The 72089-nt window shown below is 43.7% G+C and overlaps 4 protein-coding genes across 4 annotated transcripts; all 4 read left to right on the forward strand.

Annotated features, from left to right (window-relative positions):
• Window positions 1–5747: 5747 nt before the first annotated feature.
• LOC306739029 (1-phosphatidylinositol 4,5-bisphosphate phosphodiesterase gamma-1-like) lies at window positions 5748–26598 on the forward strand (the record flags this gene model as incomplete). The annotated part of the gene is made up of 32 exons (XM_079220970.1): window positions 5748–6018; window positions 13619–13768; window positions 14206–14299; window positions 15868–15915; window positions 16879–16963; window positions 17052–17132; window positions 17400–17434; window positions 17720–17792; window positions 17882–17977; window positions 18066–18184; window positions 18841–18926; window positions 19120–19240; window positions 19352–19520; window positions 19803–19922; window positions 20006–20113; window positions 20205–20389; window positions 20661–20861; window positions 20987–21106; window positions 21222–21405; window positions 21903–21980; window positions 22205–22308; window positions 22415–22511; window positions 22613–22679; window positions 22777–22943; window positions 23043–23139; window positions 23232–23456; window positions 23981–24126; window positions 24232–24346; window positions 24467–24628; window positions 25521–25609; window positions 25698–25882; window positions 26215–26598. The coding sequence occupies 32 exons, from the start codon at window positions 5748–5750 to the stop codon at window positions 26273–26275; spliced, it is 3939 nt and encodes a 1312-aa protein (XP_079077096.1). The 3' UTR covers window positions 26276–26598.
• Window positions 26599–31049: 4451 nt separating this feature from the next.
• Window positions 31050–40287, forward strand: LOC306739499 (alanine aminotransferase 1-like; the record flags this gene model as incomplete). The annotated part of the gene is made up of 17 exons (XM_079221520.1): window positions 31050–31154; window positions 31465–31554; window positions 31869–31977; window positions 32103–32236; window positions 33082–33325; window positions 33416–33495; window positions 33596–33732; window positions 34256–34430; window positions 34599–34764; window positions 35410–35498; window positions 36947–37051; window positions 38649–38738; window positions 38832–38940; window positions 39057–39193; window positions 39658–39901; window positions 39981–40060; window positions 40147–40287. The coding sequence occupies 17 exons, from the start codon at window positions 31050–31052 to the stop codon at window positions 40285–40287; spliced, it is 2235 nt and encodes a 744-aa protein (XP_079077646.1).
• A 275-nt stretch (window positions 40288–40562) lies between these two features.
• On the forward strand, window positions 40563–42919 carry LOC306739500 (alanine aminotransferase 2-like; the record flags this gene model as incomplete). The annotated part of the gene is made up of 5 exons (XM_079221521.1): window positions 40563–40654; window positions 40739–40910; window positions 41066–41221; window positions 41470–41582; window positions 42406–42919. 5 exons carry the CDS (start codon window positions 40563–40565, stop codon window positions 42494–42496), a joined length of 624 nt encoding a protein of 207 aa, XP_079077647.1. The 3' UTR covers window positions 42497–42919.
• A 978-nt stretch (window positions 42920–43897) lies between these two features.
• Window positions 43898–47828, forward strand: LOC306739095 (proproteinase E-like; the record flags this gene model as incomplete). Its single annotated transcript, XM_079221047.1, has 8 exons — window positions 43898–43937; window positions 44267–44355; window positions 45480–45577; window positions 45679–45804; window positions 46074–46210; window positions 47033–47175; window positions 47271–47423; window positions 47787–47828. 8 exons carry the CDS (start codon window positions 43898–43900, stop codon window positions 47802–47804), a joined length of 804 nt encoding a protein of 267 aa, XP_079077173.1. The 3' UTR covers window positions 47805–47828.
• Between the last annotated feature and the right edge of the window lie 24261 nt (window positions 47829–72089).

The following is a 72089-nucleotide window of genomic DNA, read 5'->3' on the forward strand; positions in this document are numbered from 1 at the left end:
GACCCTGTGGCGCCCCCAGCCCCAGAAGAGTCTGCGCCCTCCACGTCAGGACTCGCGCCCTCCGCCAAGAGGACCAGAGAAGAGGATGGGGAGTCTGCGCCCTCCACGCCAGGACTCGGATCCTCCGCCAAGAGGACCAGAGAAGATGACGGGGAGTCTGCGCCCTCCACGTCAGGACTCGGATCCTTCAGAAGATACTGGCAGTGGGATGAGGACAGCGACTCGGATTGAGACCGACAGCCTGTTTGCTGCAGTATTGTAAAACCTTTATGTCTGGCAGGACTGATAAAGCGCCAGACAGCCTTCCCTCGCGTCTGGCGGGGTTGGCAATAGGTAGCATCCTGCAGCAGAGGCTTGGTGCGGATCGTCCTGAAGAAGCTTCGCTGAGGAGGAAGAAAAAGATGAAGATGACCCTCTCACCCAGCGGTTCCCAACTCTGAGTTTCTGACAGGACCTGCAGCATCCAAGTCCCTTTCCCCCTGGCTATCTTTTCACCCTCCCTTTTGGCGTGGCGCCCCCAGCCCCACAGAGGTCAGAAGAGTCTGCACCCTCCAAGTCAGGCCTCAGATCCTCCACAAACAGAAGACACTGGCAGTGGGATGAGGACAGCGACTCGGATTGAGACTGACTGCCTGTTTGCTGCAGTATTGTAAAACCTTTATGTCTGGCAGGACTGATAAAGCGCCAGACAGCCTTCCCCCGCGTCTGGCGGGGAAGGTAACCTCCCTCGCGTCTGGCGGGGTTGGCAATAGGTAGCATCCTGCAGCAGAGGTTTTGGTGCGGATCGTCCTGAAGAAGCTCCGCCCCCAGTTGTGTACTTTGGAGTTTTGTGTAGGGTGCTGCGGGAGTATGGGGAGCTGGACCCGTTGCAACGGGCTATCCGGTCTCTGTACGACTGCAGTGGGCGCTCTGTTCTTATTCTCTGCATTAAGTCTGTGAAACTGTGAATGGTTGTTATTCTGTGTATGTTTTTCTTCATACGGTGTCTTTCCCAGAACAACACTTAATACCATCAATAACAGGAGTCCCCTGAAAGTGTCTGGCTGAACCAGACAGATGTGTTGTAAACAATTACTAACATTAAGAAAAGTTTCCAAGTCTCTTTTACTCAGGTATCGATGGCCGTGATACAGGAAGCAACATCCAGGGTCTCCTTGAAGACGCAGCAGATGAGAAGGATAAGACTACAGGACCAGATGGAGAGCGGCGGTCGCCTTTCTTTCAGTGTGCTGAGTAAGTAATCCCTCCCAAGGACTACAGAAGTATCAGTAATACGATTCCATCATTGGAGGCCAGATTCAACACAACAATGTAAAGGTTGTGTAGTTGAGTTCCAAAGTATTCATCTCTTGTGTGTGTGTCTCACAGGGCAGGACTCCACAGGTCTCACTCTTGGGGCAACTGAGGGTGGACGTCAACCAACCCGTCATCCCAGGACGACCCAGACCCACAACAGACCTGAACCCCTCTCAGCACCCCAGAGAGTCAGAGACCCAGTGAGTACGGTCCTCCCTGCCCCTCCACCCCGACACCACCCGCCCCACCCACCAGCCGAGAGGACGAGGAGCGTCCCGTCCCCACCAGCACAGAGGACGTAGTTTGTCTCCATCTGCTTCTTCTGTGCTGGAGGGTTCGGGAAGCTCCTCCCACACACAGGAAGCTGTCAGCAGCTGTTTGCATCTGCTCAGAATTCAAGAAGGAGACTGACGGTTCAGGCTGAACAAGAAATGATCATTCTAAAAGCTTTAAAGTATTTCATTTGTCACATAGAATACAGTTTGTTCATGTAAACTGTATGCACAGTATTTATAGTAGTATTAGCACGATTACATACATGTTCTTCTAGATATGTCTTTATATTAGAAACAATATCATAATATTTCTGATATAATTAAATGTATGACACTTTATATACAATAAATATTGTGCAAATTATAATTGCATTTCTTTTTGATTTTCATTTGACTCAAAGGCATTACTGTTATTACTGTTAAGTATTGATCTTTGTAATATTACATGTTGATAAAAATAAAATGGAGGAACAGCCAGCAACGTGTAGTATAATTCTTCTTCTCATAAACAATTGTTATCTTTACTGATTGTGTACCAGAACAGAAGGTAAGGATACATACATGTAGCTGCATGGGAACAAGATATGACGTTAATATATGAGGGGGAAACAATGTGGGAACTTAATTAATAATATCATTATTATCATGTTCATAACACTGCTGTAGCTTATTTCAAAATGATCACATAAAACTTACCAACACTGGAGAGACATAACAAAATAAAGAAATACATAGAAAATAACTACAAGATACATTTGTGTTTTTACTTTGCAACAAACAGGTCCGGCTCAAAGAGTATTGTCAGGTACATATGCTGTCGGCCTAAATAGATCAATGAAACATTTGAGAGTTATTGCACGATATAAAAATGAAATTATGAGATGAAAGTTCCGGTGAATACTCGGTCAATATGTCCAATATGGAGGGGGTGCGCGCCGAACAACTTCCCGTCATCCCCGTATTTATGTACACGATATCAGACAGCAGGCCTAGGTAGGAAATGCACGGCCCGCCACTGGAGGTCAGGGGTCAACCGCAAAACATCTGGTGTACAGTCTGATGCAACAACTAAGAGAAACTAACTCCTTTTTCACAGTTAAACAGTGTCACACAGATCAGACGGAGAGATCTGAGCAGACACATGCAGGGCAGGTTGTACATGGGCACAATAATCAACCAATTGCAAGTGACAGTAAATGGACCTGTACACATTCATTATGGATGTCAGACTGCTATACATACATGGATGTTCAATGCGTTTTATTAAACTGATGAAAATCACATGCGGAGGAAGTCAAGAAACAAGGTTGCACAAGTCATATGAATGTAAACAAACAGCAGCCGGGCATTATCCATTCAATATTACAATACATTAATTAATTAACATTTTTACAGAATTGAAGTGATTTTAAAGCTCAATATTAGTTATGTATAGATGAGCCCACCATTCACTATCCATCTACTATCACTGTGGTACTGATGTGCTTTTTTGCTGGGCTTTAGCAGTGTCAATGGATATCTGGACATGCTCTAGAGAGGTATAACATATATAATGAGGAGGACAATCTCCCTCTTTACATGATTCAAATGAAATGAGTGTGATATGGAAGTGGAGCCCTCTGGAAAGAAACATGCTGTAATGGTTGCACACTTTACTTTTGTCCTGAACAACCCTTCTACAGTGTGTTTTGCAGAGTACAGTCATTGCTTCAAGTGTTTCAAATTGTTGACATGATCAATATCAGACATGAGTTGAATACATTTGTCATAACAAATATAACTCCCACATTTCACTGAAGCATATTCAGAACCTGTATCTGAATTAGAACTACTCATTATCAAAATATAGTTCGTTAGATTAGAAAAAATATATATCCTGTAATAGTCAGTAATGATCACAGTATGATTTTTGTAAACTTTCAGAGATAAAATTAGTTTTTCTTTAAAGTAGTTTCACAAAGAGATTAATAGCACAAATACAACATCATGCACTGCGTCAACACCATTTCAGGAACTTGAAGAATGTTAGGAACACAGCGCACTTTTCCCTTCCACAATAGTGCAAATCCAGTCAAAACAGTGAATGTCAATTACCAATCACAGAGATAGACCATCACTTATGAGTGTGACGACCCGGCTCCAACGCCACGACAAAACGAGAGGGAGACACCGTGTTTAAGGCAAATCATAGGAAGGTTTATTTGCTCACTAAGATGGGTGGCAATGCACCCCAAAACAATCGGGAACGCTTACAAGGAATAAGGCGCTGTTGCCTGGCTGCTTTTATCCTTGGAGAGCATCGGGCCCAGGTGCTTCCATGTAGGGCGTGCCACCTCCTGTTACCTGTTGGGTGCAGGAGACAGACAGACCAGTGTACAGGCTAGGGAACCATCTCCTCTCCCTCCATAAGAGCTGGGTCCTGATGGGAAACCCAGCATAAAAAAATATCACAAGTGACACCAAAGCAGATGTCCTGTTCCCATCTAAAGAACAACCAGGATGAACCATGACCTTCGCCATCGGTCCGATACCTCCTGCACCAGGTTCCCACCTCAGCAACCGGTGCACTTCAGAAGCACTTTTAATAGGTCAGGTCAGACATGAGGAAAAACTAAATACATTATCGTCACTGGGGAGCTCTGGACTGTCCGTCCCCATCACATAACCACCTGATTAACCTCTGGTTGGAACACGTCAAGGAGTTCAGGAAGGTAAGACTTGGGACTTTGGGAACAGTTTCACAATGTTTTTTATAATTTGAACTTGAGTTTAGAATAGCTTTTTTACTATTATTTTTTTATGATCATTATTATGATTAAAAAGAGGGGTTTTATATCCTGAGAATCTAACCAAGCACACACAATAGAAACAAGGAAAACAACCCAAATCAGTAATTTGCGTAAAATACGCATACATGATTTGTTGCTGTGGCAGATGACCGTCTGACACGTTGAGACCTTCAAGTCATTTAGCCGCACTTGACCTCTTGACCACACTCGGGGTTCTCTCCACAGGTTCATCCGCGCAACGCGTGTTTCCTCTCCCCCGGAGCTGCAGGTCTCCTGGAGACCCGCGGAGGTCGCTCTGCTCCCTTCCTCCTCTCCGCCGCTGGCTCTCCGCTGCGACTCTCCCCCATATACTACAGCACAAGAGAGGGAGAACAAATCTGATCAAGCTTTTCCGGTCGGCTAGCCCTACTTTCCTCTCAAGCCCTCTGGCGTTGGAGCTGAGCGGACGCGCAGACCGAGAGAGCTCCTGGTCGAGGAGGAAACCGGGAGGGCAATTAACTCCCAGTCTGCTGCCGACCACCACAACCCCACACACACACTGTACGGCTACTCCCGCGTATAGGACCATGCACCCCGCCGGCGGCTCAACGTGCCCAGCAAGGAGGAGTGTGTGAGCGGGGAGCAGAATGGTTCGGCGGATGGGAGCGCGGCCGCTCCGAGGTCTCCCATCCGCGCGCCTCTCCGTCTCCGTGAAGCCGCCGCAGAGCGCCCGCCGTTGCCCGTCCTTTCCCACGTCACCCAGCCGCTCTCACCTCCGGGGTGTTCGCCCGACTCGTCCTTGCGCAACCCTGCGTCTTTGCCGCTCGCGCTGACTTCACTCTCCAAACAAGCCAGGAGTGGGAGAGACGCGTCTCGCAGGAGTTGCAAGCGGTAAAAAAGGGAGGCGGCGACGCGGCGTGGATTCGAAGCCGCAGCCGCCGTGGTGCCTTTTTTTTTTTTTTTTTTTTTTTTTTTTTTTTTGCGTTTTTGGATTGGAGGAGCAGCAGCAGGAGGACGCTCAAGAGTGTGGAAACCCGAGTCCAGCGTGATGAGCTCTGACTGAGAGGATTTCACTGGAGTGCTGCCAGAAACATCTGGAAAGGATAACACAGGGATACACTCCCCCTCCAGAGAACCAGAGGAGACTTCACATCGCAGACGTTTCAGTGTTTCAGCTCAGTGATATATTTTAGCTTTTTGTTTCAATGTCAGTTCAGTTTAATCCCACACACACAAACTCATAACTTTGGATACCAAGACTTCCCTCCTGGCACCAGTGGTTTGGGCGTGTTGGCCAACTTGTGCATTCAGTGATTGCAGGGATTTTTTTTTAAGGACAAGCATCCACACCCATAAACCGCAACAGATAAGTAATCCTGCGAGGTGTGTGTGCAGCTATGCACTGAAGATGTGTGCAGCCAGGTTCAGCGGCTGCCACAATGGCTGTGGCGAGGAGGCCGCCGGCGCTGCCGCGGGGCCTGTCGGTCCGGTCCCGGCCTCCAGGATGCTGGACTGGACGGAGGCCGGTCCCCGCATCCTCCACAGCCTTGAGATGGGGACGGTGATGACCGTCTTCTACCAGAAGAAGTCCCAGAGACCCGAGAGGAGAACCTTCCAGATAAAGCAAGACGTGCGGCAGATAGTGTGGAGCCGAAACCCCGACAAAGTAGAAGGAGAGGGTGAGTGTTGCAGTGAAAGGGTTACTGAGTGGACCCACTGGGCTCACGGTTCATTCATGCATAAAAGAGAAGTACGTGACGTCCTTGATGTGTCTCAGTCTCATGCGTCGTATACACTTCTTTCTTCTTCTTCACATCCTTTTACATGATGTGCAAGTTGCAGATTTTGTGTGCTGAAGAGTCAGCTGAGAATGAAGAATCAGAGAACCTGCTGACGAACACAGAAACCCAACACCAGGGACAGTTTCCTCCTCTGCGTGTGCAGCTTTTCAATGTGGCGGTTCCAAACCCTTTAAAAAAAAAAAAAAAAAAAAATATATATATATATATATATATATATATGTGTGTGTGTGTTGTCTGCTGGTTACCTCTTCTTCATCACAGGTTGGTGGAACCAAAGAGGAATGTTCTCCATTGTTTTTATTCGTTGGATTTTAGAGGACTGAAGAGTAAAAAGTGTTTCAGTGTTTTACGTAGGAAAAAAAAGAGCAGATATTAGAAGAACAGAAGCGTGTGGTGACTCCTGGTCGAGAACCACTGTGTCAAGCTGTCAGTTAACCTACCGTAAGTTAGAAAAAGACACATTCTAATTGTTTCATTAGAATAAAAAGTTCCATTTAAAAAAAGTTTATAATTGAGGTCCATATTGCACCACCACAAACACTCCTTCCATTGGTCCCCATTGTAGTCGTGTGGCAGCAAACATTTCAGAGGTTTGTTACTCAAAAATATCAACACATAAAATAGAATTGTCTGCATTGTTCGACACTAAGGAGTCGGTTAGAAAATGTCTTTTGTCTGACCTAACACTTTAACACATTCACGCATGGGCGCTGAGTATGGAACCTCAAAACAATTCTTTTAGTATCACACTGAAAACCGTCAAGTATCACCATACCCTTGTTTCTCAGACATTTTATCCAATACTTTCTCAATTGAATCAGAATTTGAGACTTCCTGTTAGTTGGACAATGCTCTGTCATGGCTGCTTGTGTGTCAGATGGCACTGACGTCAGTTTTGGTTGTTAAATGAAAGGGAAGCAGGTTATATTATAAGTTTGGCATCGGGAAATTTATTTTGACAAAGTAATCTCAACTGAAGAAGCACTCGGAGCTTTCAACACCTCACAGCTGAGCAGACGCCATCCTCCGTTGTGCCTGAACGCTAGTAGAGAGCTGTTAGGTTTATCTTGCAGCGACACCATGTTGTCAACAAACTATTTCCAAGGTCAAGAATGAATTTGTTTTGGTACTGAAACTCTTGTATCTCATCAGCATTAATTAGAGAAAAAATGCCCGGCCGATGATGGTTACGGAGCAATTTAAACCAAAACACACCACTTGGGCTGCTAGAAAATATGTTTTTTATAGTTTGGGGGAACTGTATGCGATGTGTTGGGTCGCAGCCCCCCCCACCCCGTCCCTCCCAACTTTCAACTGAGGTGATGTCACGGCCCTGTAACCTCTTCTTCCTCCATGTCAGCCGGCCAGTGACAGAATAACGTGCACGCTGCTGTCGTATGGATAAGTCCCGGTACAGCATGGTGCTTCCTGTCGGTTTGCCTGACACACTGACTGGCTGGCTGACTGGGGGGTGGCGGCTGAGGAGGCTGCCTGCTGGAGGGGAGTCCAGTGGCCGTGGAACGATCAAAGGGGTGGGCTGCTGTTGAAACGTCCCGTTGGACCGCCGGTCCGGTCGGGTGTGGGGGCGATTGTCTGCGCCCTGGATTTTGTGTCCTGGGGGAGGATTTGTTACAGTGTCTCTTGGCACAGAGAAAACGTACGGCATTCACAACTGGCATGATAGAGTTTCCTTCTGTCTGCCATGTGCTATTCTAACTCTCAGACTTTATGGTAGCACCCTGTAGAAAAAAAGAAAGAGAGACTCCTCCCCTTTGAGATGGGAATAGGTATACTGCTGTCAGGGTAGCTTTCCTATCATCCCGCTGAAGGCGGAAAACATGTTCACCAATCGGACAACACATGTGCATCACACTGGAAAAAACAAAAACAATTACACAGACACTGCGGGTTGCAATGAGTTAGGAGACAAAGAAGTTTCCAGATGACATTAAAAAACAGATGATCCTGCAGGAACACATCTCATGGCAAGTCGCTATCTGTGCGTATGAATGGATTTAAAATGCTCATAATCGTATCATTGTGTAGTCTTCAGCCCCTCAGCCAACAGGGGGTCCACTTCAGTAAGCCAAGAGCCTCACATCATGGCATTACATTACATTTCATTTAGCTGATGCTTTTATCCAAAACGACTTACGATAAGTGCAATTCCACCATGAGTACAAACTCAGAACAACAAGAACCAAGAAAGTACAATTTCAATAAAGTTAAACTACAAAGTGCTATCAGTAAGTGCCATCTAAGTGCTACTAAAGTGCTACTACGGCGCTACCTTCCTTATTCAAGGTGTAGTCGAAAAAGATGTGTTTTTAGTTTGCGACGGAAAATGTCGCAACAGTCCTCCACCACTTTCTGTTCTCTGAAAACTTATTTATATTTAACTTGCAGTACTTCTTTCTGTATTTGCTTATTTATTTATTAGCTCATTTCTGCATGTGCTAGCCAGCAGATTGAGGAAGAGGTTTTCTTCAGTTGCTTGTGTTTTACCTATGTGCGCTATCCTCTCAGGGCCACTGTAGTTTGTTTTTCTTTCATATCCAGTAACCCCCCCCGCCCCCAATCATTCTATGAAACGGAAGCTCAGAGGCTTCTGGTGCAGCTGCACAGATGTAGGTGTAGTTTCTGCTTGGAAAACCTTGTCAGTTATTTATCCATAATCATGAAGCCTCTGCTAATCCAAGGGACGACCAGAACTACGAGTAGGAGCTTGTGTGAAAACCACGACGAACACCTTAACACTCAATCCCACACAGATGAAGACACACACACACACACACACACACACGCACACACACTTTCAAACGGGCCTTAAACCACCTCCCTCTGGACAAACCCACCAGTACATTCCATGAACTCAGTGGGTCTCTCCTTCACTTTATCTCCCTCTGCTCTATCTCAGCTCCCCACCTTTTCGTCCCTCCTTCCCCTCCTCCATCTTCCTCCTCCCAGCTATCCTTTCCCAGTTTCCTCCCTCCACACACCCACCTGAACGCCCTTCTCGCATTCAAGGTCTTCACGGACCTCCCGTGTACTTTCACTCTGAAGTCTAAGGTCATTAATTTGTTGCTTTTGTTCCCAGAAATCTAACTCATGTTTATGTAAGTGACCCCTTCACTCCGTCTCCTCTCACCTCCCCGTTCGCTCCTGATTTTCCTTCCTTTGTTTTTGTTGCCTTGTTTTTTGTCCCCCCCCCCCCTCCTCTGTTTGCTTCAAAACACAGTTTCTCCCTCGGCCTTGCTGTTTTGTCTTTGAGATGAGCTCCTTGGCAAACAGTGGAGGTATTAAATCCCGAGGCACAGGAAGTGTGGGGTTATCAGGGAGTGTCTCGCTTCCCGTCACAGATTGAAGGACTGGCTTTCTGCAGGAAAACAAAAGGTCCAGCATCTTCTGCAGGAAGCGGAGACATGGACCACAAATGAGGCGCCGCTTTTGGTGGTTTGCACCAAAGGGAAGTCATTTAAAGCGGCATCAGGACCGCGTCTGTGTGTTTGCTAAAACTTGGCCCTTAAATGATTTAAACGCTCCATTGGATCAGCCTTCTTTTGCTCTGCAGCTCAAATTTGCAGCAACTTTGAGTTCAAGGTCAAGATTAATTAGTTTACTGAAAGGTCAACAAGGTTATACACTCATGCAGTTTGAGTCATATTTTCCCGTGTTCGAAGGAAAGTTTTCGACTTTGGAATAAGTTGGTGAAACCCCCGTCATGTACTGACCCCTCTCTATTTATCAGCAATTTCTTTTGATTTCTTTTCAATGAGCATCCCAGCCACCCATTCCTTTGTCCGTTTTATAACCCGCCCCCGTGCTTATTTTTCATTCTCGTCTCCCATAGTTTTGCTTCCCTGTGATTTATAATCTCCAAGTAGACTTCTGCCATCTGGTCAGGAGTGATGTCACCAGCTGTACCAAGAACAGCTTGTTTCACTGGAAATGCACTGCAATTATCCACGGCTGGTGGTTTCAGGTCAGCAGTGCACACAACTCGTGGTGCGTTCAGGGAACCTTTCATTCAGTCCAAGCCGTGAGCTCGGAGGACTTACTGAGGACAGACAGGCGGTTCTCCTCTGACGATGATCTCTGCATTTTCTTTCTTTCCATGAGACTGCTGACAGTATATTTTACTCTGATGTGGCTCCAGTTAGCTCATTGTGAGCCCCCCCCCCCCCCCCCCCCCCCCCCCACACACACACACACACTCATCTCTCTCCCTCCTGTTACGTTTACATTAGACCGATTCTTTAATGCAGTTGTGAATGTGTCTTTATCACGACCTTGCTTATAGCCTGGGCCACGGTCAAAGGTCACAGTGGTACAAAATGTGTGTGTGTGTGAGCCTATCGTTGTCTGTGTGTTGTGGAGTGAGACGGGCAGGGAGTATGTCCAACGTCCAGATGGCATAGCAGGAAGTAATAAAGGGAAAGGCCAGAGGAAAAACAAATACAGGTTTTGGGGTATCGGTTCGGGAGGAAATTGAGTCGACTTTGACCGTGAAGAGCTTTGTTACTAACATAACTTACCAACAGCTTTAGACACCTGAGTTTCAGTACCAACACTGAAACGTTTTTATGAACACGTTATCCAAGAAATCCTTTTGTTTTCTATTTAATCATGTATATCTATCAAATGTCTGTGTTTAACATAACACAGCCATGAAATAACTACAGTCTGAAACGAGCAACATTATCAAGCTTCAAGGTCTTTTCTCGCCCTTGAAAACTGCAGCTTCGGTTCAATGTCCTTGTTCCTGAAGAGGGAGTCATCCACTCTCATCCAGCAAGATAAACTGTGTTGAGATTTCTTTTTTGTTCAAGCAGGAAATATAAGTAAACAAGATTGGGAGTAAGCTTTTGATGTTGATTTGAGTAGATGACAGTTTGGAATATTCAGTGATACGACATCTGCAGTTGTGAATAATAATAATACGTTGGATGGATTTTGGTCCAGATGCTCTGCAGCTTCCCCCCCCCTCAAAGGTTTAGTGGCCAAATATTCTGTTGGGAGTTTTCTTTCTTTTTTAAACAATTAAAGAATGAGGCTGGTATTATTTAATATATATATATATTTCTCTTTGTCAACAAATCTATTGAAAACACTAAAACTAACCTCCTGTCTGTGGCTCTCAGCCCCAAGCTCATTGGTTACTAATAAAGAGGTACATCTTTAAGAACACTTAGCTCTGCCAGTTCTCACCAGACATTACTTCAACGGAACTATTTTCAGAGGCGGATTGATCCACATTCGGCGCTTAATGAGTATATTTATTATACATTCATTATTTGTTGACCATAAGAAGAACGTAGAGCGTCATCAGACGTGTCCTTTAAGTCATCATGTTGCTGTTTTGCTGTGAATTTTCCTTCAAAAGCTTAAACCGGAGCACATCGTCTGTGGGGAAGAACTCAGTCTTCTGCTGCTTCCAGCTCTGAACCTAAATCATGGACACATTTCTATCCGAAGATAATGGACTTCTTTCTTAACCTAATGCCAAACATACTCCCAGTCCTCTGCACATGCAGGAGGCTCGGATAGGAACCACATTTCTCCTCTTGGCTCTTTGGTTCAGGATCAAATACAACCTGCTGAGGAAGACTCGCTTTGGCCCGATGAAGACCAGCAACGGGCTCAGAGGCTCTGTCCTCTGTGTCCGGACAGAACGCCAGTTTTGTTTTGGCTGAAGGGAAAATGGCATTTAGGCTTACAAAAGTCACATTCAGGTCAATTGTGTGTATGTGCTCTAGCAGCCTGTGTTTTGGTGTGTGAATGCCAGAGCATCATGTGTGTTTGCACAAGACATCTGCTATGTCAATAAGCCGCGGTTTTCTTTGCGGGCGTGTCGACTGCTGCAAGTGTCAAAGTAGAGTCCAGAGTTTACATCAGACTCAGTGGTCTGTCGCCTGACTCGTCCGCTCTGTTAACCCTTCTGGTGTAACCAAAGCTCCCAGTGACTTTTCTATTCATGTAGGGATTACTTGTTGAATGTAAAAAGAGATTTGTGCAGATTTTAACCCTTTTAAGTAAGTTACAGTAAGAAGAAAAAGTGCTAGAGCTGGAAACGCCTCCATTAAACAAATGCCAAACTTAAACAATTTGCCTTACTTAAAACTCACTTTTATTATCCTAGAATCTGTACAAATACCCTAATATAAAATTATAGTTCCTTTAATATCTTATTTTATTGTCATGTCAATGCATAATTAGGGAGCCAGCAGCTCAGATGAATCACCTTTAGTGAATAAAATGAGATGTATATTGGGCAGAATGTCTTTGACGTCTTTGGAAAATTTGGGTTGCATGTAGAATCCTGTCAAATATTTAAAAAAAAAGGTTTTGTGGGACAAAAACAATATTTTGAGCTATACTAGAACTACATTTAGACTGCAAATAAACACTTGGTGGCATGCGTAAGTGATGAAAACATTTTGTTCAGGGTGTCTAGGTATCTAAATATAATGCTACATTCATGAACCGAAAACCATAAACACTTGGCTATCTATGAACTATACTTAGGCTGTTTCCGAAATCACTGCCTATTTCCGATATTGTGCACTTTTACGGTCTGCCATTTCATTTTGGTGTCGTTCTAACAATCTCTCACTGCAGTGTGCTGCTTTTTCTGGATGCGAAAATTACCGTTAAGCGACTCTCCAGCTGTCAGTGACGACTTAAACTGATGGTGATTACTATGTGCCCAAAAGTCACTAATTTAGCATCCATATGGACAGAAGAGTCGTTGAGAAATCTAGAAGTACCTTTTTTAAAGCTGTGGTACATTTTGTTTAAATATTTTAAAGAAGACTTTGTATTTGTTTTTCTTAAAAACAGACGACGACCTCGTTGACTTGAATGTAATGGTAGCACCTTTGGGTCTTGGTGAAAAGCAGCTTCAATAATCACATTTTATTTAGTAAAATCAGAACAACTTGGTCATTAACAACCTTAATCATTAGTGTAAGAGCTGACTGAGGAGCGTCAGCAACACTTTTAGGGCTTTTGCTTTCATTTAGGGGTCAAACTCTGATGTTCTAGCACTTCAAGTGTCCGACCCCATCAAGGTTTTCAGGGACTTCTGTGCTTCAAAGTTTCGGGATTCTTTTTCCTAAAAAAATGAAGGCCGAGTTGCAGAAATTGTCTGTTTGTTTGGCTGCTGCTGAAAACCTCTTCAGACTTTTGGAGCATCCTGCCACTGACAGCTGAAATGTTTGTGTGTTTGTTTTTTTGGCTCTGTGGGCTCACACACACACACACACACACACACACACACACACAAACACACACGCACACACGCACACACACACAGTACATGTGTTGAGCTCTCCGGCAGCAGATTTCTGTGTGTTTGGCAGGGAAACGAACAACGTGCCAAACTGTGATTCATGGTTGTGTGCATATTTGTGTTCATGCAACACTATCCTTCCTTCCTTCCTTCCTCCCTCCCTCCCTCCCTCCCTCCCTCCTCCAGTGGACATACGAGAGATCCGAGAGCTGCGGTTGGGGAAGGGCTCCCGTGATTTTGAGCGCTACCCGGAGGAGGCCCGTAAACTTGACTCCGCCCACTGCTTCATCGTGCTCTACGGCCTGGAGTTTCGCCTCCGGACGCTCAGCGTGGCCGGTCAGTGTGCTTAAGAAGTGTGTGTGTGTGTGTATGTGTGGAAGTGACTCCCAATGTACTTTTACCGCCACTATTTGTAACAATTGGAGATTTAGCTCACAGCCCCGTACGTTAAGAGGTCACACACTTCACCCCTCGGTCATTTGACCAGTATGTTGACAACCTTTTGTCGCCTATCACTCTCAGAACATGCATTATTTACTCTAAAAAAATGTTTTTATGTGATTACAACATGTTTCAAGTTACAATGATTCATTTATTTGTCATTTTACAACGCAGGATTGCACAATGACATTTAACTCTAAAGCCCTGACACACACAGAACATTGTTACAGATAATTTAATTTAAATATGCTTTTAAATAAACATGTATTTTAGCTGCTTGTTGCCTGTGTTTTTTTACACTTTCCATCTCTTGTGTCCTCTTTCTTTTGCAGCCTTCAGCGAAGAGGAGGTCAACATGTGGATCACTGGTCTCAACTGGCTGATGGTCGACACTCAGAGAGCTCCCGCACCACAGCAGATAGACAGGTGTGTGTCGATGTGTTCAACTGTCTGTGGCGATGACTTAAAGGAACACTCCATTGCATTGCTCATCTGTCGATAGTGAAACTGACCTCAGGTATGCTTGAACGTTTGTCGAAGGCTCCCAGTACTAATGAATGGCAGCAACTTTGATCAAAGCAAAACAAATGACTAGTTTCAGATACTCACACATGAATATTTGCTGGTTATTGTTGTCGTCTATGATTGGAAGCTTTAGTGGTCAAACAATGAATCGAGGGAAATGAATCCGGGGTGTGAGTGATTTGATTTTGAAAGCAACGTTTTTCCTTAATTTGTGGCCAAGTCATAAACCTGCATCACTGAACTATTATATTGTGTCTTTATAAAGCACTAACAAGTTCTTACCCCCCTGTTTGTGTGACTAAATGATAACTGGTTGCATCAAAAGGTGTAGCGACCCGGACGGGAAAGGGAGGTGCTGGTCGGAGGAGAGGACAAATATTTGTTTTGGGATGAAAATATTTACTCTAGATCCCATCCCAACGGGCCGCTACATAATGCCAAAATTATCATATTTCTGGGCCACAATTTGTTTCCCCTTCATATAAATTCAAACTACCCCTTAATATACAAATTCAGAGAGGCACAAGGAAAACCAGACATGACTGGACAATTTAAGAGAGATCTGCCTCCATCCTTCCCTGAGCTGACAAAAGTGATCAGTCAGGTAATGTACCTTTTTGGAAGCACATATCTGTGAGAAACCTTTCTCGACTATGGACTTTAATAAATACAAGTACAGGTCCAGGCTTAGTGATGCCTATCGTGAAGCTGTACTCAGGGTTTCTATACTGTGACCTGGATCAGGGTTTCACTGTGACCTGGATCAGGGTTTCACTGTGACCTGGATCAGGGTTTCTATACTGTGACCTGGATCAGGGTTTCACTGTGACCTGGATCAGGGTTTCACTGTGACCTGGATCAGGGTTTCTATACTGTGACCTGGATCAGGGTTTCACTGTGACCTGGATCAGGGTTTCTATACTATGACCTGGATCAGGGTTTCACTGTGACCTGGATCAGGGTTTCACTGTGACCTGGATCAGGGTTTCTATACTATGACCTGGATCAGGGTTTCACTGTGACCTGGATCAGGGTTTCACTGTGACCTGGATCAGGGTTTTACTATGACCTGGATCAGGGTTTCACTGTGACCTGGATCAGGGTTTCACTGTGACCTGGATCAGGGTTTCACTGTGACCTGGATCAGGGTTTCACTGTGACCTGGATCAGGGTTTCACTGTGACCTGGATCAGGGTTTCACTATAACCTGGATCAGGGTTTCACTGTGACCTGGATCAGGGTCAATGTGGCTCAGCTGTGTGAGCAGAAGCGCTGCCAGGTGTCTGGCAAGAAATAGAATAAAGTACAAATGTATTCAGGGATTGCAGTTGTTGATTCGGTGCAATGTTCCAATAAGTTATTTAAAACAAATCAAATATGTCTGACTTCTATTTTTTACTTCCAGCAGGATTCTTGTAATAATGGCTCTTTCAGTCTCCTGTTTTCTCTCTCCATCCCTCCCGCTGTAGGTGGCTGAGGAAACAGTTTGAAGTCATGGACCGGAGCCACGAGGGCAGGTGGGTGACTCGCCACAAACACGTCAACACCCAATCAGAGCTTTCACAGCAGCCTGTGATGGATGCCCATCGGCCCGTCTGCCACAGCAGGAGGCACGTGGAGGGGAAACCGGCTCCAGATGTCATCAAAGGGCGTGTCACACCTCTGTCAGGGGTCTGCGGTGACCTTAACCTCCACACACATCCACACCCAGAAGCTCTGCCTATCTCTCTCACACGCTTTCTCTCTCGCTCGCATTAATGAATCCAGGCTTCTGTTTGGACAAACAGCCTGCCACTGCCTGATAAGGAGCAGGAAGTGATGCGATGGGCTGGGAGAGGGCAACTTCCTGTCTCCGGTGAAAATAGTAACAGTAGCTAGACAGAGGGAAGCGGTGGAGAGAGGAATCAGACCCGGCAGTGATCGCAGTCATTGACCCCCAAAAGATCCTCTCAGCGCATTGACCTGGATTATTTTTTCTACCTGCCTCTTGCTTTCTTCCTCATTCTCTGACTGATGGTTGCATGTGTTTTGTTAATCAGTGAAAGTGATTATCCATGTGCTGTTTGTCCTAGGAAAAAAAGGATGTTGCGGTAAAGACATCAGCAAATCCACAGAAGAAACTGCAACAACTTATGTACAAATAAGCTCTTTAATTGATTAAAACTAGGTCCATTAATTATCTGTTTCATAGGATAACATGGTATGTTCAGATGGAGTTTGCCCAGTTGTCAAGGAGGAAAGAATATTTTGAATGAAAAGGTATTTTTGCACAGAGTAGAGTAAAAGTGTCTGCATATGTACCCAGCCTGGTATATAACACATATGTCACCTTCTAACCTCAGACCTTAAACAATGTCCTCACTCTCAGTCTGGAAATGTAGAATCCAGACTTTGACATTAGCTCCTTAAATCATTCAGCGCCCCCTGCTGGTTCCTGAATGTGTCTGATGTACCTTCCCTCTCTGGTTTATGTGTTTCAGCATCACAGTGAAGGATGTGAAAGCTCTGCTGCCTCAGGTCAACTACAGAGTCCCCAACATGCGCTTCCTGAAAGACAAGCTGCAGGTCAGGGCTTCTGTGCCTCTTTGAACGTCCTCTCCTGGATGCTCTGACTCTCGTGTCACACTAACGCTCGTCCTCCCCGTTTACAAAGGAGGTGGAGGCCAGGAGTGACCTGTCGTACCCCAACTTCTCACAGCTCTACAGAACGCTGATGTTCGACGCTCAGAAGACTGTGAGTGTCAGTTTTGTGTTTGGACACGTACACACCACCACACTAGTAGTATCACAGTGGGATAATATGACTCTCAAACACTCATCCGCCATCAGATATAATTGATTTCGCTCTAAAATGAAGTAAAGTTTTTGTACATCAGAGTCCCACTTCAGTACTGTGTTTGAGTACTTCTGCACTCGCACCACTCCACGTTCACTTACTGTGTATGCTCCACCTGGCTCCCCCTCACCTGTCTGTCACCTGGTTCATCCATTTTGTTCCCAGATTATTGAGCAGCTGGAGCTCTCCTTCCCACTGCGGTGAGTCCCTTCACCTCCACCAACTCCTCTTCCTCGGTGTCCACCCCTTTGTCTTCACCTCACCCCACTACTGTCCTTCTACCCGTCCACACAGTTCATTTATCAGTGTCTTAAGGAGGTTTTGGCTTTCACAAAAGTGAAACATTGCCATGTGTTTTTGCCATTTTAATGGTACTTTTTTGGGGGGCTCTTTGGATGTGAAACATTTAACGTAATGGGAAATGAATCTTTCTTGAAGCTTCACTCACCGCTGTGTGACATCTTGTAAAACCGTTGTGTTTGTAGGAATGTCGACAGACCGGAGCTCTGTCAGATCTCCCTCTACGACTTCCAGAAGTTTTTACAGATGGACCAGAAGGTACTGAGCGGATTCAGCGCACCGGCATGCACAACACACAGAAAATGCTCTCTTTGATGAAACTCACTTCTTTATCCGGCTGGTCTCAGGAGTCCTGGGCGTCGGATCTGAGCCGCGTCAGAGAGTTCCTCACGGGGTACATGAGGGGCGGACCGCAGCCTGAGCCCACGCTGCAGCTCGATGAGGTGAAGCGGAGACCCCACGGACATAAGATGAAGGGATTTATTTCCTCGCTCACAGTCTGATGACGTTACTTCATTTTTTCCCCTCCAGTTTCTGACATTCCTGTTCTCCAAAGAGAATTCTGTGTGTGACCCTCGACTTTCCCCTGTTGTTGCTGACGACATGAAAAAGCCGCTGTCCCAGTACTGGATCTCCTCTTCACACAACACGTAGGTCTCACATGTTCCTATATTTTTGTCTCAGGAGTCCCCGTACTGTATAGGGAGATCTTTTATCGTATTTAAGGGAGCTTCATGGGAATAATGGGGATTTAAACACTCCAGGTTTAGGAAAATCTGCTTATTGACTCTTAAGAGTCATATGAAAGGATCAATTTCATCACAGTGTGTCCAAAATTGACTAACTTTGATGAGCTAACTTTTCTTGAATGTACTAATGGCTGAATTAATGCTTTCTTTATCAAAATAAATTTGGTAAGACTTTTTAGAGTATAGCATTTGCCCATGTCTGCTGTAAACTAAACACGTCACATTTATATTGAATGTTTTTTTTTTTTTTACTAATAACTAAAAAATACAACACCAACTGACTGAATCGACTGATAAGCAATTAATCAAGAAAAAAAGCCAAATATTTTCTGACTATTTTATTGGTTAGAAAAAATAAATGTTATTGAATAAAATGATTTAAGAAGAAATTATGACCTCAGTGGGAACTGTTATTAGTTGCAGCACCTGAGGGTGCAGTAAATGGAACAACATTAGAATCTTGTTAACTCTCATTGTGAGGGAAAATAATCAAATGTCCTCAGAACAAATAATATAACATTTAGATACTTGTTTCCATGTTTCCATGTTTCTCTCAGCTACCTGACAGGTGACCAGTTTTCCAGTGAGTCCTCTCTAGAAGCCTACGCCCGCTGCCTCAGGATGGGCTGCCGCTGCATTGAACGTAAGAGTCTCTAGCGTTTGATTCTATCCAACAAAAACATGATATGGTGGTGAAGTTTAGGGTCTTTTGCTGCTCATTCCAATGCCGTCTTCAACCCTCCCCTAAAAACTGGCCACATGTGGACTGGCAGTGTTGTATTGTGGTGTGCTTTGGTCTGGTCTTTGTCCACCTCTGTTCTGTTTTCTGATCTCAGTGGACTGCTGGGACGGACCTGACGACCTGCCAATCATCTACCACGGCCACACGTTGACCTCCAAGATCAAATTCCTGGATGTGCTGCACACCATCAAAGAACAAGCCTTCGTCACATCCGAGTGAGCTTGGACAGGTTTTTTTTTACTTCTCCACCAGTGCTAATGGAACAACCTGCCGATTCTCATTCAGAGGTCTTCCGGAGATTAACGCACGGGTTCACCGTCCTGCAGGTATCCTGTGATCCTGTCCATCGAGGACCACTGCAGTGTGGTCCAACAGAGGAACATGGCCACACACTTTAAGAAGGTGTTCGGGGATCTGCTGCTCACCAAGCCCGTGGATAACAACGCGGAGGAGCTTCCCTCGCCGTACCAGCTCCGCAGGAAGATCCTCATCAAGGTACACAGACCGACACCCTCGCCTCTCGTTGCAAAGTCAGACTCAACATGTAGCATAAAGCCAACAGACTGAGAATTGATTTCAGGCCCTCCAAAGGCCCTTAGAAAGATCTAGGATGCAGCTCTTGCAACAGTAACTAATGACCCAAGTTAAAGTTACAAGATCCATGAGCTCCATTTAAAAACATGTCGGACGACTGAAAGGTGGTCACATGGTGCATGCATGCAGTTAAAAGGCTCCCACATTGAACAGTGCGTCTCACGTTTCATCGCCGTGTCGCAGCACAAGAAACTGGTCGAGGGCACGCTGTATGAAGAGGTGACGTCAGCCAGCTGCTCCGAAAACGACATCAGCAACTCGCTGAAGAACGGCATCCTTTACCTGGAAGACCCCATCGACCACGTGCGTGTGCATACGTTCTTCTGCGTCGAGTGACAGTCGGTGTTGTGCGGCGTTACTGAATCGTGTTTTTGTGCGATTCACAGACGTGGACGCCGCACTATTTCGTCCTGACCAGTCATAAGATTTACTACTCTGAGGAGACGTCTCACTACCAGACAGCGGAAGAAGAGGAGGACGGCGAAGGAAAGGAGGTAGGGAGATGATCATACTCGAATAAGGGGAAAAAGAAGGTATTTATCAGGTGAAGATCATGACCAATTCCTCTTTCCTGTAATCGGTCAGGAGTGTCACAACAACGAGCAGCACTGCGCAGAGCGCTGGTTCCACGGGAAGCTGGGGGGAGGCCGCGATGGTCGACAGGTGGCGGAGAAGCTGCTGCAGGAGTACTGCGAGGGCGGGGCCAAAGACGGCACCTTCCTGGTTCGGGAGAGTGAGACGTTTGTCGGAGACTACACCCTCTCGTTCTGGTCGGTGATACTTACATCTCACTAAAAGTAATCTCCGCTTCCTCTCTTTGTCCTTTTTTTAATCAGTGGAGGAAAGAAAAAAGAGGTTAGAGATTAGAAACATGGGATCGTCACAGTACAGCAGCCCAGCTGTAATCATAGAGAGGGGAAAACATATTTAAAAGCCTCAGTATTTGTTTAAATGTATTTTTTTTTTTCTCCAGCCTTCCAGAGTTTTGTGACAGACAGATCACCGCGCTAACTCCCCCATATGTTCCTCCTCCTCCCCCAGGCGCTCCGGTCGCGTCCAGCACTGCAGGATCCATTCACGGCAGGAGTCCGGCTCCACCCGCTTCTACCTCACCGACAACCTGGTGTTCGACAGCCTCTACCGCCTCATCTGCCACTACAGAGACACGCCTCTGCGCTGCAACGAGTTCGAGATGAGGCTGGGCAGCCCCGTGCCTCAGCCCAACGCACACGAGAGCAGAGAGTGAGTGATTTTGAAGTCTGCAAAGATGTCACACCGTCACTCTTTTGTTGTTGTTTTTAAACGGAGAGAAGGCGGAGGAGAACAAAGTTCACCAATTAGTGAATGGATAGTTTTGTGTTCTCCAGGTGGTACCACTCCAGTCTGTCCCGCGTTCAGGCTGAACACATGCTGATGCGCGTCCCCAGAGACGGAGCGTTCCTGGTGCGGAAACGCAGCGAAAACAACTCCTATGCCATCTCCTTCAGGTAGAAAAGCCAACACACTCTGAGGGACGATCGCATGATGCCCACCAAAAACATTGAGTCTCTTTTTTTGTTTGTTTTTGGCACAAGTTGTCCTTCTTCGTCCACCTCTCTGCAGGGCGGAGGGGAAGATCAAACACTGTCGCATTCAGCAGGAGGGCCGTCTCTTCATGTTGGGCAGCTCGGCAGAGTTTGAGAGTCTCGTCGACCTCGTGAGCTACTATGAGAAGCATCCTCTGTACCGCAAGATGAGGCTCCGCTACGCCATCAACGAGGACGCTCTGGACCGCATGGGCACCGCGGTGAGTCCGGTACCAGTGACAAGTTTACATGACCACAGAAGAAGACTATACAACTTTAAGATGCTTTTGACATCCTATGCTATGACTTTCATGACGCACTATACAGTGACTTTTCTTAATGATTTTTTACATACAATATTAGGACTTATTTGTTACTTTTGACATTTGCTATTCTATAACAATTGTTGCCACACTATAGACTTTTCCACATTCTATACTATAGCTGCTAATGCTTTTTTTACGACATTATTTGATGACTTTTTCAACAGACTATAATATGACTTTTTTTTCTAAACACTACACTATGGCATTCTCATTATTATAATTTTTTGACATACCATACTATGACTAATTTCTTTGTTCAACATACTATACTATAACAATTTATGTGACAGACTATAGTGAGGACCTTCTTATATACTATACTAAGCCATATTTTATTAAATGAAATAACTGCATTAAACTGCAGGAGTAACCATTACTTGTTTATTTCTCAGGAGCTTGACTACGGGGCTCTGTATGAGGTCCGCAGCCCTCATTTCTATGTGGAAGCCAATAAGATGCCCACAGCACGGGTAAGTGAGATCCTTCTGTTCTGTGGACCTACAGTTTTACTTATTCAATGATAGCTATCTTGTCATTTAGTAAATTATTGGTACATTTGATTATCCTTTTTTTTTTAATCGTTCAAGGTAAAAGTACACAACCCATAGCAGCAGCAGTTCAATAACTAAACCGTATAGTAAATATCTGCACTGCGGCAGACAGACTGATGGTGTCCCTCACTGCTGCGTTTCAGTGTACGGTCAAAGCTCTCTACGACTATCGCGCTCAGAGGGAAGATGAGCTCTGTTTCCCCAAACAGGCTCTCATCCTCAATGTGGATAAGCAGGAGGGCAGCTGGTGAGTACGCCTCATTGGTCATGTGACCTCCTGTGCGTCTGTTACACTGCATTGTCTCCTTTTCATGAAGAGCAACTTGTCATGAACCTGATTGTTGTGTCTTAAGGTGGCGAGGTGACTACGGAGGAAAGAAACAGCTTTGGTTTCCTGCAAACTACGTGGAGGAGGTTCCCAGTTCTCCCACTAGAGAGCTGGACGAAGCCGTGAGTTCTGACTCTCAGCTGGAGTTGCAAGAATGTTAAACGATCAGCTTGCTTTTCCAATCAAAATGTCGTCTTTTTTTCACTTTATTCTGTTGTCTCAGTCAACAGAGAATAGTCCTCTTGGAACATTCCTGAAAGGCTTCATTGATGTACCCACCTGCCATGTCGGTGAGTCCCATACACAGGCGGAGGTTAGCATCTAATTATCAATTCTCAAAAACTACCCTCTCACACAAAGCTTTCCCCCCATCATGCATCTGTCCAGTGGTGCATAAGGATGGGAAGAACTCGCGTCCCTACGTGTTCACCATCCACTCCCAGCAGCTGTCGTCTCACCCGGTTCAGACCCTGGATGTGGCCGCCGACAGCCTGGAGGACGTGACCAGCTGGGTCGGCAAGATCCGAGAGGCCGCACAGAACGCCGATGCACGGGTTAGTGCGACCGACGTGACGCACACATACATCTTGGGACTCATTTTCCTGATGGGGACGCTTTTCTGATTTTCGTGAACCTTATCTCCACGGTGACAGATGCAGGAGGAGAAGCAAATGGAGAGGCGGAAAAAGATAGCGGTGGAGCTGTCTGAGCTCGTGGTCTACTGCAGGCCTGTCCCCTTCAACGAGGACAGTAAGGATCAAACTGCTCTCGCTTCTTCTCTTGCCTCACTCTTTTAAAGATTTGTTTTTAAGCGTCCTTTTTTTATTTGCTGCTACTTCTAGAGATCGGAACAGAGAGGGCATTTTACCGGGACATGTCCTCCTTCCCAGAGACGAAGGCAGAGAAGTTGGCGACGCGCACTCGAGGGAAACGCTTCCTGCAGTACAATCGCCGCCAGCTTTCCAGAGTTTATCCCAGAGGACAGAGGCTGGACTCCTCGAACTACGACCCGCTGCCCGTGTGGCTCTGTGGCTCCCAGCTGGTCGCACTCAATTTCCAGACTCCAGGTCGGTGTACAAGGACACGTGTACTTTCAGACAAGGTCAAAGCAAGGACACATAGAATGTAGAAGAGATAAACATCTCTTTTCACAAAGAGAGCTGGCCAGATGTGAAGTTGATTAAGCAGGTACTTTATTGTTCTCATCACGGATACAAATTTATAGAATTGAATGTTGCTGTAAAAAGGCTAAATTGATGGTTCAGTAGCACCCATTTATTTACATAACTGATCGGTCTGATAGTAAAAATATGTTTCTCCTCATTAGCCAGTCAACGCTAATCATCACATTTTGCCTCTGGTTTTATTAAGAGCCCACCAGGGACGCCAGATCAATATACTATGTTGTTTAACGATTCCACGTTGACATTATTGCAAGGTGACAAAGAACCCGAACACAGTTGGTCTTAGTAAAGTTAGACTTTAGTTTTTGGGGGAGGATAATCAGGTTCAGCCTTGCGGTCTTCTGAATCACCCAGGACCGCATTCCAAAAATGATTGAATAAATATGAAAATGGCTGTGTGTGTGTAGATAAACCCATGCAGCTGAACCAGGCCTTGTTCATGCTGGGAGGAGCCAGTGGCTTCGTTCCACAGCCGGATGTCATGAGGGATGATGCCTTTGACCCGTTCAACAAGGACACCTTACACGTGGAGCCAATCACCATCCAGCTACAGGTCAAATTGATCATAGAAGTACAAGTGTTTAACTAGTAGTGAGAATCATTTAGTTTCAACAGTCTTGTACCTGCTTTTTACATTCTTCCACTGTCTCTGGATCAGCTGCTGGGAGCCCGTCATCTCCCTAAAAATGGCCGCAGCATCGTCTGTCCCTTCGTGGAGGTGGAGATCTGTGGAGCCGATTACGACAGCTGCAAATGCAAGACGGACGTCGTAGGTAAGAACGCTGTTGTCTCATGGTCTCAATTGATTAGATTCACATTCCTGCTGTAGTATGTGCGCCTGGAGTCCTGTGCTCAATGTCTTTGTACCAACTGTCTCCTCCTGACCCTCCCAGCTGACAACGGACTGAACCCCGTGTGGGTGCAGAAGCAGTTTGTGTTTGACATCCACAACCCCACCTTCTCCGTTCTGCGCTTTACTGTCTACGAGGAGGACATGTTCAGTGATCCTAACTTCCTGGCACAGGCGACCTACCCTGTCCGTCTGCTACGAACAGGTGAACGTCACCCCCGTTTACATTTGATGTCATGGCGAAGTCCTACCCCTCCATAGCATCGGACATTTCTGAACGGGGCCTGACAACGATATGGCTCTACTCCACAGAGTCTGATTTTGTGGATTTTGTCATGGTTAAACATTGTGCTTGGGTCATGTGTAATAGTGACACTTATTACCCAGAGATACCTTTGATGTATTACTCATTTACACACAGGGCCCAGGTTTAAAATGACCGGCTCGCCCACACCTAATTTATCAAAAATGCAATTTCAGGGAGAAGCAGATAGCATAATAATAATTACATGTTATTTGTGTAGCGCTTTAAAAGGTACTCAAGGCACTTTACATGATAAAGACAAACAATAGAGGCAGCAATAAAACAAGAAAGATGACAATAGTGAAGAAAAAACAACAACTAGTAGTATCACAGGTTAAAAGCAGATTTAAATAAATGGGGTTTAAGGGCTGTTTTGAAAGTGGCGAGTGATGGAGAAGGCTCTACATTATGTGTTTGAAGGACATATCCAGGATGTCAAATTGATTCAGCAGCGAAAACGGGTTAAAAAGCTAAAGCCTACAGATCATAGTGTAGAAAGCCAGGTAGATCTATATTCACAATCAGAATCATTCAAAAGCAGCATGGACTTAGAAGCCTACCTAGCAACAGTGGTAAATGAAAGCTCCACATCTCCTTCCAACCTCTAAATATAAAGAGAACCTGAAACAATTGCATGACTATGGAGCGCAGTAGAGTTGTCGGATGCTACGATTGGCCAGTCTGCATTTGAGGGGGTGGGACTTAGCAAATTGTCAATTGTTCTTGCCAATACTAATAATCCAGACAAATATTTCACTGAAGTTTGAATTGGTTCTGCCATTTGTGTTGTCAGGCTACCGGAGCATCCCTCTGAAGAACAGCTACAGCGAAGAGCTGGAGTTGGCGTCACTACTGATCCACATAGAGATCGTCAATGCAAAGGTCAACCGGCGCTTAGAGACAGACACGTCGATTCTACTTCAAGTTCTTACCTGATAACTCACACTTGTCTTACTCACTGTGGCTGCAGGAGGAAGACGATGAGAACATGTACATGACCATCCAGCGCCTGCGGGATCGAACCAGCGAGCTGTCCAACCAGGTTTCCCTCCTAGAGAGGTCGGGCTCAGGGGATCTGGGATACCAGCAGAGTCTGGAGGAGCTCCGAGCCGCTCAGGACCAGCTGAGTGAGCTGGTGGAGGCTCGAAACCACAGGTGACTGATGACACAGAGGAAAAAGATAGCTGGAATTATTGTGCAGACAGCTATTACAATTCCACGTTTAATATATTATATCACGTTTTTTATTATGAATGCTGAAACAATAAATGGATTAGTCGTGGAAACAGAATATTAACTACAGGAGCTGTGCTGGATGTACCTTTTAACATTCAAAGCTTCTGTTGATGAAGAAAAGTGATTATTGGATTAAATAGCATACACATTTTTGGTTTGTAGAATTTTCTCATTTGCAGACCGACATGTTCACGAAATGCAGCCTTGGTGTGACATTGTATTACTTTTTTCTTTTTTTTTTGCTTTTCCAGGTTGATGGAGAAGAAGAGAAGGGAGAAACTGAGGCAACAGGTGGCAGCAAAGCGCAGCTAATTCTCAGATCCACCAGAGGGCGCTACACTGCAACACAACCGCTGCCACGAGAGCTCGACAGCCAAAGATGGTCTATAAACTGGACTATAAACAATACATTGTGAAACTTCATGGCACCAGATATAAAAAGTGACAAACAGAAGCAGCTCATGGAGGAAAAACAAACTAAAATAACTCACAAAACTAAGCTATAAAACCAATCACAGACTTAATGCTGAAACACATTGAGAGTGAAACAGTTTTTTCATGGAAACAATACAGACAGGAGAGATAAAGTATCAGAGTTCTGAGTTTATCTTTAATGATTAGACCTCAAACAACTACTTGCTCGTCAGAAAATGAACCTGTAACCTTTCTTGTGTTTTGTAATCATAAATTGGGTTTGGGACGGTTGATCAGAAATAAGCTATTTGAAGATGCTACCTTGAGTTTAAGGAAATACATATTGACATTTTATGAACCAAACAATTAAGTCGACTAATGGAAATAATAATCAGGATATTACTCGTTAGTTGAAAGTCTTGTAGAGTTTTAGACGCTTAATGTGATGAACGTCTGCTAATTGTAAAATCAAACAAAAAAGTGAAATCTGCACATTGTCCATTTTTACAACCAGAACAAAATCAATCTTGTTGACCTGGCTGCTACTTGACACTTTCAGAAATATATATATATATATATATATATATATATATATATATATATATATATATATATATATATATATATATATATATACATATATACCTTTTATGTGAAAGGTAGCCTCAGGTAACCTTTTATGTGAAAGGTAGCCTCAGGCTTGACTTAAATATGGCTTTCTTTACTTGTTAAAACTAAATACAACTACAAGGATATAAATGTACTGAATTGTTAGTTTTTCAAATAATGGTATCAGATCTAGTTGAATCAGTCTCGCTTCTCAAAACTGAAGTTTAAAGTTCACTCTTACTGTGTTTTGGTCTTGAGGTAATCAGAATATAAAGGGAGGAGAAAACTCAGGTAACGCAAATGGATAGAATTAAAGGGAGCAGTGCAAAAGAAGTGAATATCATGTATGTGCCTTTTTTGATATTGTAAAAACCCCCAAAAAATCCCTACAACTGGAATAGCGACTCTTTTTATGGAAAACTACAAACAAACTGGACGATAAATCCACTCGTTTGTGTCAGACCACTACTCATGAAATAGGTTTTAAAGGGATTTTTAGACTGGTTCTACTTCTCCTTATTGAAACCAAATCTTGTTTTGATGGGAGTCAGGACCGGAGCCCCTCTCCACCTGCGGTCAGACGTTGCTGTTCTACCTGGGAGTCCAGACTGGATGACTTGTACTGAATACATCCTCACCAAACCACACCAAGAAGGTCTTTTTAATACCTCTTCAAAGGGCTCTAAATAAACTACCTATACTAAAGAGGCACACGAACAGCAAGCAAGGGAGAGGGGAAGAGCACAATCCTCACATGAATCACCTGCCCAGGGGTTCAGAAGTATTCCTCAGTCACACACACATGAAAAACGAGGGCTATCTATGAAAACTAGCAGCACACAACCGAGATCAGTTCCCATCATCTGGCTCTAATCAACAGATGTGACTCAACTGTTCCTAGATCTGCAGCTTCAAATCTACCCACATGGCTTCATGTCTATTAAGGCCCCTCTCCCTCCCATCACTCCTGTCTCATGTCACATTGTGTATATAACTTTTTATTTATGAAACCAGTGGAGATCTTGTCATCATAGATGAAAGAACATACTCGGAGAATGATAATGGACTCAACAGATTATTGATACTGTAACTTTATGCATCAATGTTGTGTCTCTTTTAAAGGTCACCACAGACACAGACCTATTTCCCCCGATGCTGCAGTTGCACTGAGTGGGGACTTCTATGTAAAAGTTGTCTTCTTGGCCTGTAGCCATTGTGTATTAGGCGGACGCAAATGTAAATTCTTCGTACCTATGCTAACGGTCTAGTATAATGACTCCGTATTATAATGCTGTGCAAGTTTCCATTTAATAAAGCTCTTTAATGTACCCCTGTCTGCAATGTCTTTTTGAAACGTGTAAGCAAGTATAGGACATACTATACCATGACTCCTTTCAAAATATACTATCTATTTTTATTCAAATATAGTAAAAGTACCAAAAATAACTATACTCATTATGGAGAATGGCCCAATTTAAATATATTCATGGAAGGTCTATTTCATTTGATAATTATTGATGCATTGATGTGTTCATCATTTTGCTGTTACAGCTGCCGGAAGGTAGAGCTCTTAACACTTTACTCATTAATAATGCTATAAACTACTTAATCCATCATAATGTAAAAATATCATTTATATTTTGTATTAAGAAACTGAATCTGCAATGTAGCATCCCTAGTAGCTACTATTGTGAAATAAATGTAGTACAGTTAAAAGTACAATATTTCCCTCAGATGAAGTGGACTTGAAGGTGTTGGTGAATGAGGCCCAAACATATCAGATACAACAATATATGTCACAAGGTTGAAACAATACTTTGAATTTGAGTTTACAGCAATATTGTGTTTTAGGCTATATTTTAAATATAATTTGAACTGCAGTCAGCTTTATTCAGTACTGTACGTATTAGTGTATTTGAAATATACACATTTTTGAAATGTCAATACATTATGTTACATTACATTACATTTCATTTAGCTGACGTTTTTATCCAAAGCGACTTGCAATAAGTACAATTCCACCATGAGTACAAACTCAGAACAACAATACAATTGTGTAAATAGAAAGGCTATCCATTTCATAACTTTATATTCATAACTTTATATTCATATAATAAATATACAAATGCAAAAAAGGAAACAATCTGAATGAAAAATAAAGAAGAATAAATATATAAAGATATATTACATCGGCGGATTTCAGCGCCGCCATAGACAATGAATAGAGATTCTGTTTAGGGCGTTTAGCTCAGTTCATGTATTATTTGCAATCTAGTTATCATGTATCTACTTTTTATTTTTTTATTTAAAAAAACATTTTACTTGGAAATCTCAAGTAAAGTACAGAGGAGGATGGTTTTATGTCTTTGTGCCTTTTTGGATGTGAACAGTTCACCACAGATTCAATACAAAGTAAAACATTAACAAAGGAGTTTGAGCCAAGATAAGATAATGATTATCGAAGTTACAATAACCTAAAAAACTCAAGCTGAGTAGCTTTAACCTCTCTGTGCCACACTTGAAGGCTTCACGTTTAATCAAAATGTGTCATGAGTTCACGATGCACACATGCCTCCCCTCTGTCTGCACCCAGTATCTTTCCTCTGTCTCTACCCGTGCAGCCTCCGGAAGCTCCTGCTCAGCTCTGCACAATTCGTGCATTGAGCATTTCAAAGGATAATTAAAGCAACATAAAATGCTATGAATAGCTATTAAAATAAGATCCTATACTCCTACAAATTTGACATATTTCGATCCCATACAGCCGCAGAGGCAAAACGCCTGCCGTAGGGAGAGGTGGACCCCTCTTTCCTCAAATGAATATACCGTAAAATGCGGGTTATAAGGCGCAAGTCTCTACATGCAATATTTGTTATGAACATCCATTAAACATACGTGAACATCAATGTACCAACATACATTTATAACAAATACTGCTAGCTGCTGCAGCTCGTGCTGACAACACTTTTTATTTTTGGGCTGAATTTTCAGTGTTGTTTACTTGAGCTCAAACAGTGCAGCCACAAATTATTGTGGCAGCATCTGGTGCTAGCTCGCTGCTAGCACGCTAGCATTGAGCTAGCTCGCTGCAACTACTGCTAAATTTAGAATCGGAAACATCCACAAATTAGCCGCACCGATATTTAAGCCTCACGGGTCAAAGTTGAGTAAAAAAAGGTTGCGGCTTATAACCCACATTTTACGGGTATGTAGACATGAAAATACCTTTATTTTTTAATTGAATTAAATTAATGTATTTTTTTTATGCTTTTTGTGACACACATTTTGTGGGGTCTCCGGCCTTCTCTGAGGCGCGTTCCCCGGGTCAAGAGGTCCGTCAAGAAAATCCGGCCAAATCGATGGTTCCAGTTACAATACAATTATCTTCCTGCTCCTCTTGAGATGGTCCTTATGTGTTCAGTTTCATTCTGCACCCCCCTTTTAATTGCACCTCACATTCCTGAGTGTTCTCTACTTTCTCACTTGCAGTCATACCTTCAAATAATTATATCTGCTAAACTCACCCATAAAATTCAGTGTTATTCATTAATATACTTGCATAATACATCCAGTGTTATTTATTTGGCTTGACCTTTAACCTGTAAATTCATCGTAATACATAATAGCTACTACTAGGAGCGCTATTTAAACCTTGTTTTCTCACACTTTATAGAGAGTGATTTCGGACACAGCCCCCCGCTCTGCCCTCAACGTAGGAAAACTAGCATGATGCTGATGTCACATCAGAAAAGAAACAAACATCAGTGGAGCATTTTACACCTTTGTTGTGTTTCTGGGATGTGAGAGTTTTCTGGAGAGCTTTCACATGTACAAAGTCCACCTCAGAAATCTATTGGTTTACTGGAGTGTAGCAGAAAATGAGCATGACGGGTTACTCATCAAACAGAATCACTGCATGCATGAAGAGTCTCGCACAAGGGTGTGTTTTACCCACATTTTGCCACTTGGACTAAAACCTCTCAGGACCATCTTCCCAAATTATAGTCAGTAGTTGAAGGTGAAAACTTTGGAAATCCCAAAAATACCATTTAGCGAAAAGACGATGAGTTCCCTGCAACATGTGAATGCCAGGGTGAGGGGGATCAGAGTGTCGCCACACAGTCGACTGCAGAGGCTGGCTGCACACATCACACACGATATCTCACTGGTAAGTGCCAATCATCAATCTGTATTCATCCAGCTCCACATGCAGGTGTGTATATACTGGAGATGTGTGGGTTTCTTTGGCATATTTTTTAGTTTGAAAAGTAATTTTTGGGCATTTACAAATACAACAAAGTCAAAGATTTACTTCCATTGTGGTCCGTAAGTTCAGTTGTGGAGTCCATGTGTCAAAGCAACTTCCATCAAACCAATGAAATACCTGTTTTATCATGTATTGTAAATGTTATGGTGGTGTCTGGTCTTCAATCCAGACTTGACCTGATCCCTTCCTGCATTACTATATTCTCCTGCAGGGGGCGCTGAACCCCTTTAAAGAGGTGATCGATGTCAGCTCAGGTGATCCCCACAGAGCAGGATTGAAACCCATTACATTTGTTCGCCAGGTTGGTTTCAGGTTATTTACATTTTTTATTCTGATCCTTTTTTTTGGTATTCATTGTCATGGTATATTAACTGCTGTTATGTTATACATTTTATATTACCCTTCTGACCCCACATGTTTAGCTGACTCTTGATTGCTCTCTTTATAGTCTCTTTAGGTATGTTATGTTAAGTTTGTGTTGTATTTTTTTAAACCAAGTTCTCCGTGCTGCACATTTCTTGACTTTTATTCTCTTTTCAGCAAGATACCCTCCTGGTAAGCAAAGTTATATAAACATCTCTAGCTTATTGCCATACATCTGGCCTATTTCCTCAGGTCTTGGCAGTGTGTCTGCTCCCTCAGCTGCTAAAAGAAATAACTCTTCCTCTGGATGTCCGGCTGAGGGCTCGGAGGCTCCTGGAGGCCTGTGATGGAGGAAGTGTGGGTGAGGACTTGAGGGAGGCCTTTTCTGTACAATGTGTCCAACTTTTAAAAACATGACAGACTTGCATTTAACTTACTAACTGTTGATAAATACAGCAGCATCTCCAATGATCAATCCACCCACAGGTTCCTACACAGACTCGTCTGGCATGTTTCATGTCAGGCAGAGCATTGCTGGGTTCATCACGAGAAGAGACGTTGGAGTGCCTTCATACGCCCAAAACATCTTCATTTCTACTGGTTGTCAAAGGGCCCTGATGGTATGAACACACCGTCATTATGTTTTATGTATCACCACTACTCATTGCCCAGATACACTTAATAACACAGGCGTTATTCTGCGAATTATTCTGGCCATAATTTCTGAGTTCTGGTATCTCTGTACTCACCGAGAATTTAAGTTCAATAAGTCTTAAAGTGCTCTGGTGCTGGCACGGCTATTTTGAAAGCAAAGATAAGAAAAACAGGAGATGTCCAACACAGAGAGACTTCAAAAAAGCTTCTCTCCTCAGGGGGAACTTAAACCTTTTAAATTTAGCATAGTGTCCTCTGTGAATCCTGCATATGTGCACTGTACATGTAGTTTGCCTTACACATGTGACATTATCTTACCTGACAGGTCAATAAATATTTTAATACTTAATACTTGTACATTCATTCTCAGTTTTTTACTCTCATAGTCATTATTATGTATCTCACTAGCCCCATACCACTCCTCATTTCACTGTAATTCATTATAGTTTGAGCATGGGAGAAAACATTTTAGTCTCTAAAGGTCGGCCAAAACCAACCGATAAAAGCTTTAAAGACAGGCATACAGAAAAAGTTTGAGCTAAACCACACAGTTGAACCAGGAAGTCAGGCTGTACACCGTGTTGTTTACAACCCATTGACCTTCTGACCGCTTGTGTTTCTTGACCTGCTGGAATTCCCAGAGCTCAGTCATCATTGTCGTATTTTCATAACTAATAGAAATATTGCCCCCCCAAAAAAAGACACATTGTTACTAACTAGAATGATTATTTCAAGCTCAGAATGTGATAATTATGGAACAATTGAACACTGAATAAATATACGGCACGTGCTATTGATCTGTGGCATTAAGGTGGTCGTGAAGCTGCTGGCCAGAGGGGAAGAGGACATTCAGACCGGCGTGTTGACCCCGATGCCCTGCCCGCACACCCTGCCAGCGCTTCTGGACGAGGCCGGGGTGACACTGGTGCCACACCAGCTGATGGAGGCCCGAGGCTGGGCTGTGGACCTGGAGGAGCTGCATCGAGCTTTGAAGACCGCTAGGGGGCGCTGCGATCCCAGAGCCATTTACATCAGCAACCCAGGAAACCCCACAGGTAAACAACACACAGTAGCTCCATTAAAGCCAGCTGTTTAAACACCCTTGCTGTCATCACTGTGTGTATGCTGCTGTTTGGTCTCCCCAGGTCATGTGCAGGACTGGAAATCAATAGAGGAAGTGATTCGGTTTGCAGCGGCTGAGCGACTCTTACTGTTGGTTGATGAGGTGATCACAAACTGTATCTTCAGATTGGGATTTAATAGCAAACGCCTTTTAGCTCACACATTCTGTCATCATCTATCAATTCCTTTTCTCTGCACTCCAGGTGTACCAGGACAGTGTGTATGGACAGGGCCGAGAGTTCATTTCCTATAAGAGAGTCCTGTTTGAGATGGACAAGGAGTACTTGGAGAAAGTGCAGTTGGTCTCCTTCCACTCTTTATCCAGCGCCCACATGGGAGAGTGAGTTCTGCCTCTCATACCTGCATTATGTACGCTTGCATATCTGGCATTTTGATAGTATTTTGCTAATGTGTGTGCTGACAGAGTCATATACAACACGCAACGCTGACCCTTCCAACTGGATACGTAAATAAACTAAAAATAAGACAGCTTCCAAATTAGTAGTTTGCATAGCTTTGTAGTTTTTAACAAACGTTACTCAAAGGAGGGGGTTGGCTGGGGAAAAAAGTGTCCCGCGAGTTACTGTCAGACCGACCCACTCACTACGCGGAAACAACTGAGCATCTTTTTTCTGGCCACACAACCCTCAATGGCCCGTACAGCTCATGTCGGACACAAGTGTAAATATATGAAAAACATCAATTGAATAATAGTTCAAATAATTAAAAGAAATTGCACAACAATGAATACAATTGAACAGTTTTGCAACTTCCTGCTGCTGATGCACCCATGACCAAACACACAACAACATTACAAAATCAACTTACCGAGTAACCAAATACCTTCTGTTTCTGTGTCTCAGGTGCGGCCTGAGGGCAGGATACATAGAGCTGGTCAACATTGACCCAGAGGTGATGCATTTTGTTGAAACTCTGCTATGTACTGATATCAGCACTCCAGTCACAGGACAGCTTGCTCTGGATCTCATGGTCAACCCACCAAAGCCTGGGGACCTTTCCTTTGACACATACACTCAGGTGAGACATCTGCAACACCTCTTTGGGGTTACAAAAGATTTGTAGTGTCTCGCATTTTCCTGCCTCGTTCGCTCAGACAGACGTATCCTTATGCAGTAGAGGTCCCTGTCCTGTGTCACATACTCACAATATAATGTTTGATCTTTCTTGTTATTTTTTTTTTCAAAGGAGATTCTCCTCTTTCAGGCTACTTTGTCCCAGAATGCTCAGCGGGCGCAGGAGTTCCTTAATGATCTACCGGGGATGAGCTGTCAGCCAGCGATGGGGGGAATCTACCTTTATCCCCGCCTGCATGTACCGTCCGAGATTATAGAGCAGGCCAAGGTGGTACATTGTAGGAACCTTCATGTGACAAAATGCAACGCAATGTGGTGACACTTGGTATTTATGCCTGTTTAAGACATTTAAGACATTTTACAAGGAGTTTTACATCATCTGTATTCCTCACAACTATTCTTTAAAGTAGTGGTTGATACTCCAGACCTTCTCAGCCTGTCATGTCGAATTTCCATCCATACTTGACTTCATCTATTGCAGCAAACTCTATCGATACATGTAAATGAATACACATTGGTATGACTCTTCAACAAGATTTACAGATATGTCTTCCCAGTGGATGGTCAAATTGCTGTTTTAGTACAGTTAACATATGAAGTTAATTGGTATTTAATATACTGTCAACTCATCACATACATTTTCCCAGAGACGATTAGCTCTGAAAAAAACAAACGAGGTGTTTATTAAGTAATTCTCCTAAAATATTCACATCTCTGCTTAAAGATATTGGAGGCGGAGGCAGATGTTCTGTATTGTCAGATGTTACTAGAAGAAACAGGTGTTCTTTTAGGAGCAGGGTGTCAGTATGGGGAAACAACTGGCAACCACCATCTGAGGTGAGAGACATGAAGTTGGGCAGATTAGTCAGGTATATTGTATTTCCTCAAAAATAAATGTGTATTGTGTTTTTTTTGTCTCGTAGGTTATGTATCCTTGTTCTTCCGGACACCCTGGAGGAGGTCCTGGCTGGCCTCGGCTCCTTTCACCTTCATGGACACACTTGACAAGCGTGTGAGGGACGTAGACATGGGGACACTTTACGACCCAACATGCACTTCACTGTGTTGAAGGAAGGATCCTCAACTTTACTTTGTTTCTTTGCTTCACAATTTTTTCCCCCAAAAAACATTGATTCATACCTTTTTAGACATGAAATATGCCAAAGCAATTGTTTCTTCTGCAAACTGCAAATAAAAGAATATTAAAATTTGTAACAAACAGATTCTTATGTTCAGCAAAAAAGGATTAATAATACATTTGTCAAAAAAATAATCAGGAATCGTTAATGTATTCAAAAGAGTGTCCCTATGGTACATCTAATCTTTCTTTCAATCATTTTATTTTAAGTTTATACAAGTTACACATTACCTCAAACTAGACAACAAAAAACAAATAAATACAAAATACATAACAGCATAACAACCAACTGTACGGACAATCAGACAAGGACAGAAAACAGACAGCTGGGAAGCTGGACTGCAGGATTCTCTCAGAGTTCAGGGTCATGAATTAGAATAGGGAGAGAGGTGTGGGGGTTCTGCTATGTTAAATATTAAAGTTTGTTCTGTGTGTTTTAATTTCTTTAATATAATATAGCGATGCTTAGGGTGGAATAGAATGTGTCTGCTAGAGACCGTGATCTACCTTGCAAAAGAGTACAGTATATTGAGAAGATACTCGTGACATATAATCAACGCAAGTTTTAATGTGTAACCTGAAAAGGTTAAAAGTCTCGTGTCTCTTCAAATAACCTTTGTATTAAAGTGATGTTAAAATGTTCATTTATCTTCTGTACAACTATGTGTGAGGACTGTAAAGATGAGCGAACACGAGGCTGGTATAGTTGCCGTTTTGAAAAAAGGAGAAAAAGAAGCAGAAAAAGTGGGGGCTTCAAGAAAGCCCCTGGCCCTCAGCACCTCTGTAAGGGGGGCCAAGAAAGAATTATCCTGAAAGTGCTTTTTTTCTAGGCGGATCTGAAACCTTTGTCATCTTCATTTACTCTTAACCAGTAACATGACTGATATTTACACATCTGAACAAAATCTCACATGCGTAGCCTTTTATTATAACACCAAAATGATTCAAATAACAGTGGTTGCAGAGATACACCCTTTTTAGTTCGGGTATGCAATTTTCGAGCAGAGGCCTAAAAATAGGTGGGTTTCTCTAAACTATCTGCAGACATGCCATTTCAATCAGGAGTGACTTGTTTAAAATGTAACAATAATGTATTACATATGCATAACATTTGAATAGTCCAATGATTGGACTGCTTATGTGCTGGTAGTCCTGTATTTCCTCACTGCAACAGTCAGAGATTGCTTGAGGACTTTACATGTGATCAGGTGTATCACCTCCCACTCTGCCTGACTTATTTTATTCAAGGGGTGTGTCTCTGTATTTTTGAGATTCAGCCTTCCAACTTGCCAAACAGGTTGTAACATTGCCTTCTCGTTGAGACAGAGATGAGTTCCCTGCAGGAGGTTAACCCCACGGTGCGCGGGATCAGAGCCCCAACAGGCCTGCAGAGTCTGGCTGCACGCATCAGAGAGGAGATTAAACAGGTAAGTCACAGGTTTGATACACCTGAACAAATGTGATAGTAACGACTCTGCGTTACCCCGTGAGTTCTGGGCGGCACACAAGGCAACACACTCGGGATGGGGTTAGAAACAAGCTTTATTGTCTGACTCGGGTGCGCTCTCGGCGTCGCCCCTGAGCGCACCTGCCTGCTTGTCTCGGGTCCCGTCACGTTCGCGGCGTCGCCTCGGCTTACTGCTCTTCAATCAGCTGCGTCGCCTCCGCTCCTCCTTCGCTACTGCTGGTTTTTAAACAGGGAGAGACACAGACACCAATTGCCCCCAGCTGAGCCTGATTATCCCTCATCCCGGCACCTGTTCTCTGAATCGCTCCCCCCCTCTCTCCCTCTGCACCTGAGCATAACCCCGCCCCCGCCCCCGCCCCCGCCACCACAGCGATCATATCAAATGAAATGTTATATTTCAGGACACAGGCTATCCAGCTTGGATAACCTTTCTCCTGTGTGTCCTGTGTGTCTATGTCTGTAAGTAATAACTGATCAGAAGATATGAGATGATTATCAGCAGTGGTGGAAGACAAATTAATATCCTTTCCTTATGCAACATAACGACTTTACAATGTAAAAGCACAGAGCATGCTCTATAATTTAACCTGTTATACATGTTGCATTATTGGATTGCTGTTGCAGTGTGAACGGATCTGCAGACACCGGAACACCCTTCTAGTCAGTCACCTGTGAGGATTGAGAGGAATTATTTTTGTAGGAGTTTATAGATTGTAGATCTTTACTACCAATACTACCATACCGTTTACTACCATTCACTTGTTAAATCATTATCCTATAAAGGCTAAAGGTTGGATCCTACATTGCCATTCTTCAAAACAGGGTTATGCAACACAATCATGTTGTAACCTTGTCCAAATACAGTATGCTACACATACCAGCCGTGAGCCAGGTGGTAACACAGGACAAAACCAAAACAAGAGCGCATTCCTGTCCTGCATTCTTTTTTTTTTATTTGTATCAGCAGCATCAAAAGATGTTCTCTGCTGATATTTTGGCCGACATCTTAACATTGGGAATCAAACATCAGGGAAATATTGTCCATCAACTTAGACAATGCTCAAAGCGTCATCGATGTCCGCCTCCTCTCGTCCTGCATTCTGTCCTGCAGTCCGCCGTCAAGTGCAGCTTGATCCGGGATGCCACGATGCAGCCAGGTCTCTGTAAAGATGTCAGCACAACAGTCACTGACCTCCTGCTGCTGGGTTAGCTTGAATTGAACTGTGACTGCAAGCCAGGAGCAAAGAAGTGCTAACCCTGTCCATTGGGAGTGTTGTAAGGAGCTTTATTTCTGCAGTTTGACGATGAAGTTGAGACATCAAAGCAGATTTGACACACTGGACACTGGACTTTCCTCCCCTTGTTGATCAGTTAGCTAGTTAGATAGCTTATATATTTATTCAGTTTTAGTCACGCTTTCGGTGTGGAAAGAATGAGAAGAATAAGAATCTTTCTTATTAACACTGCCGATACAGAACGTATGTGTGACATTATCGCACAAAGAGACCCATGTTTATATTTACAACCTTATAACTAACCTGCCCTCTTTTTCTCAGGGAGTGCAGAAACCCTTCCGGCAGGTGATTGATGTCAGTTCAGGGGATCCCCACACGGCAGGGATGGCACCCATGTCATTTGTGCGACAGGTTCGTGTTTTATGTGTGTGCTTGTCCAGCTGCTGTACCTGCTTTCCTGTCTCCAATGTGACAGCTACAAACTGAGAATGTTTGTCATCCTAGGTCATGGCGGTGTGTATTTACCCCAAGCTCCTCAAAGACCAAAGCCTTCCCCTGGATGTCAGGCAGCGGGCACAGCAGCTTCTGGGGGCGTGCAATGGAGGGGGTGTGGGTGAGGATACATACTATGAATCTGTTTGTACAGATTGGAAAACATTTGGCCCAAAATGGTTCATGGAACTCCTTGTACTGGCTACTGTGCTGATCTATCTACTTTGTGGATGCCAGGCTCGTACTCTGCAACCTCCTACGGAATACCACATGTCCACAAAAGTGTTGCAGAGTTCATTATGAGGCGAGATGGTGGAGTGAGTTCAAACCCAGAGGATATAATCATCTCTAATGGTTCCCAGAGGTGTTTGACGGTACGACATTTTTTTGTGGGGGAGTAGGATTAGTAAGGGCGTAACAAGCATCTGCATTGTCCATTACAAATTAAATGTCCTTTAATCAGCTGAGGAACGGAGTCTACAGCCATGCTAACATCCTCACAATGGCAATGCTTGTATGCTGATGTTTGCTATGTTCAACATCTTTAGTTTAGTTTAGTTAGCCTGTGCTAGTTAGCATTAAATGCAAATTACAGGGCCGATGGGAATATAGTTAGCTTTGCAGGTATTTTGTCAAACTAAGATCCTGGACCAATTACAATTTTCGTCTAATGATGCAGCTACATGACTTTTTAAGGATTTCTTTTTACAATTCATCCTGAAGGGGGCATGAATATTCATTTAAATATTCATTGACACTCTCACCAATAATGCACTAATGTGGAATAAAAGCACACATTGTTGCATGTTCTTTATTGTCTTCTTATTTATCGTGTTAGCTAACTTTGCACCTGATGGCCAGTGGGGAGGGGAAGACTCGGACAGGCGTGTTGACCCCGATGCCCTGCCCACACACCCTGCCAGCACTGCTGGATGACAACGGGTTGACTCTGGTGCCATACCAGCTGATGGAGGGCCGAGGCTGGGCTGTAGACCTGGATGAGCTGCATCGAGCGTTGAAAGCTGCCAGGGAGCGCTGCGATCCCAGAGCCATTTACATCAGCAACCCAGGAAACCCCACAGGTAAACAACACACAGTAACTACATTAACGGATCTCCCCACTATTATCACTCATACTCAATATTATTTCTCCTTATATAGGTCATGTGCAAGACAGGAAAACAATAGAGGAAGTGATTCGATTTGCTGCAACTGAGGGCCTCATTTTGTTGGCTGATGAGGTGATTGCAAGCCACACAAGGAAATTGGGATCTAAAAGTTGTTCACAAACAAGCTCCCTTTTTTCATGTCTTCTTGAACCTTCTAGGTGTACCAGGACAGTGTGTATGGACACGAGAAAGACTTCATTTCATATAAGAGAGTCCTGTTTGACATGGGAAAGGAGTACTCAGAGGCAGTGGATTTGATGTCTTTCCACTCTTTATCCAGTGCCATGATGGGAGAGTGAGTATCACGGGTGTTCTAACTCGCTTCTACCCTCTACTGTAATACTTTCCTCCAATCAAAAGCACGCAGTCCCTGACTGAAAACTTGCATTGCTGTAACTGGCCAATCAGGACATGCTAACCCCAATACGTGCGGAGCCCACAGTATATACGGCATCGCACACCACCGTCTGCCCACCGTTTTCTCTTCAGCAATCTGGGATTTGGACATTGACTTTGTTGACAGCAACGATTTGATGTGATGCTACGGTGCAATGAGAGTGAGCCTGAGCTCAATATGGACCCTGTTGAGGTCCCAGGCTTCTGCCTCTGGTTGTCCTTGCTGAGCTACCGGCTTTGTCTGCAGACGATAACGACAAAATTTCATCGGTACATCAGCGTCCCACAGAAGTCCACTGTCGACTTTAAATGTCGGTGACTGATTTTACTGATTTTGCTCATCCACGTGTTTAGGTGTGGTCTGAGAGGAGGCTACATTGAGGTAATCAACATGGACCCAGCAGTGAAAAAGCATTTAAAAAGCATGCAGAAGCCTTCCAGCCCTGCAGTTCTACCACAGCTCGCTCTGGAGGTCATGGTTAATCCACCCATTCCTGGAGATCCTTCCTATGAAACATACTCACAGGTAACGGAAACATTTGATCAAAAATAGTTACTGGCAACACAGTCTCTCTCAAAGACTATAAACAAATATAAATGAATGCAACTTTGAGTTACTATCAGAGTAGTGCTTTTAGGGGACGAGTCAGGCCGAGCTTGTCCTTTTTTTCTCAATTGAAGGAGATTCTTCACTCCCAGACGACTCTATCCCAGAATGCCCGGCAGGCTTGTAAGTTCCTGAATGATCTACCAGGCATGAACTGCCAACCAGGGATGGGGGGAGTCTTCCTTTATCCCTGTCTGTTTTTACCACCTCAGATGATACACAAGGCCAAGGTGAGTAAAGACAAGCAGATAAAGCTGGTGTCTTAAATGTTTTCTGGCGTTGTTTCCATTAGTAGTTATGCAATGTAATGATTAAAAAAGCAAAATTATTTATGATTTCTTTCTTTCTTTCTTTCTTGTTTCACTGGTGATAATAAACACAATTTAATATTATACTGTTGTGCATAAAATATAATTTTAAGCATGGAAAGGCTGTCGTTTTTGCAGTAATTTCAATGGGGCATTGTTCTTCACCTCAGATGTCAGGAGTGGAGCCAGATGTGCTTTACTGTCAAAGGTTACTGGAGGAGGAAGGCGTGTGTTTGGGTGCCGGCTGTGAGAATGGGCAGGAAGATCAAAACTACCACGTTAGGTAAGAAAAACAGCCACATGAGTGAGTGTGTGTTATTCAGAGTGAGGACATTTTTTAAAAGAAGGCACATTGCCTTTTTTGTTTGAAAGAGAGGACATTTTGTAAACAATTCATTGTTTTGGAACGTGAGCGTCATTTTAGATTCAAAGGACATTTATTCATCTATTTTATTTTCGTTTATTTACTTTTTTTATGGTGAGGTTACAATTGTGAAACAGTGTTTCTGCCTGTATTCAGAGCTGCTGGGCAACTAAAGGCAAGCAAACAAACAGTATTTCATGGTTGACAACTCCTGCCTGAAGATCATAACTTATGTTGTCTGTTGCACACAAGCAAAGTTATGTAATGGTCAGGTCATTCATGCTGCTTTAGACTCAGGTAAATCCATATATACCAGAGGGTATTTGCTCTTAACAGAGATGTTATTAAGGCCACAGAAGTCAAGACAAGGTATCAAGGCCCCATCCTTTTTCAAAAACAAAGAAAAACCAAGCACCCTGCATCGTATACATTGAAAGTTGAAAATGAACTGTGGCCCATGTGTACTTCTCCATCACCCTGCGCTCAGATTAGGAAAGTTGTAGAGCTGATTGCAGGGGAGAGGAGCTCTAGGCTGGAGGTCGGTCAGTGGCAGCAGGGGCGAGGGCAGAAAGTAGACCGAGGGGCAGAATGTGCTCCAGGAGTTAATCCTTCCCGTGGACCAGTTAATGTGTGCATTGTTCGGTTTTGAGCACCTCCCTCTCGACCAGGAAGACTGGGCAGCACAGTGTCTACTTTCTGACATGTGCATATGTTAATACTGTGTGATACTTTCCCCTCACAGCCTGTGTGTTTTGGCTCCTCCTGCCACCCTGCAGGAGATGTTGGCAAGACTGTGTTCTTTCCACCTGCGCCTGCTGGACACATTTCCCTGACGCCGGCGTCAAGGACACAGACTTTGGAGAAAAACACCAAAGCATGGCTGATATGGTTTTCTTGCAAATCATTTTAATCAACATTCAGTAACATTGTTCTGCAAAGAATACAATTAATATTGATATTTTTCGAGATTTGATTTCCCTTTATTATCAATAAATGTTTGATATGTGTCTTGTGTCCCAAGGTGTTGGAAGAAAAAACGTATTTACTCTTGATTAGTTACTGTTTCACTGTTATATTAATAATAATATGTTCTGTTTATTAATCATATGATGTGTAAAGCTTGAGACTTCTCATTGAACTCTACAATGTTAAATCTTACATATGAACTCTGGCAAAGTACTTGATAAAGTCATGAGACCGTTTGTCTCTGTTTGAAGAACATGGTGTTCCTTGTAATCATATGACCATGCCGATGCAAGCCAATAGACGCTCATTGAGCAGTCTAGGATATGCAATGTTGTGTAATGCTTCTCTGCTCCTTCCTTGCAACGAATAAATGTCCTGATCAATGATTTTACCACCAGGTGTCGAGTACATTTTTCTATCACAAGGCCTAAACTGCTTCACATCCATAACAAAACACATGATTTAAGAAAACAACTAAATGTACTACTAACAGGCAGTATATTACACATCCGGCATAACTAGTGGTGGAAGGTATTCAGATATATTCAAAGGGCCAGTATGTAGCATGTCAGGGATCTAATACAATACAATACTTTATGTTTTCATTAGTGTATAATCAACTGAAATGAAGAGTCATTGTGGTTTTGGTAACCTCATGTCTACAGGGAGCGGGTCCTCATCCAAACACACTGTACCTTAAAGCAAAGGTACTAATACTACAAATAAAACATTCAGTGAAAGTATGTGATTATTGTCAGCCAGATTAACTTAAAGTATGAGAAGCTAAAGTACTCAATGGGCAGTAAAGCTACAGATGTTTAAGGTTGTACTCATTTTAACAAGCTTACTTTATGTTGGTTAGTTTAATCTACAGCAATGCATCGTATTCTAGAGGTTCATTGTATGGGTGTAGTGTTCGCAGTCCTGTGGAAAAAAGAAATTCCACATTTTGGGGTCCAGGTTTTTTACCAGACAGGAAGAGAACGACATTTTAAATTTAAAAATGGATTAATATAATTGTAGTGCAGTAAAACGTACAATATTTGTGCGTGAGTTGTAATGGATTAAGTAATGAGGCTGTATAATATTGTTCTGGCTCTGGAGGGGTCATGTAAGGACGAGAGAAACAGATGCAGCAGCGAACATAGATTCCCAGGTCAAAGACTGAACTGTGCGTGTGTGTATTTGTGTGTATTTGTGTCTGATAACTGTTCCATTTTGAGCTTATAAAAGCCATACGACACGCTGACAGTCCACTCGAAGGAATCATGATGTCTGTGGCGCTTGTCCTGCTGCTCGCTGCCTACGGTGAGTCTCAGATTTTAAGAGGTGCATCTCTTCCTCTCGCAGGATTAGTCTCGAGTTGTCCTGTATTTTTATTATCCTCAACATATCCCATGAAAACAATGTGTTTGTCCTTCTCTCAATACTGTCTGAAGTCTTTCGCACAACAACAATATCTTTCAATATGAAACTTGCTGCAGCAAAAAGTGTTTTCCCCCTAAATTTTGCCACAAGAAAGCGACCCAATCACAGAGAGCTGTGCATATGGTGCTGAGGTCAACATTGAGGTTACAGAAGATGCTACAGCTCTCAGTATCAGAGTTTTATCAGCCGTTGTTCTTTCTGTGGCCCAGCTCACGGGTGTGGCACGCCCACCTATCAGCCCGCTGTGAGCCGCGTTGTGAACGGGGAAGATGCTCGACCCTACAGCTGGCCCTGGCAGGTGAGTTATTAATATTGATCAGGCTTTGGTGATAGGATACAATACAACATGTGACTGTTACCGCCTGGCTGGTCGTCACACTACACATTTTACTTATCGGATATCTAGTATCTCTTTAAATATGTCTGATTGTTGTATCAGAATGAATCAGAATTATACATAAATGATAGAAGATAGGATATCTCTCACCCTTATGTTTAAAACATCTAATCACAGGAATGCATTTAAAACAGTAGATGTAGTCGATGCATAAGCAGCATTAAACTGTTGGATAGAGATGGAGTTTATATACAGTTCGTACATTAGTTTGGTGGTTCCCAACCTACGGGTTGGGGCCCTCCAAAGGGTCACCAGATACGTCTAAGGGTTTGTGAGATGAAAAAATAGTTTGGGCCTCAAACAGTCATTCAAATTAAACATTGTGAGAGGTTTAGTTAACAAGTTACTTGGTGGAAATGCTAAGAACTCACAGACATTAATTAATTTAATTTAACATTAATTAACTTTTCCTTCACTTAACAAGACTCACATGTCCCAGGAACATGTGGCCCAAATAACAAGTTCATAGCTCCATTATTTATATTTGTAATCATGTTTTATTGACGATTCCCTAATCTTTCACCGGATTTTGAGCCTTTTTTCATGGTCTCCCCGTTTTACCTGTTTATCGTTTTATGAGAAGTTCTGTAGGGTAAAATAAAAGAAGAGTACTTCAACTTGCCTTGCATTGTTGTATTTGAATATATTTCGATGAGAAGTATATTTTATCAGATACATTATATCGGGAGAAATTCACCCGACGTTAGTGATAGTGTGACTATTTTTAACGTTAGTTAAGACGTTACAAGCCAAAAAGATTAGCAACCACTTGTTTAATCTTCATCATTGTATTGTATTCTATATACATTTTGCCTATTTTTCATGTAAAATCCTAATCTAAAAGTTAACTAGTGACTAGTTTCTATAGATACATGAATGTTTGTAAGCAGAAGTGGAAATAGACTGGGACTGACGTAGCATACATTGGCAATACTCAAGTAAAGAATCTCAAACTTGTGTTTCAGGACAGTATTTGAGTGAATGTGCTTTGTTAGTGCGATGCGTGACTCTCCCTCTGCTCTCAGATCTCCCTGCAGTTTCTCAGCGGCTCCACGTACCATCACACCTGCGGAGGCACCCTGCTCTCCCCCAACTGGGTCATGACCGCTGGCCACTGCATCGGGTGGATCACAGTTTACTCTGTTTACATCTCATGATGTTAGACAACGGTTACGTCTCAAGTATTTTTTACACATCTGTTTATATATTCTGTGACTGTGTCAGATCGCGTACCTACCGTGTGGTGATGGGCGAGTATGACCTCACCAAAGAGGAGAGCTACGAGCAGATCAGAACTGTGGAGAAGATCGTGGTTCACCCTCGCTGGAATGGCAACTGCTTGTCTTGTGGGTGAGTGAATACATCTCCTCTGTACAGCAGTTTTCTACTAAAAACTAAATAGACAGTGACATTTCACTCACACATTTAAAGCTGCATTAACTCATCATTTGGCCTTGGAGGCAGATGGTTGGTAACTTAAGTTTGGTGCCCTTTTCTAAAACGCATAATAAAAGGACATTTCCATTTCCCGTGTGTTTTAATAATGATATTCATTTCGGTATCACATTTTGGAGTTCTTTCTCTCCGTGATTTTCAACATGATTCTTTGTTGCGTTCAGTAATGACATCGCTATGATCAAACTGGCCTCGCCCGTCGTTCTGAACGACAAGGTGCAGCCCTCCTGCGTGCCAGAGAGCGGAGAGGTCTCTCCTCACGACGACCCGTGCTACATCACTGGCTGGGGAAGAATCTACAGTGAGTGTTCGTGATGTCGCAGCACACTGATTCAATGCGACGGCGGGACTCCGAACACGAGGCAGCTCGGCAGCGCAGGACTGAACGTGACGGAGTGAAGTAGAAATGTGAAATGGCAGATGTGGAATCAGATCAACGATCACGTTGACGCTATAATGAGACGGTGGGCCACTGCATGGTCTTGTAAAAGCAGTATTTACAGTGCAGGAAAGCACAAAACCAAAAGTGCAATCATTTTTTTGGCAAATCTAATTGTAATAATAATATTAACCGGAAATATTCAAAGAAAATTTAATTCAAACATGTGTTCTCCTTTTCCTCCACAATATTATTAAAGTAAAAGCTGTAATTAGAACAGTTGCCATTAATGAGTTTGGTATCCAGGGTTGTATTAATTATATTGATTCTATTATTAGAGAGTAATTGTACTGCAATGGGATGCTTCAAATGAATAGTTTGACATTTTGGGAATTGGGAATATTTCCTTTTTTTGCAGAGAGATACACACAAAGATCCCAAATAACCTAACAATAATAATAAAAGTTTGGATGAGTTAGGACATTTTCTTCTTTTTTTTGTTGACCCTCCTATGGAGCCAAATCCAGAACAGAATCAAAATTATATTTAACCCTCAAAAACCTATTTTTATTTTGAACACATTGTTGAATTTTTCAAAGTTCAAGAACAAAACTTGGATTTTCATCATCATCTCTGATCATCTCAGCATTACAAAGTCACTTTAGCTGCAGAACCATGAAGCTAACGTGCGTGATGACGTTTCCTCAAGCATTTCCTCTGGGTTTTCCATCTTCATTCCTGCAGGTGGCGGTCCCATTGCCTCCAAGCTCCAGCAGGCGCTCCTTCCTGTGGTCGGCCACAGCGTCTGCAGCAGCAGCGGCTGGTGGGGCAGCAGTGTGAAAACCACCATGATCTGCGGTGGCGGAGAACTCCGCTCTGGCTGCCATGTATGCATCTCTCCCTTCTTCCCCACGTGATAATGACTGCCGATTCCCTCTGTGTCCGTCTGAAGACCCCGCTTGTCTCCTGTCGGTCTCCTCAGGGTGATTCCGGAGGCCCTCTGAACTGCAGGGGCAGAGATGGCAGGTGGTACGTTCAGGGTGTGACCAGCTTCGTCTCCTCTCGGGGATGCAACACCCCCAAGAAGCCCACGGTGTTCACTCGCACCTCTTCCTTCACCAAGTGGATCAGCGACGTGAGTTTCCTTCAGAGAAAAAGCTCAGATTCTTGTGACGAACGTCAATTAGTGATTCAGAGTGTTGGGTCACCATGAACCTCAAGAACAGCCTCGACTAGAGAAGAACAATGTTCTTTCAAAATAAAGTCCTCCATTTGGAAAGTTAACTTTTTTCTTGCTAGTCCCAAACTAAACTTCAGATAAATGCACGTCAAATGTAGAAACAGGTGTGTGAGCACACCGTTTATAGTGATTGCACATGATCGGGAAGTTGGCAGAATCAATATTTACTATTCAGAATAAAGTGCTGTTATTGTTTTTGAGGACTTGCGGCCATACAGAGACAAGCAGTGTTTCTTACTTTATTTTTTTATTTTTCAGACTATGCTGCAGCACTGACGACCTAGATCCTTTTAAATAGCAATAAAACAAATTAATCAATGTTTCACTTGTCTTTCTTTCGTGCAAGCCATATAAACCCAAGCTATCTAATATGAATTTCTTCTCAGCAGTGTATTTTCTTCATGATGGAAAAGTGGCATTTAAAATTAAAGCACACTCAAAACTCAAAATAGTCTTTGGGTGTCAATTTGTAAGAATTAAATGGCAGTTAAAAAAGTTAACATTTTTCTTTGAACGTTACAGGTAATGCAGCATTTCCTAAGTATATTGGTACCAATACGGATTAACCATTGTACTCGTATAACATTTGCAGCCTCACGTCAAACAGTTTTTACCTGGTTCCTTGTCGTTTTGGACGTGGTAGGGACTATGTTTGTTTAACTCAAGTGATGTCACTTGAGGACAGTTATCTGACTTCACACAGCTCTCTCTAGAGGCGCAACAAGGTGTTAGACAACTTGTTCACAGACGCCAAAAGGCCTTTGGTACTCACACACACCTGGAACTGGAGGTGGTGTATTTTTAGTGCGTGACCACCAGGTGTCAGTGGCAGCTCGATATATAACACTATTATACGGATTTGCATGTGCCATGAACAAAGAGAAACGCACATTTCATTCAGGATTGTGTACCTTTTAGCTTAAATCAGGCAGGTGACCGAAACAATTACTCTAATCATCCGGATTTTACATTTAGAGCAAGGGATGAACCCTCAAAAACACACACACACACACACACACACACACACACACACACACACACACACACACACACACACACACACACACACACACAGTAATAGATGACTTGAGTGCAAAGGAACAGAGTGAAACACAGCAGCTGGCTTGGTTTCCATCTGGGGGTCTCACTCCTCTAGCCTTTAGCCGCCTGGAGTTCAGCTCAGCGAGTGAATCAGTGTGCTTCAGATCACAGACCATTGGCTGGCTTCTCGTTACTGAACGATGCATTAAATCCTCGACTGTAAATAACGGGATAACTGCTGTGCAGGGCTCTGCGTAACCCACAAGAACGGGCGGCCATCTTTCCTTTTTCCCCCCTGCTTAATTTCTCTCTTTATCACTCTTTCTATCCCCTCACAAAGAGTGGAGTTCAGTTTTGCACATGCTATGTAATTATTCCACCCCAGTTGCTCCAGGGGGAGGGAGGAAGAGAGAGAGAGAGAGAGAGAGAGAGAGAGAGAGAGAGAGAGAGAGAGAGAGAGAGGGGGTTCATTCCTCAAAAGCAAAGCCCCACAAACCCCTCCCTCCTTCCCCCTCCCCCGTCTCCATCCAGCCTCCGCCGCTCAGCTCAGGGTGCTCCACTGTACGAGGCAGAGGGAAACCACAGCATTATTTCCACGGCTTCACAGAAACGCAATATGAGCAGTTTTGCAGGAGAAAAAAACAAGGAAGGAAATAAAAACACTCGTGAGGTTCAGTTCCACAGATAGGACAGCACACAAATAAGGGAGGTACAATGCAGGTTCATTTGCTCGGAAGATTAGGTAACAAAAAAGGCTAAACAACACTTTTAGCGCTAGGGCCTTTATGTTGGAGTGTTTTTCACGCCGAGCGAGATTAGGTATTGGTGAACCGTTGCCTTCATTTCTGGTGAAGGCTAATAAAGTCTGCTCCAAAGTATGTTTGCACTAATTGGCTTATCACATTCACTTTCAGTCACATACTTTTCTTCAGGCACACAGAGCAACATCAGACTAAAAGAACAATGAGCTCCATATATAGGCATTGCAGTATTAAGCTCCAATGCAAAACATCTGTGTGTCCCTGACAAAAGAGTTTAACGATATTTGAGGAGATGTATGGACTACAAAAATGCAGAAAAACTGGTTTTATATAACCATAATAAACAATGTGATGAAAACGTAGAACGTTTAGGTATTTATCTATATGTGGCAGCAAAAATACACAAAGGGGCATTGTTCAAAGACTATAGGTGGAAAAATGGTTTCAATATAACAATTATAAATACTTCTTTATCAGATATCAACAAACATGTAGTCTGGCTGTTAGTTGAGGTCTTCTTCTTTCAGGAAGTGTGTTCTATGTTTTTAATGTAAAGCTCTTTTATGATGATTTTAATGTTTGTAAAGTGTCTTTGAGAATTCTGAAAAGGGCTATATGAATGAAATGCATTATTAATTTGTAATAGTATGTGGGTCAAGTGTTTTTCTTATCTTTCTCCTGTTTATTATCGTCAACCATTTCCCTCCCGTTTTGTGTTCCTTGCAGTAAACCTGAAATGCCCTAATACACACAATTGGTTTCCTTCACACTATAAGAGCTAAATACCGAAATAACGTTGAAGGGAAGTTTCCTGTAAACTTCTCTTGTTTGTGCCCGTAATGCTGCGTAACTGAGCCATCATTGGGATGCCACTTTTAATTCTTCCTTATGTGCTTTCTCTGGTTCCTCAAATGCAATTAGATCCTCCTGTTAATCCAATCCCCAGCACCGATTGTCTGTCTGTTTGTTCGGCCATCTGCCTGCTGACCTGCCTGCCTGGATTTCCACCGCGGACATGATGGCAGTTAACACGCGTGCACGGTACAGCAGATCCGATGCACCTCACTGTAAACAGGGCAGACAAACAGGGGGTGACATGGGAACATGGGAATAAGACATCAGCGGGGACTGAGTGTGCAGGAGTAAACTAAATGTGCTGTCAGAAAGCAGGCGTGTTCCTCCTCTAAGGAGTTACAGTGGGAGCTCGCTCACTATGGTGACCTGACAGGACAGGCTGCTTGTTTTCATTCTCCTCATCTCTCTATTCGCTTCTGCACCTCTTGTCACGTCTTTCCGTCCCTTCTTTCAGAAGTATCGATGCAGTGTCTCAACTCTGCAGCTTCACTTGTATTACACGCCAGCTGGTGCAGGAAAAGGGACTTCGATCATCAGAGCTCCCTCTCTATATCATGCAATATGATATATTTCTCTTGACTTTATTCAAGGTTTTAGTTTCCCTTTCATCACCTTTGAAACCAAATGCAAAAGGCATAGTAAGCTAACAGTCAGTAATGGGAGAAATACAGATGTAGGTCAGGTTTTGGATGACACATTGTGCAGGTGCAGTCTGGTTGGGTCTTAAAGTGAGAAAAATACCCTCTGAATAAACAAATACAAAACAACTTTTTCTAGTTTACTTCCTGTTTTCCAGTTTTTTTTCTTCCTTTCTTTTTTCTTCTAGGATGCATATGCCAAATACACTTTTTTCCCCATATCTCTCGACCTGTAAAACATTTGAGACTCCTCCCCTCTTTGGTGATTTGGGAAACTCCTCCTTTTACTTTCATCCAAACATACAACACTTCATACGAGGAAGACTGGCTGGGTTTTGGTCTGTGTTGGGGTTGTCCCGTCCGAGTATCCGCTCTGAAGTGCTCTCCCTGATGTCATACTTCATTAAAAGTACTTCACAGCTGCCCCTCCACAAACTCTGCACCGATAGGCGCCTGATGATGTGATCCACATGGAGAATCAGTTTGAGATGTGAATTCAGCAACATCTCAACCCTTCTTTTGCCTCTTTCCTCAGACTCTGACTCAGCTGCTTAGAAATCAAGTACGAAACATGCAAATCTGCATTACCGTGACTATTCTGGATCAGCTGTTGCACTCATTAACTCTGTGTGTAGCTTCCCATCATCTTACAAGTAGAGGACCGGGCCAACACCAGCAAACAACCCCACGCAAACAGCTCTTGAGTGCTCCTTTTTTTAAACTGTCAACACCCTGTGATTTAATTGGCTCGTCGAAGGATGCATGTGGCGCCCGTCGGCCGGGTCAGGCGACTGGACTCGAGAACCGCCTCGCGTTGGAGGGATGCTCATGTCGAGCGGAGTGAAGCTGAGCGGCTCACAGAGAAGTAACGCTTCACACAAAGTGTTGCCATGGATACCATCTCTGAGGGCTCTACTCCATCCCATCCCACTCCAACAACATGTTATTGCTAGGAAAGACATCTAGGACACACGTAGTATGTGTATTTTGGGGATACATATATTATTTCTTCCCCCGTTTCGACTCAAAAGGCACACACACACACACACACACACACACACACACACACACACACACACACACACACACACATACACTCCTCTTTCCCTCAGTCTGCTCTAAATATCTTGGCTGTAGCTGCTGGATGCCAGCAGGTGGTGGAAGGTGTTGCTAGGGGGTGAGAGGTGCCGGCTGGCGGCAGCAGGGGGCTTGATGGGTTTTGGCAGGTACAGCTGCCCCTGTGGGCTCTACGGGGATGAGTGACAGCCAGGAAGAAGCACCTTGGAAACCGGGGTCGGGGGTTAGACGGTTAGCATGTTGTTCACGAAGCCTGCGGGAATACATAATCTTATTACTGTCAGAGGAAGCAGGGAAATACATCCGCAGATGGCTGCGGGGTTGTGCATTGAAATTCTGTCTAGGGTCCAGGAGTCGTTATTGTTTTATCGAGTCTAGTGGGACTGTAAATGTTTTGTTTAAATACAGTGGAAAACAGAAACAGTTTATACGAAACAATAACTTTCTTTTTCTTTTCTTCTGTCTTCAGAATAGATGCTTAAGGTCAAGCAATTAAGGGTCGGGAGAAATCATGGTTTGGATTAATATGAGTATGTATCAGCCAACTCTCCAACCTTCAAACCCTTATTTTCCCGTGTTGGCACTGCATGTTGGGATTAGGGACGGAAGTTGCCGACTTGAGTTGTCAACACTGGGCTGGTCTTTTCTGGTGGATATTGTTTTTATTTAGCGTCGGCCTCTTGCTGGTTTCTCCGATGTTACCATCTTTAAACAAGCGCTTTATGGTTTTTGTATCACAGCTTTACTGGTGTGGTATAGAAATGTAATTCTTCCTAGACTGGAAACATCTACTAAAGGTGTAAAAGTATACAACAGGTATTTGTCAGCCTGAAATGTTCACATACATGATACATGCTCAGCTCCCATAACATAATAGCCTCTGATTGCCTCTCAGCTTAGTTTCTCCTCCTGGTCTCGGTTGGCCCTGTGTGGCTCTCTCCTTAGAGAAATGGTGGCGCTTGCACATAATGTCTCCCTGGGGATGTTTTAGGCTTCATATATTTCCACCTCATTTACTGTGCCAGCCTGGGGACTGCAGACTGACTATGACTGCTCACTGTGTGTGTGTGTGTGTGTGTGTGTGTGTGTGTGTTGTGGTCGACACATTACCCATAAACTGTTGTTCTTCAGAAACAAAACAACCCGAGGAAACACTGTGCCCCATCAGCCCTTCTCATCTCCTCCACTCTCACTGAAGCCTACACAGTAATGTGCCTTATCAAGCCGCCGCTGCTCTCAGGCTAAAGCACCAGCTGGGGGGACACAGCGCCATCATCTCCTCACAGTATTTGTTTAATTGTTTTGTGCACTCTGAGGGCATTCAACCAAAGCAGGTCTCCCACCCTTCACACCACTGTATCAGCCATGAAATCTAAAGAGCAATACAATTCTCAAAAAGAACAAATTAGTTGTTTTTGTTTTTTTGCTTTGTTCATTTATATCACAACCTTACCTTTATCATAACAGAAGTGCGTATTCTGTAATTCCCCGTTTCATTTTTTAAGCTTCTGATATATTTTGTAGTTTGTTGAATTGCCAAAATGATGAAAAGTAAAACCTTTTGAGTTTGTGCTGACAAAAAAGGACCAGTTGTATTTGAGCTACTATTTGTATTATTATTACATAATTAGAGCTGAACAAGTTGATTATGAATGAGTTCATTGGCTAAAAATGAATCTGTTTTGATAATGTCTTAATCGGTTCAGGAGTTTTTCAAACTAATCTCTTTTTTTTGGGTCATTTGCTGACATTATATAGACTGAACATACAGTATACATGACAATGAAAGTTATTATGCCTTTCAGCTTTTGTTATGAAGATGAATGTAACCTCAGCCTCAGTCTGAGAGAACATCTCCCTGATAGCTCTCTTATATCAGATAACCAAATATGTATTTGATCGATGACACACATTAACCTGTTGACAGTTCTTTTACACTTCAGATAAAATACCACCCATCACGTACAATGAATACCGGGTTATCAGACAGGGGACCAGTAAACATCGTATTCTTTAATTGTTTTGAACACACTCACTGGTGAGCAGCCGTGTAAAGTTTATTTATACATGCTATCAAAAGCAGCCCCACTCGTCATTAAGCTTTGTTTTGTCACTCTTCCCGCTGGTTGGCATTGATTGCCTCTATGAATAGCTTCACTTTGCTCGATGACAGAAGACTGCAACACAATTACCAGCAGACACCAGCGCTGTATTGAGCACCGCTGGAAGAGCAGACGTGTGACGGAGAGGCACGCAGTGAGAAGGAGTGAGTGCATTATGCTGTGAAATTACTGTTATTCCAAATAAGGGGAGTCGGTTGGGAGGAAATTGTGGACCCAGTCGGTTGCCATAGTGATTAACTGTCGGCGCTGCAAGGGACAGTGTGGTCTGCTTGTGGAGCGGTGCACATGTCCGGCAAATAATAGGGGCTTCTTTTTTTGTATTGTTAATAATGCATATTTTTTAAGTAAAATACTTTAAATCAAAGTGGTATTTTGAATATCAAAATATCCACATTCAAATTCTCAATGATGATACATCTACAGTGAGTTGTTCCCACTGGTCAAGTCTCACACTTATCCTGAGTGTCACGACCGGGTGTGAGAGACAGAGACTCAGGAGCAGAGGAAACAGACAGGAGGCCGGGTGGAGGGCAACATCAAAATGGCCTCTTACTAAACAAAGTCACAAATAAAGACTGGTACGGGAAACAAACACTAGACGACTACAACTCGAAGGCGAAGTACATACATGGGAGACGAAGAAGACAATACTGCAACTGATGCAGAAGACACAGGAGAAGACAGACAACGAGGCACAGGTGGAAACAATGAGGGCGGGGCTTTACAATCACACAGGGGAAAGGCACACGAGGGGGGAGGAGCCTGGAACCAGAACAGGTGGAGGGAATAAACAATTAGGAAACACTGGGATGACACACATAGGGCCAATCTCAATCTCCACCCTTACGGACTCACAGACTTTGAGGCGTGCTCCCTCTGCTCCTGCTGGCCTCTTTCTTTTTGTCCTACATTGCTTCTCTGGGGCTCCTGACTCACAAACCAGCACCTTTTTATTCTCCAGTAAAGCATATGTGTTGTTTCAATTCACTTAATAAAGTGTCATTGATTGCATAAGCCGTTTTCTTTTTTTTGTGGACTTCGGTCATTCTTCCAATTGGTAAATTTGGTCCTTTACAAGTTTAGAGTGGTAGCAGTTTATGTTGATAATCATTTGACAAATGAATAACTCACATACGCGTATCTTTTGTGTTGCACTACTGGTTTAGAGATGTAATTGATAGGTTATCCATACACGGTAAATAGTAGTTTTGGACCACACATTACGGCACACGGTCTTATTTATTGGCTTTTGCGTCATTATCAGTAGATTCATTCATTCTTTTAGAAAAGTTTTAATGCAAACAGTGAAAGGCAAAACATCAGCTTTCAACAAGGGGCCAAGGTGTTTTTGTTGCAGGGCCAACGCATATTTGCTTTCGTAACGGATAGTGATGAGACTAATATACATCCTAATATACAGTGCTTATTCAGGGGGGTGTTGAACTGGACCTAAATTTGAACAGCGATCAATTCGCTTACATTTTTTACAAAATCTACATTCGTGCTAAACTGAACAAATTATTTGAAATTTCTTAAATTCCTTTAAGTTCATACAGTCCCTTTTGCCACTTTCAAATAAAAAAAACAGCATCTGCTCCTCTTTGTAACAGCTAATCTTCTTTCCACGTTGTCTAGCTCTCTAAATCATCTTGGTTCAGTCACACTAAAACGGTAAGCCATAATTACTGCTTGAAGTTCTTACTTTCTTTATTCTTTCAACTTCAAATCATCCCTCCCTCTGCTCTCCTTCTTTTCCGCCTGTCTTTGCTAAATTCCTGGCTGTACCTCCCTCTCCCTTCCGACTTCCCCGCTCTGTTTATAGCAACATTGTCTTGTATTCCGGGCCCCTGCACCTTACGCTGGCCCAAACAAACATGGCACAGAAGAAGAGTCAAATATTGCATGACAGTAAACAAATAACCACGCTCAGACCTTTGTTGCTCTTCCGGACAGAAGAGCTAAAAGTGTTTTGGCCCCCTTCTCACATTAGCAGATCAATGGAGGGCATTGAGTGTTGCTCTGAGCGAAGCCCCTTATTTGTTAACCGGAATGAACAAGCGCAAACAAAAACAAGAGCTGGATGGAGGCGGTGAGGAGCGAGGGCAAAACCGTATGTGGGTAACTGGCAAAGGCTGCCTCATGCCAGTTTGCTACAGTCCTCTCTTACCCCTTCTATTTCTCCCCCTCACCCATCATGCCTCGTCTTTGCTTCGCTGCATGAATGCTGCTCCTGATTAGACGTAATCAACGTCATGTAGCTTTGCTGCGTCCGGAACGCGAATGATGGGCTGAGGGATACGGCGATGGAGGAGACGGAAAAGTAGACAAAAAAGAGTGAGGAAAAACAGTTCGTAGAAAATAAAATATGTAAAAGAAATCTACGTGAAGATATGATTTGCAAGGATGTAGGTTTGATTACACAAGGTTGGGAAACAAGTATATACGTGTTATTTATTTCATTTATGAAAATCTATTTAATCTTACAAATAAATGATTACGTCAGTATTCATGCTTTCACGTTAATGGCAGTATACCAAAAAATCGATGGCCAAAGAACAAAACCTCATATCTGAAAAAAACTTGTTGCTTTCTTGCAGAATGCTATTTGTTAAGGATACACTTATTATACCAATACATACATAAATATAAAAAAAATACAAAAAGAAGAATACACAAAGTGCAGATAGGAGGTTTCCCCCCAATTTTCCTGGATCATTTTGCAGATGGGTTTTGCAGGTTGGCCATCGATATGAAATAGTCTGACAGAAAATCCTCTGTCTATATTTATGTCAGCAATGACCCTTTAAGCTGACCTCTGGATATTTAACTTGGCAGCAAAGCAGGTTTGGCGATGCTACGTCGCTAATCTGCTGTGCTGTACGTGTAGCCTGTGTATGAAAGGTGATCCAAAACCTCTTCCCTGTGTGTGTGTGTGTGTGTGTGTGTGTGTGTGTGTGTGTGTGTGTGTGTGTGTGCGTGTGCGTGCACCACCCATCTGCCTTCCTCAGTATGTAAACAACTGAGCACAGCAGAATCACGAGCGGTCCGTCTCTTCATCCGGCTCACTGTCATTCCCACCAGCCTCACCTGTCTGTGTTTGCACGCTCTTAACCTTCACCTTGTGTGCACATTTGTCGACACGCCATGTTATAAAAATGTGACGCGGAATAACTGAGACGGGGGAGTCTTGATGTGTCAGAGTTCTTCTTATGATTGTCAAAATGGAAGTGGATCTTTTCAAAGACAGATTGTCTCGCTGAGCACAAACTTTTAGATTGTTCTCTGCATTATTTTCACAATCTCTGCGATCACATCAAATAGGGATAAATTACCAAAAGAAAATCCTACAGAATGCCGGTTGTTCTTGATAATAAGGAATGAGTCTATATTCAACCACAAGAAATTTGAGAAGATGATGATGAGACAACTTTTGGACTACAACTTAAAAATAATTTAAGAACACAAATCCTCAAACAAAAATTTCCCTCCAACAGAAACAGTGTTTGTTGATTTCTTCATGCTGACATTGGCACAGAATAGGAAATAAACAGAGAAAAAGCCTGAATTTGGATGAAATGTCGGAAGCAGAAATGAGGACACCTCATTGGGTGGAAAATAAACTTAAAAGATACAAAACAAATTTTCCACTGAGCTCCGGCTCCGCACATGAAATGTAAATGTATTATAAGATCTGTCTCACTTGTGGCACAGCACTGTTTTGCTTGCAATTGGAATTATAGAATACGCCGAATGTGTGAGAGGGGAATGTAATAGTCTTGTGAGACCCCTGCCCCATCTGGGGAACGAGCAGATCTGACTACACGGAATCTAATCCGTTAAATTGGATGCATTACAGAATGTAGCGAATGTCGACGGAAAGATGACAAAAACTGAAGTCTGACAATAACAAGGATGACACAATCTTAATTTAGAAAACCTCTCCCAAGAAGCCTTTCTCAGGAACCCGAGGTCACTAAGTGGTTGACCCCTCAACTGACCTCGTGCCCGCAGAGACTCGGGGTCTGTCATGACACTCAAACCAAAATGTAGATTTACTGATCAATCTACTTTACCCAGACCAAGTTAGTCTGGTCAGTGGGAAAGCATGAATGACACATAATATGCTTCCTTTCTGTTAATCCCCAAACTAGACCATCAAAGACTATATGTATGGTGTCATAAATTGACCACTTTTATAAATGGTCTTGCATGGCCTGACACAATTTCTGTTGTCTGTGGAGCAGCACATTTCTTAAATGAACATGAATCCATCTGGATGATGCTGGCTCCTCATTCCTATGACTTCATCTGATTACATGCATGTTATATGTGCATCAAGGTCCAGCCTCCTCCTCCTCTGCATGCTGGTGTACAGGCTCTCCGTCTGCCTCTGTCCTTCTCTCGCCCCCCTCCCTTACCCTCTTGCTCTTTCCCCCCTCAGTCTCTCATCCTTCCCCTCCCTGGTGAGCAACACGGTTAGCAGGCGTGTGTGTGATCTGAATTTCAACATCCCCGTCTGTCTACCAAAGCAGACTCCTGGGATGTTACTGCCCAGTTTTCTGGTTTTACCTTCCTTTTTCGACTCCCACCCTGTTGATTATTTTTCCCTCTGCAGCTCTAAGCCGGCAGTGCAATCCCATCATGAATCAAAATTACATTCACTTAATCGCCTTGATAATTTGAACGGGCTGTAGCTGACAAATGATTCGACGTTCATGCGAGGAGCTAATTTTATGAACAGGGAAGCACGACATTGGACGTGATCTTCAAGAGCATCTAATGTGCTGCGCGGCACACGTGGTACGCGGACAGAGTCCTCCTGCTGCCGCTGTCATGGGAACAAAAGCCCAGTTTAAATTGCTGAGGGATTCTGGGCTTATGGACCCTTGAAGTCTAGTTGTTAATTTTGCTCTGTCCTTATACGGGTTTAGTGATCACGGTTCCTCTCGGTTCGAGAGGTATTCGAACAATAGGTGCAGCTCAGAGGTGTGTCATTCAGGGGATTTCTGTCGGCGGTACAAGTGATTTTCCTCCTGCTGGGAAGTATGAACAGGACGCAGCTTAAAACCTGAAAAGAGGTCTAAACTCATTTCAGCCCCTGCGGTACAGATAACAGCAGATTAGTTTAAATAAGTTCAAGCTCCATTTTTGTCAAGGCTATATTTACTGGAGCAACGGGTATAAACTTTCAGATGGAAGGTATTCATGTTGTATTAAAAGTATTTACACTAATATTTTTTTTTGGGATCGCTTCAACTCGCACGTGCAAATAGACGCATCATTCCAAATTTCACATATATTCAAAGCACATGTGTCTCAAAAGAGGCACAGATTACGTTGGTTCAGGGCCAGAACTGTTTCACGTATGTGTGTTCAGCCGCGCAGCGCTACGTCGCTAACGGCCAGGTTTTGGACATTTCAATATAGGAAAACAATGTAATCAAACAGATTGTGTCAGTGCCGCTCGCTCACATTTCATTCAGCAGCATGCCGACACTATGCTATGATTAGAAGCCACGAGGGGTGGTCTATCAACTTGCTTGCAAGGCTCATCTCTGGTGAAATGTTAATAGCTGGGATCTGTATCGGGTTTACTGGCGGGTTTCAATGGTAGGCCTAATCCTCTCAATATTCCATCACTCATTGGGCATATTAGTCGCATTATGAAAATGCACCTGCTGGGATCTTGATGATGAATTTATTTGTAAACAACTCTGTTGTACAACATTATATTAATGCCATATCTGTCCATATAAAACCCATGTGAACTGACAACAGAACAAACAGTTCTACTTCTTCCTTAATTACAACTGGAACTGGGAAGTTGAAGACGACAAAATGATGGTACCGTCACACTGGATTTTAGCTCCTAACCTTGAACCTTGGACTGATACTCACAGATCTTCATCGAGCAAAATGCAAAGATATCACAAACTATACTAGAAAAGAAGAAAAGCAGATAAAGCCAAAGTTTAAATAAAATATGTTAAAAAATATTCATGGCAAACTGGAGGTCATACCTCCGCTTGAGGTTTTTCTGTCTGCTGATGATTTTATTCTGCAATATTTCATTGGGTGTTGTTGCAGGGAACATGCATGGACAGTATAGACGAGTGTATGCAGCTCCTGGTGTGAGTGCACAGTAATACATCCTCCCCAGTGCTCATAGCTCCTGTTTCTGCTGCTGTTATAGTTTCCCCTGCAGCTTGAACAAGCCCACAGAGACACATACGGTAACAGCAGCAGCAGCAGCAGCAGTCGACTGCAGCGCAGCCCGAGGCTGGACAGACACATCATCATCTGGAATGGGATCATGGAGCATCGGTTACACGTCTCCACCGGGGTGTGAAATGGAAGAGAGGTGATTTTATTCTGTGAAACAACTTCCCAACGCTGCTCCTTCTATTCAAGGGGGATTTATTTAAGAGGTGTGTGTGTGTGTGTGTGTGTGTGTGTGTGTGAGGAGTTTAGCGATTGACTTGAGTTTTTAAGGACATTTTTGGATCGAAGATGCCAGTGGCGTTATATTTGACCAATGAACCAGCACTAATTTGACTACTTCATTTAAATATATACCATTCCTTCCATGATCTTAACCAAAGAGTGTTTGCACATGCTAAAAGATCCAGACCTGCAAAATACTCAATTCACAGTTTTTGGAATTCAAACTATTTTGCCTATCAACTATGCTTCCATATTATTGTGTGTCCCCTTGACTCTTTCTTGCTTTGGCTCCTTTATTAGTCATTATGCTCACTATGCTCGCATCATGTGATCAACCTCTTTAGACTCATGTCACACTGATTTCTGTCTTTCATAGCAGAAGACCACTCAGTATAATAAACTATTCCATCGGCCACTTGTAATATCTCAATGTATATACACATACGATAGTTCGTATGACATCTCACGAAAAAAGATTACTCCTCATTTTTCATGCCTTTTCCTATGAAGTAGTCCAGCAAGATGTGTGTTTTGATCGTTACATGCATACGGTGTTTTCAAAATAAACACAGGAAACTTCACAGAAAACAACTTAGTTATGGGTTTGGGCCACAATACAAGGAGAAGATCGTGGTTTGGGTTAAAGTAACTGCAGGAGTGGCGTTACTTAAGTGCGGAAGTTACGTGACAAATAAATCATCTTTGACTTTTCGTTTCACACAGCTGTCTCCTGGATAAAAGGCAGGTCTTTGTTTGACTCCTCCCCCTCCCCACCCGCCCGCTGTTTGTCTTTTTACGATCTTTATACTCCCTGGGTCATGATTACGTGGATGACATTCGAGGGATATGTACGAATTACAGCGCATTCATATTTCAGGTATAGCTACGCATGCTGGATGAGAACAGATTGAATGTTGTCAATGTTGTTTGACTTCCTCGACCTTCCGTTGTTGGGAAATGTCTCTTGAATTCAGTTTATTTTATATAGCCCAACATCACAAATACAAGTTTGCCTCGGGGGGCTTTACAATCTGTACACATGACATCCCTATCCCGGGACCTCACATTGGATCAGGAAAAACTCCCCCAATAAAGATAGTAAAAACCCTTTCACAGGGAAAAAAAAAGGGGAAGAAACCTGAGGGAGAGCAACAGAGGAGGATCCCTCTCCCCGGATGGACAGAAGCAATAGATGTCATGTGACCAGAATGAATAACGTAACGGAGTTACAGCACATTCAATGAATGTGACAGAAATTATTCATATAATGAGTAGTAGGCATGGTCCATGATCCAGATAACCACGATCCATGAAGCAGAAGGAGGTAGAGAGGAGGGGATAGCCACCTTATTTTAACTAAATGCCTCGTCAATGCGACATCTTCTGGATTTAATTTCCGGCTTGTCCCCGCCGTCTCAGCTTTCTTTCACCTCTCAATGTCTTCACCAAAGTCAGTTTACATTGCAGTTACATGTCTGCTCTCCATGTTCCCGAGCCTCTGGGCTTTGATCTTTGTCTGTCACTGCCGACAGACAGGCGCAGACAATTTAATTAGTCAAACAATCCGACAGAAAATTGCGCCAGCCGGGAGGTGCCTGGTTGAGAGGAGATAGCTCAGTTCCACCGAGGAATCCGGCACAAAATGATTCCACCACCTGACTCGACGTAACGCCGGCCTCCTCTCATACAACAATGCAAATTAGACTCACTGCAATTCTGAATCATCCAATACTCTAATCATTATTAGTACATGCTACATGCTCTCTCATCTACAAATTACACCCTTTGCTTCAATGCATGCTCACACACATTATCATCATTAAGAATATCTTTACACGTGCTTTCACCGAGCATAGAAGTGCTGTTTTTGAGGACTTCCTCGACGCTGCAATTGTAATGATCGTTTCCCTACATACTGTGTGCTGCATGCCATGTAACATGACGAGCCACGATCATCCTCAGACCTGTGAGCAAGTTAACATGCATCACCTGACATTTCCACCAGCCAGTTGGTCAGTTCAACAGAGGGTGCGGGGACGAGGGGACAGCGGTGTTCTCTTTCACGTGAAGTGACTTCGGTGACACCAGAAGAAAAGACTGCGGCTTTACAGCCTCGACGCTCAGGGCAGAGAGAGTTCACCCTCCACCTGCAGCCGGGCTCCACTCTCGAGAATGTCAAGCGTTTCATGTTTATGTAAGAGCTCAAATTAAACCCAAGTCATTAAACAGTCTCGTCATAAATGTTGCTCACTGTCTTGTTCAATCAGTTCATCCAGTTACACCGTTCTGCACGTTTAATCCCGTTGATAGTGAACCATAATGATGTAAAACACACATCTCCTTCGTACCAAGCTATGAGGTTGAGAACAGACTGAAAGTATTCTGTACAGTCCATTATCCCAATGAGATTATAGAACGGACAAAGTCATTATATGACAGCAGCAGCCATGCAGAGTGCATGCTCCATATTGTACTTCCTTTGATTTAAAGGAAGCAGTACAACACTGCAGCAGTACCAGCAAGCGGTACTTCAGTGTACACTGAGGCAAACCACCATCAAAACTACCGAGTGACGCAAAGGGAAAAACTCACACCATTACACCAACAACCGTTTATCAGTTTCCATCCATCCATTTCCATCCATTTTTGACCGCTTATCCGGGGTCGGGTCGCGGTGGCAGCAGGTTCAGCAGGCCGACCCAGGCTTCCCTCTCACCCGCAACATTTTCCAGCTCATTCTGGGGGACCCCGAGGCGTTCCAAGGCCAGCCGGGAGATATAATCCCTCCAGCGTGTCCCTGGTCTTCCCCGGGGTCTCCTACCAATTGGACGTGCCTGGAAAACCTCTAATGTGAGGCGTCCAGGAGGCATCCTGACTAGATGCCCGAACCACCTCAGCTGACTCCTTTCGACACGAAGGAGCAGCGGACCGGTACAGCGCCTGTTTTACAGCTGCAGCCGCACCGATCCGCCTGTCGATCTCCCGCTCCACCTTACCCTCATTCGTGAACAAGACCCCGAGATACTTGAACTCCTTCGCTTGGGGTAGGCAGTTTGTCCCCACCTGGAGGGAGCAATCCACCGGTTTCCGGCAGAGCACCATGGCCTCAGATTTGGAGGTGCTAACTCTCATCCCTGCCGCTTCACACTCGGCTGCAAAACGCCCCAGTGAATGCTGGAGGTCACGGTCCGAGGAGGCAAACAGGACCACATCATCCGCGAACAGCAGAGAGGCGATCCCGAGACTCCCGAACCGAATCCTCTCCGCCCCCTGGCTGCGCCTAGATATCCTGTCCATGAAAGTCACGAACAGGACCGGTGATAAAGGGCAGCCTTGGCGGAGGCCAACACCCACCGGGAACGTGTCTGACTTACTACCGCGGATACGAACACAGCTCCTACTGCAGGCGTACAGAGACCGGGTGGCCCGTGCCAACGGGTCCGGCACCACATACTCCCGCAGCACCCCCCACAAAAACCCTCGAGGGACCCGGTCGAAAGCTTTCTCCAGGTCTACAAAGCACATGTAGAGTGGTTGGGCGAAGTCCCAGGACCCCTCCAGTAGTCTTGCGAGGGTAAAGAGCTGGTCCACTGTTCCACGGCCGGGACGGAATCCACACTGTTCGTCTTGAATCTAATGTTCGACAAGCGGTCAGAGCCTCCCTTCCAGCACCCTGGCATAAGCTTTTCCCGGGAGGCTGGGCAGTGTGATACCACGATAGTTCGAGCACACTCTCCGGTCCCCCTTCTTGAAGATGGGAACCACCACCCCGGTCTGCCAGTCCATGGGCACTGTTCCCGACCCCCATGCGACACTGCAAAGGCGTGTCAGCCAAGACAGCCCAACAGTGTCCAGCGCTTTCAGCATCTCAGGGTTTATCAGTGTAATAGCTTGAAACCAGAGGCAGGACTTTATATGTGTGCATGTGTGTCCTCTTGCACATGAATACAAGCCAAACCGGGACCTTTACAAAACATCACTCCATAGTGCTACAAGTGGTCAAAAACTCCACAGGGACCAAGCATCTAACACTATGTGATACAGGCAGTTTACATCCTTAAAGGAACATGCATTTCAATGTGCTTATGTTGTTGTTTGCATGGGGCTTTTCCTTAACAGTTATATTATGTAGAATAATGTAATATATTAATCCATGTTTTTTTTAATGCATATTTATTTACTTGCTATGTTTTGAAGCGTTGATTAGTTAGAGAAACTGCCTCCGTGTTTCTTTTTAGACGTATCAAATGAATCTTGGACGTCTGACCTTGAGAGCAGCGAGTCTGGACGAGAGCGCCAGAGTCTAGTCGAGCCGTGTTTGTGTGTTTGCAGTGATCACAGCCGCGGTTAGTAAGACCTCAGCTGCCGCTGCTGGAAACAAGCTGAAATTATTCCACAGTACTCAAGTGAGTTTGTTCTGCTGGAGCAGGATGTTGCGCTTCCATTTTCTGTCCCCTTTCCATTTCTTCAGTGTCTAATGGCCCGGCGGTGGCTATTTCCTGGAAGCAGTATACACACCCAGACTACAGCTCACTGCCTCTAGTCTCAGGAGAAAAGATTTCCTTCTCCATTTTTTGCCGGCACCGCACAGCAGCCGGGTCCAGACCCTCGGTGCTGATGCTGAGGGCTGAAGACTACGTTAATCTGACTGTGACGATGGGAAAGACAGCTGTGTGTGTATATTGATGTGGAGGAAGAAGGAGGCATACATCGAACCGAACAGGGGACTGAACTGGCCATTAATCTTTGAGCAGGGTCAAGGGCAATGCCTTTGGCCAATGGTTCCCATGGCAACCATGCCTGTAATATATAGGAATTCTCTACAAAACACATAACAGTATAAACACCCTGCTCTTGAACCTGAACACACACACACACACACACACACACACACACACACACACACACACACACACACACACACACAGCTGTACAGGTGTGCCATTGGTATGCAGTGCGTTTGGTGAGGTGCGTTCACTTTGGCCCATTACAGTGGGAAATGAGACACAGCCCTTAACTATCATTACTGTAATTGGTTAAATTGCCGCTACATGTATCTCTCTCGCCTGCTGCCAATATAGCAATGAGGGCATCCAGTACAGGATTTAAAAAAACAAAACAATCTCCACACAAATAACTGTGGTGCTGAAGTAAAGATGACAGGTGAGTTTTCTCCTGGGAGGAGAAGATAAGCAGTTATATTTTTATTTTCCTCCCACGCTGACACACTCAAGACACGCTCTGACAGTTAGTGCACAAGCAACACACTTAACAATATTGTTTGTTTTGGGTGATTTTACATGTCGATTTCTTTCCATAGAAAATGACACAAAAAGAGTAGAAACTACAAATTATCATTATTGGTGTGTGGTACCGGCCCAGTCGCCAGAGACAATGTTGGCATGGGCACTGCAAACCATGGAATATGTTCAATGTGGACATCTCTGAACCTAAAACACATTTCATGAACCCATTCATGTCAGCCTTGTATTACGCTTGCTGACGCACCTGCCTGGTGGTGCTGATGCTGCAAAGTATACATCCATTTGTCAGCCATTCTTTGACTTTGTGAACTGCTAAAAAGTATTGTCTTGATGAGATGCAGTGCCAGAAACCAGAAAACTGCAGCATTTTCCTCACAAGGAACTGCTTACGATCACAAGAGTCTCCAGCGCGACTTGTCACATTGAAACATCGGGGGATTGGCAGGAGAACGAGAGCAATGATTGGATCAATGATTTGATCAATGATTGGATCGACGAAGCGTGAGACTTTTACATTGGAGAGGTTTGACCATGATGCAAGTGGTGATAGTTGGCCTCTTCTGGCTACAACCAATGTAGGCAGTTTAAATGGGAATTTCATGGTTAAAACTCTGGAGGTAAAACTTCCAAAATATTGCAGTCGTCTTTCTCAGGTGTGGTGCATGAGGACAGGACCATGACACTCAGATCTCTTCTGACAAATCCATTAATCTGAAAGATTTAGCATGACACTTTGCACTGTGGACCTTTACTTAAATAATACTAGAATAAACATATTTTACACTATGGTAGTGATTTTTAAATTAATGGTTCCCCCTACAGAATTCAGGTAGACATTACTCCACTATATCTTTGCATAGCAAGTAGATAATGCTGATATATTAATGCTCTGAATGTTGTACATGAAGCTTCTGAGTAAATTATGTGACTACTTCTTCCACCACTCACTGTTGGGCTAAAACAAATGCAGCCCAGCAGCTGCCTGAAAGATAGGAAATCATGCAATTAATATGTTAAATGAAAACCACCAGAGTAATGCTTCAAAAGCGCACACACACACACACACACACACACACACACACACACACACACACACACACTCCTCTGCACCTCTCCTCCCACTTGTAGGGCCTCTTCTCGCCCATTGTGAAGAGAGAAGAAGAATCTGTAGTGTTCTCACCCCGCCCGTGCCCTGGATTGATTCAATGTAGCGCTTCACAAGGAGAGCAGGATAATGAGATCACAGCATGCATTTTTCATGGACAGGATGAATGCGCTACAGACACGGCACAGAATCTACGTTTCAAATAAACCGCAGCCCACGTTCATCCCAAAAGAAGCTTTGCCTGGCAATAAGAAGTCATCCTCCAGTGTTCTGTCTCTGAAGTGAAGACAATAACCTTGAGCAATGGCAGGACCATCGGTGAAAGAAGAAATCCAACACGTACTTTATGTGTATTTTGTTTTACAGGTCTGATTTGCAGATCAGGATGAAAAGCTGGAGGGCCACAGCTTGCATGAAATGTGCAGATCTGACAATGTTATTTATTTATTTATTGGCAGCACACTGATTGTGAGGGTCTGGATCCATTCCAGGCAAGAGACTGTGTGGCAGCGCAAGAATAGACAGCACAATAACAGTGATTACAGTCTGATGCAGGCAGTAATTTCATTGTGGTCGGCAGGAGTGTGTGTGTGTGTGTGTGTGTGTGTGTGTGTGTGTGTGTGTGTGTGTGTGTGTGTGTGTGTGTGTGTGTGTGTGTGTGGCAGCCTCGAGCATGCAGAAGTCTTAATATAAAGGCGAATTGTGTTGTATTTCAACACAATTCGCGAGTATTACACACTCGTCGTGAAGGTCCTCCATTGCTTTCCTGTGAGGTTTCTAGACTCTTTTTTTTTTTTAAGATGGTTTCCGCTAAGTGCATCTCAGTCAAGCCATTAACTCCAGACCAAACCAATACCACAGCTAATCAGCTTCGACTGGAGAGTTCATGAACCTTCAAGGCTCTGGAAACCATTTTTCTTAATCAGCGTCTTATTGTAAATGATGAGGTTTTAAATGAGCTCACTGTTATCTACCAAACTCAGAGGAAACACTGGTTATTTCACTGGAGAGATTTGCAACAAGACCTCCAAACTAAGTGACAATTAAATAGTTTTCCTATCTAGCGCTCATATTAGCACCATGGAATCCTTCGCCAGCTCCCAAAATGTTTTCGACTGTTACAAAAAGGACTCACGTGAGTGCTGCTGAAATAATTGCCACCGCAGTGGCTGAGGTTTGGTTAGGTTTACAAAAACAAACGTAGTTGTGGTTGGTAAAAGATTGTGGCCCTGCTTAAAGGTAAACCAACGTTAACTGTCTGGAGGAAATGGAATGCTACTGTTAGAGGCCAAGAATGACACGTAGCTCACTGGTGTAACGCGTTTAATTTATATATATGTATATATGTATACTTCAACTTACTAACGCCTTTCTTCTACTCTACTGGCGCCCAGCGCCACACGACCATCAGTCTCCATTTTCAAAGTAATACACTTTCTTGACCCAGAGGAAACGTCCCCGACATTTTCCCCAAGAGGTTTTCTTTTGTCATAACAACATCACACTACTAATGTCGTTCACTCTGAGAGGCAACAATCAGGATTCACACCACAATAGGTTTTATTATCATCAAAGTGTTCATAGGTCATTCTAATTTGAACGAACAACCAATGCTGTTCTTTTTTCATGAGATCTCTGTATTTGTCTCTGTTTTGGTCTGAAGTGAACGGTACTGGGCGGACAATAGGCACAAATTGGATTATTGGTTATTGCTTGTTATGTCATTTCTATGTTTCTGATTAAAAGTACAGCAATGAATACGATGTATGAAGGGTAATACAGTCACATAATGTCAGCAAAAACACACTTTCATCTACACACACACAGAATATAAACTAATAGTTGGAGGGATATTTTTTGACTGGACCGAAGATTGGACCAACTTGCCAACAGATCAACATTGCCCTCCACAGAGCCACAGTGCTAGTGTGTAAACAACTCAACACAATTGCATTAATTATGAGTCCAATGAAAGGTTGTAAATAACAAAATCCAGGAATTGGAGGCGATTCTATTCACTGGAATGTGTGTATGATATATACTGTAACTTGTGAAAAGTTGAGCAGTAGAATACATTCCACATCAATAAAAGTAATTGGTTTTAAAGAGACTGTGGTCTGAGCTCTGGGAATCCTGTGAGGTTTATTTCCCCCCACAGCTCGATGGGCTCGAATAATCTCGGCAGTTTCTCATTTGCTTAGGTTATTTCTGTGGGTCTATTTCTGCTGAGTCCTGGATGTTCCGCTGTCACGGATCCTGACTGAGTGACAGTTGACGCATATTTCATGCAGTGTGTCGCAATGGCATACTGATAGGAAGAAAAAATAACGTTTAAGCGCTGGGCTCTAACCTCCATCCTCCATCCTCTGAGAATTAGTAAATTACTCTGTCGTGGGAAGGAAAGGCAGGCAGGCAGGCAGCCAGGCACACACACACACACACACACACGCACACACACGCACACACGCACACACACACACACGCACACACACACACACGCACGCAGACAATGAGGAATGTCCTCGTTGTTTCCTGGCCCGTCAAGCCCTCTGTAGATCAGCATTAATGGAAAAGCTGAATGTTTAATTTATCAAGAGAGAGTTGTTCCTCGTATTGTTTGGACTGCTAATGTTTAACTCTGCGATCAGCTTCTCTCTGAAGACGGTTGTCAAAGTTAGTTTTCATGCTTTTCCAGTAAAGACAGAGCTTTCTCCATTAGGTCGCATCCCGCCGCAGCAGCCCGTTGGGGGAGTGCTCATGCTGTAGACTCGCCAGTTAACGCTGGGTAGCTGCTCTCTTCTGTCTGCTGGATGCCTGGGTCACAGCACTTTGAGTAACTAGCTGTCACAACAAATTTGTGCGCCACACACACACACACCACGCTGTCATGTTCGGGGCTTGGTGTGTATACCAGCGATAATTGGTCACCAAGGGGAGGGCAAAAGAGGCACAGACTGCAGCACGCTTATAATGAAGTGGCACACAGTGTCTGTTAACGAGCAGTTTTGCTGATTGATTCGCCATTATCGGGAAAAAAATAATACATTTTCAGTGAAAAAGAGGCATCCGCTTAATGGTTTATAGTCACGCTAACCGCTCTGTGAGAACAGTGGAGGAGGATGGAAATGTCATTCATTTTACAGGTATTTGGTCAAACACTAAATTGTTGGACAAAGCACAATGCTGACCAGATGGAATCATGTTCCTACCAATGTCGCTCCAATAAATCTGATAGTTGTCGAGATATTTCACTCAAAATCACAAATAGGAACCTCAAGGAGGCAAACATGGGAAAACCAAAGTCAGTTAGATTCATCTCCTGGGGATCATGAATGTCATGGTAAACCATTCAAAGGTTGTTGTGTTTCAACGTCCTCAAAGCCAGGTCATTATCATGAAAGAGGAACTGGCCTACGCAAACTGTTGCCTCTAAAGTGTAATTGTATGCTTTAGAATCCAGATTTCCCTCCATTGAAACTGACCAATCCATGAAAGCAGCCCCAGACCAAATGTACACTGCTGTGTCCACAAACCTTTGGCCATCTAATGCTTGTCGGTAGTTCCAACTGGTTGATGATGAGACCTGTTTTGACCTTGCATGCCTTTTTGTTGCCTTTTGGGACAATCTGGTGAAATTGGTTGTATTCACTTCCCCTCAATGTTAATTGCCGCAATTCTATTACATTTTGTTAACCTTTATAATTGAATTTCAAGAGGCTACAAATGTTGCAAGAAAACACTTTCGCAACAAAGCAATATACTATTACTGCCCGACCTTTGAATTACTCAGTTTGCTCGTGTTATTTCCCCAGTGCCTCGTCACATTTCCTTATCACTGTCGTCGTCTGACTCTGTGTGCGCCACCATCCTGGTCCTCTGTTTCCCTCTACGTCTCACTGTCACTGTGAGAACTTGTCTGAAACCTGTTACCCAGCAGACGCTGGGGAAATCTCAAGCCGTCTGCAACGCGGGGCCTCTCAGAAAGCCGAGAGAATAAATGTTGAACTGTGAAAGGGTGAGCGGCTTGGGTGAAAGGAGCGGAGGCCAAGAGCCGGACAGTCGGGTAGAAAGAAGAATCTATTTCTTTCATCTCCTTGAAGTGTCAGTGTATGTAACCATGTGGGCCCGTGGGACCACTAGGAAGCGTTGCGTGTCTCTGACAAGTCCCGCCGTGTAGCGAGGCCGCTCGCTGGAGTCTCCATGGCAATGGCAGAGCCAGGAGGAAGAGCGGGGAGGTTTTGGAGGACCCATGTGGAGATCTCCATTGATCTGGACGAGACTCTCGCTGAAGAGGATGATTCACTCACTCGACAAAGAAAACAAGAGGCGCAGGCTGGTGAGAGAGCGCGAGCGGAGCCTTTTAAAGACAGCCATGACTTGTTGAATTCACCCTTTAAGCCACAGATTTGTCAGCAGGGGCCTGAATAAGATATAGCCTCATATGCAGACTGTAGGCCCGTTTTGTTAACACTCATAAATCACTCATTGCTCTCGTGAGCAATGTTTTGTGCAGTGCGGATTTCATTGCCTATGTCCTCTGACTAACATCAGGCGCTGTGTTACCCAGTCAAGTTAGCGGGAGTAATAGTTTAGAATGGCAATTGCCAAAGATAGCATTGATGGCCTGAATAAAACAGCGGCCTTTACTTTCCTCCAGGCTGTGATCAGGTTCAGCCCTCCTGAGCCTTTTAAACAAGTCTGGTTTCAATGCTTGTGAGCTGCTGGTGGTGTGGGGAGGAAAAGGATGGTTGGAGTAAGGCACTGGGATTAGGCTTGAGGCATGGTAATTTATTCACATCATCAGATAAAAAAAAGGATTAAATTCCTATCAAATAAGCCCAATGCATAATATGTCTTTTGTCACAGGGAGCAATTTGTTTGCAGCAGAGCAACAGAGAGAAGGAAGCATTTTATACATTTTTATAATGAGGGGAAAAAAAGAGAAATTGGGTTGAAGAGAAGAAGAAAGAGGGGGCGAAGAGAGATAATCCTGAATGGCTCCCTGGCCTTTAATGCCTCAGATTCTTTTCTCCCAGGGTGTGAAGGGGACGTGTTGTAAATGTTCCTTCGCAGACCTTCATAAATCATGTTGTGTTATGAGGGGCCCCAGCTCTCTTTTTAATTCTCCTTCCCTCCGGCTGACCATCCCTCCTTCTCCTGCTTCTCCACAGCCTCGCTTTCAGGTAGAAATTCTGTTGCCATGGTGATTCCAATCGCTGTAAACGCTACAGCACGATGGGGAGGATCTGCTGC

This window comes from Taurulus bubalis (assembly GCF_910589615.1).
Source record: "Taurulus bubalis genome assembly, chromosome: 7".
NCBI classification, from domain to species: Eukaryota; Metazoa; Chordata; class Actinopteri; order Perciformes; family Cottidae; genus Taurulus; species Taurulus bubalis.